Raw genomic sequence first — 72,089 nt, forward strand, 5'->3', positions numbered from 1 at the left:
CGGTACTCCTCGCCTGCGCCTGCTTCCTTAGCACCAAATAGAAAACAAGGACGCTGTGCGCAGGCGCCCGCCTGGCGCCGATCGTCACGGCTCACGTCACGAGAGCCTCGTGAGGTTTGCCCCGCCTTGATATCTCCGCTCCTCATGAGCCTGCTTGACTAGGCCACTCCTGAGGAGGTCTTGCGTCGTCCGCCTCGCGAGGCTTGGCCCCTCGAGAGGGTCTTGGATGCCTTGTTGATGAAGATGGGCCGTACGGCCTGCTGGCTTAGCCACGCTGTGGGCCGTAGGCAGGAAAGTCTGGGACCCCCGTTCCCAGAACACCGACAGTTTTGGAGAAGTCTACAAAGAGGAGCTGAAGGACACTATTTATCAGATATGTGGGCGCCGAGATGAGCAATGGAAGATAGTCGGCACCAGGAGGGACAGGTCCATTGCAGCGTTCATCCAGGAGCTAAACCAGCACATTCGTTGGCAGGAGAATCAGATGTGCGCAGGCATGATAGACCTAAAGAAGGCAATGACCAGGATTTCAGAGCTAGAAGAGGAACTCAAGTCTACACGCCATGGATATGAGGAGGAAATGACGATATTCGTGGAGAAGAATGACGACTTGACAAGGAAGCTAGGATTTTTTATGGGTGACCCCGCGCCAGGAGGAGATGACGACGAACCTAAGGAAATACGTTTTGAAGACTACATCATCATCGACGACACCGACTCCGACCCCGATGATAGTGATGGTGATTATGAAGACGAAGCTGGAGCGGACATCATGGAGTCTTCCATCGATCAATACTTCTAGATGACCACCATATGACTAGTAGCATCCCCCTGTATATAGTAGTAATTCGATCACTTTTGTAACGATAGTTCTAGACCGATTGTATGCCCTTGCTTGATTGATTGAGCGATATGATATGATTGTGTTTGTCTCATGTGCATATGGGTAGTGTCTTCTCACTAGACCTCATTCTATTCTAATCTCTCCCCTCTAAACCCATCAGATGCCTCCGAGACGTGATACCGGATTTGTCTTCCCACCAGAGATCACCCAGTTGATCCAGCAGCAGAATGCCTTGATGCAGATATTAGTCCAGAACCAAGGCAACAACAACAACAACCCGCCACCACCACCTCCAGTTGACAACTTAGCCCGTTTTCTGAGGTTGCAGCCGCCGGTGTTTTCCAGTAGCACCGAGCCAATAGTTGCGGATGACTGGCTACGCAGGATTGGAAGGGAGTTGACCACCGCCGGTTGCACAGATGCAGAGAAGGTGCCTTTTGCCGCACATCAGTTAGATGGACCAGCAGCCTCATGGTGGGAGAATTACACAGCCACCTTCCCTATAGCCAACATCACTTGGGATCAGTTCCAGCAAGCATTTCGCACTGCACATGTCTCAACTGGAGCTATGAACATGAAGAAGCATGAGTTTCGCAACTTACGCCAGGGAAACCGTACTGTGGCTCAGTACGTAGATGAGTTTAGTAAATTAGCTCGCTATGCCCCTAATGATGTGGCCACAGATGCCGTGAAGCACGAGAAGTTTATGGATGGGTTGAATGATGAGATGAGCATGCAGTTGATGGTAGCGACATTCGCTAACAATCAGGAGTTGGTAGACAGGGCTCTTATGATTGAAGGGAAGCAGCAGCAATTTGAGAGCCGCAAAAGGAAGTATGGACAAGGGAAGTACAATTCAGGAGCTCAGCAGAAGCCTCGATTTACCCTGAACTCGAGAGGATTTACCCATAACCATGGAGGCCACACTCACAACGGAGGAAGTACGCATAACCATAGTGGCCCCAAGAATGGAAACAGGAATGGAGCAGGCAGGAATCAGAACCGCTCTAACCCAGTGATACGTCTCCAACGTATCTATAATTTTTGATTGTTCCATGCTATATTATATTCTGTTTTCGATGTTTAATGGGCTTTATTATACACTTCTATATTATTTTTGGGACTAACCTATTAACCGGAGGCCCAGCCCAAATTGCAGTTTTTTGCCTATTTCAGTGTTTCGCAGAAAAATAATATCAAACGGAGTCCAAACGGAATGAAACCTTTGGGAACGTGATTTTCGGAACAAACGTGATCCGGAGGACTTGGAGTCTACGTAAAGCAATCAACGTGGAGAGCACGAGGCAGGGGGCGCATCTACCCCCCTAGGCGCGCCCTCCACCCTCGTGGGGCCCACGTTGCTCCACCGACATACTTCTTCCTCCTATATATACCTACGTACCCCCAAACCATCAGAAGCATCCACGAAAACCTAGTTCCACCGCCGCAACCTTATGTACCCGTGAGATCCCATCTTGGGGCCTTTTCCGGCGCTCCGCCGGAGGGGGCATTGATCACGGAGGGCTTCTACATCAACACCATAGCCTCTCCGATGATGTGTGAGTAGTTTACCTCAGACCTTCGGGTCCATAGTTATTAGCTAGATGGCTTCTTCTCTCTCTTTGGATCTCAATACAAAGTTCTCCTTGATTCGCCTGGAGATCTATTTGATGTAACTCTTCTTTTGCGGTGTGTTTGTCGAGACCGATGAATTGTGGGTTTATGATCAAGATTATCTATGAACAATATTTGAATCTTCTCTGAATTCTTTTATGTATGATTGGTTATCTTTGCAAGTCTCTTCGAATTATCAGTTTGGTTTGGCCTACTAGATTGATCTTTCTTGCAATGGGAGAAGTGCTTAGCTTTGTGTTCAATCTTGCGGTGTCCTTTCCCAGTGACAGCAGGGGCAGCAAGGCACGTATTGTATTGTTGCCATCGAGGATACCAAGATGGGGTTTATATCATATTGCATGAGTTTATCCCTCTACATCATGTCATCTTGCTTAAAGCGTTACTCCGTTCTTATGAACTTAATACTATAGATGCATGCTGGATAGCGGTCGATGTGTGGAGTAATAGTAGTAGATGCAGAATCGTTTCGGTCTACTTGTTACGGACGTGATGCCTATATACATGAGCATACCTAGATATTCTCATAACTATGCTCAATTCTATCAATTGCTCGACAGTAATTTGTTCACCCACCGTAATACTTATGCTCTTGAGAGAAGCCACTAGTGAAACCTATGGCCCCCGGGTCTATTCTCCATCATATTAATCTTCCAACACTTAGCTATTTTTATTGCCGTTTATTTTACTTTGCATCTTTATCATAAAAATACTAAAAATATTATCTTATCATATCTATCAGATCTCACTCTCGTAAGTGACCGTGAAGGGATTGACAACCCCTTTTTCGCGTTGGTTGCGAGGTTCTTATTTGTTTGTGTAGGTGCGCGGGACTTGTGCGTGATCTCCTACTGGATTGATACCTTGGTTCTCAAAAACGGAGGGAAATACTTACGCTACTTTACTGCATCACCCTTTCCTCTTCAAGGAAAAACCAACGCAGTGCTGAAGAGGTAGCACCCAGCCACCCCCGCCAAGAAGGATCAAAGTCACATTACCTGTTTCAAGTGCGGGAAGACTGGGCACTACGCCAATGATTGTCCAGAATTGTAGAACGGAAATGGCAATGGAAGCGCTGGGAAGAAGCCCAACCTTTTCAACAGGGGACAAGTGAACCACGTGAACATGGAGGAGGTTGAAGAGCAGCCTGATGCAGTTATCGGTAAGTTTTTGGTTAAGTCATTTACCGCTCTTGTTCTATTTGATACTGGTGCATCACATTCATAAATTTCAAGGGGATTTGTGGACAAGTTTAAGTTACCCACTGTAGCCCTTAGGACACCCTTGTTAGTAAGCTCACCAGGTGCAGAGTATATGGCCAGCCGATGGTGCGATCGGATACCCTTAACCATTGGTAGCCATGTTTTCCCCTCAGACCTAATAATTTTGGAGTCACAAGGATTGGATGTGATACTGGGAATGGATTGGTTATCGAAGTATGGAGGAAATATTGACTGTGCTAGTAGGTCTATTCTACTCACCACCCCAGAGGGAAAAAGGATCAAGTATGTATCCAGGCATGCGCCGAGGAGAACCCAAGTAAATTCTCTCTCAGGAGTGGTTCAGGAGGAAGTGCCGGTAGTGAAGGATTACCCAGATGTATTTCCAGAGGAGTTACTAGGCATGCCGCCAGATCGAGATATTGAGTTTTTGATAGAGCTATTGCCAGGCACCGGACCAATATCGAAGAGACCATACCGGATGCCCGCAAATGATCTGGAGGAGATTAAGAAGCAGATTAAGGAGTTATTGGAGAAAGGTTACATTCGACGAAGCTCGTCACCATGGGGAGCCCCAGTGGTCTTGGTTGAGAAAAAGGATGGATCATTAAGAATGGCTGTTGATTATCGTGCGTTGAATGAAGTGACAATCAAGAACAAGTACCCACTACCGATGATCAATGATCTGTTTGACCAACTGCAAGGAGCTAAAGTGTTTTTGAAGATCGATCTACAATCAGGATACCACCAGCTGAAGATTCGAGAACAGGATATACCTAAGACAGCCTTTACCACAAGGTACGGGCTATATGAGTATATGGTGATGTCATTTGGATTGACTAATGCCCCTTCCTATTTCATGAGTATGATGAACAAGGTATTCATGGAGTTCTTGGATAAGTTTGTTGTGGTGTTCATTGATGATATTCTGGTATACTCGAAGAATGAAGAGGAACACAAGGAGCATTTGCGTTTAGTTCTTGAGAAGCTCAGGGAACATCAGTTATATGCCAAGTTCAGCAAGTGTGAGTTTTGGTTGAAGGAAGTTGGATTCCTTGGACATGTTATATCAGGTGAGGGTATAGTAGTGGATCCCACCAAGGTCCAGTCTGTCACTGAGTGGTTGGCACCCACCTCAGTTGGAGAGATCCGCAGTTTTCTGGGACTAGTGGGATACTACCAGAGATTCATTGAAGAAAGATACCAAGTTCCATTAGACTGAAGAATGTGAAGCAAGTTTCCAGGAGTTGAAGAAACGTTTGGTGACAGCCCCAGTGCTGATTTTGCCGGATATACGCAAGGATTTCCAAGTGTATTGCGACGCATCTTGCTCAGGACTTGGAGGAGTACTTATGCAGGACGGAAGGGTTGTTTCATATGCCTCACGATAGCTTCGACCGCATGAGTTGAATTATGCCACGCATGATTTGGAGTTAGCAGCCGTAGTGCATGCGCTCAAGACCTGGAGACATTTCCTTATTGGAAACCGTTGTGATGTGTACACGGATCACAATAGTTTGAAGTACATTTTCACGCAGAAGGAGCTGAACCTCAGGCAGAGGAGATGGTTGGAGCTTATAAAGGATTATGATGTGAAGTTGCATTATCACCCAGGAAAGGCCAATGTCGTAGCAGACGCTTTGAGTCGAAAGAGTTATTCCAATACGCTCGTGAGCGGAGGATTACCAAAGGAGTTAGCCGAGGATCTCAGGGAGCTTCATTTGGAGATAGTTCCTAGAGGTTTTGTTGCAGTGATGGAGGTTCAATCTACATTATGGGGAAAGATTCGAGAAGCTCAGAAGGATGATAAAGAAATTGCAGAGATAAAGGAGAGAATGAGCAAAGGAAAAGCCAAGGGTTTTTGTGAGGATGAGCACGTCACCTTGTGGTTCGAGGACCGTGTATATGTTCCCAATAATACCAAGATCAGGAAGTTGATACTTCAGGAAGCTCATGACTCGCCATACTCGATACACCCCGGAAACACCAAGATTAATTTGTATTTGAAGGAACGTTTCTGGTGGACTGGAATGAAGAAGGATATTGCCGAGTATGTAGCCGTATGTGATGTATGTCAGAGAGTGAAGGCAGAACATCAGAAGCCAGCAGGGTTACTGCAACCTATGCCGATACCCAAATGGAAGTGGGACAAGCTTGGCATGGATTTCATCACCGGATTGCCCAGGACCCGATCAGGTTATGATTCTATCTGGGTAGTAGTGGATCGCCTGACCAAAGTAGCTCACTTTATCCCAGTGAAGACCACCTATACAAGTGCGAAGTTAGCCAATATATATATGACCAGGATCGTATGTCTGCACGGAGTTCCGGGGACCATCGTATCAGACAGAGGAACACAGTTTACTTCAAAGTTTTGGCACCAGTTGCATCAGACTTTGGGTACCAGGCTAGAGTTCAGTACAACTTTTCATCCGCGGACAGATGGACAGACCGAGAGAGTCAATCAGATTCTGGAGGACATGTTGAGAGCTTGTGCGCTAGATTACGGATCTAGTTGGGATGACAATTTGCCATACGCCGAGTTCTCATACAACAATAGCTACCAGGCCAGTTTGAAGATGGCACCTTTTGAAGCTTTGTATGGAAGGAGGTGCAGAACACCATTGATGTGGGATGAAGTAGGAGACCGTCAGTTGTTTGGTCCGGATTTGATTAAAGAGTCAGAAGAGAAGGTTAAGCTGATTCGAGATAGACTGAAGGTAGCTCAGTCCAGGCAGAAGAGTTATGCAGACTCAAAACGCAAGGAGGTAGTCTATGAAATCGGAGACAGAGCATATCTCCATGCGTCACCTCTGCGAGGAGTTAAAGGTTTTGGAGTAAAGGGAAAGTTAGCCCCGAGATTTGTAGGACCATATCGAGTTTTGGAACGTATGGGAGAGGTAGCCTACAAGTTGGAGTTACCCAAAGGACTGTCAGGAGTTCATGATGTGTTTCATGTTTCCCAGTTGAAGAAGTCTCATGCTGAAATGGCCGATATCCCTCTGAGAGATACAGTGCCCCTAGAAGCAATTCAGTTGGATAGTGATCTAACCTATGAGGAGAAACCAGTCAAGATTCTCGAGTTTGCCAGCTGAGTTACACGCAGCAAGGTTATCAAGTTTTGCAAAGTTCAGTGGAGCCACCATACCGAGGATGAAGCCACGTGGAAACGAGAGGATGATCTACGCAAAGACCACCCACACCTATTTTCTAGCCAACCTGAATCTCGAGGACGAGATTCATCTTAAGGGGGGTAGGTTTGTAACATCCCAAATTTTCAATTTGGAATGTTATACATAGGTCATTCATGCATATCATATTTTGACTGCATTGTTGCTTTGCGATCCTCGAAATTCTAAGCAACTCAAGGACCCACGGAGAGAGTTGGGGATTTCACGTTTTCACGTTTTCATCATTGAATTTTATCAAATATCGAAACAAGGATCACTTTGGTTTTAATTATTTTTCCTCTTCGAAAATATTTCATATTAAAATATACGAGAGGAGATAATATGACTTCTCCAAAATAAAAGAAATATTGGAGTAAAAATGTTAAAATCAAATAAATAATTTTTTATTTGGATTTTATTGCTATTTATTTGAATTAGGAAAAATATGTGTTTTTCAAAATTGCAATAGAGGCCCAAATAAATGTTCACTTTGTCCGCAATATTATTAGAGGACCGTGAAAATACATTTCATGATTTTTGGACTCCGTTTAGTATTTCTTTTATTTGTTTTTCCGTGTCAGGATTTATTAAAAAAACGCGCGCCGACCTAACGGGCCGTAACCGACCCGGACTCTAGCCGGGGGCAGGCCTTATAAGCCGCCGCCCCGAGGCCCCAGCCCACCAAGCCGCTAGCTCCGCGCCCCGAAACCCTAGCCGCCTCGCGCCGTCGCCGCCTCGCACCGCCGCCTCCCGTCGCCGGAGCCGCCGTCGCCGTGTCGGAACTTGCCGAGCCGCCGCCGTTGACCGGTCGGTTTTCTTCGGTCAACCCCGGTTTTCTTATTTCAGAAAAACCCTAGATCGGTTTTTTTATTTTAGATCGATTTTGTTCGTTTTTTTCTTCGGTTTAGTTAAATAGTGGATGTTCGTCCGTACGTTCGTTTTAACGAACGCTGTTCGTCAGTTAGTCACAGACAGCGAACGTTCGTTCGTTAGCCTGTTCGTCTCGTTTTATTTTCCAGGGGTTTTCCGTGATTATTTTCGATCGCGTTTTCTGCCCTGATCTTCGTTTTAGTTTATCTTTTCGCCCGTTTATCCAAATCAGGTGAAACAAGCGTCTAGATCTTCGTGTCGAAGCCCTCTTTCCGTTTAATCAACTTGAACAAGATTTTGGTACTGTAAAATTCGACTTTAGTCCAGATTAGTAAACGAATCTTGTTTCTTTCGTTGTTTGAGTTTCGTTGCTCCGTTTGATTTGATTCTTTTTGCAAACCGGAGTTCTTCAGTTGAACTTTCTGGTTAGATATTCTTATTTGTGTTTTACCCGTGCATCTTTGCTTGAGTGCTTATGTATGCTATTGTTTGTTTGCGATAGAATTCCCGGAGTGCGAAGCGTGCTACTACGAGTCTCTAGGTTTTGCGGATCGTCGGCAAGGCAAGTAACACATTGATCATACTCTTTCCATACCCAGTTTTTTGCATTAGTTACAATCCTCAAACACTGCATGATTAGGATGTGATTAACTTGTGGGTATTGGGAAGTAGATGATGAGGTAGAACCTATTACTTGTTTTATTATCAAACCCTTGGGAGTTACTTCTACGTTGTGCTTATATTGCTATGCTATGCTCGTAGACGTGGATTGGGTTTGAGTGCATCCATGACAGATGTGAGATTGTTTATTTAATGGTTTAACTTAAGGTGGCAACTTTAATACACATCTGGGTGGATTGTTGGTTTTGGGCACCTGGGGTTACACCAGTGTTGTCCAAGGAGATCCCGGGGTTATACCGTGTGATCCTCCTATGGTCCGCCACCCAGGCTCAAAGGGATCATAAGATTATTCATGCTAGAAACTTCCGTGTGCAGCCACAAGCTATTATGGGCTCTAGCATAGTTGAGTATGGTGCATGACCTCTTCCAGTGGTAGGCTAGCAGATGTAGGGGATGTAGGTTGGTACTGTCTACCCGGGGTTAGAGTTAATGCTTCTAAAAGACTGTGTCTCGGTCATCCGTTTCTCAAACACCATGCAGTGCGAGAAATCCAATGGAGGAGATCGAGTCTTGTGGGGAAAAGTGCGCAAACCTCTGCAGAGTGTACAAACTAATCATGGTTAGCCATGTCCCCGGTTATGGACAACTTGAGTATCTGGTACTTGAATTATTGGATTGATCTCATCACTCTAAACTGTTTTGTTGGGTTGATAATTACTTTTAATTGGGATTGAGATGGGGGTACCATTCTCAATGTTTCAACTACCATGATAGTTAAATAAAATATATTCCTTTGTTGTAGGAAAAAATTGGCTTTTCGCAAAACAATATAACCATAGAGCCTCCACCATCCATATATGCATGTAGTAATAGCATTTATCTGTTCATTGCTCTACTGTGTTATATTGCCAGCATATTCCATGTGCTGACCCGTTTTCAGGCTGCAACGTATTATGTTGCAGACTTTTCAAACGAGGAGTAAGGTGCGCTAGGTCGTTTGTCATGCACTCAGCTATGCCGTTGGAGTTGATGGACTCACTTTATCTTCCAAGCCTTCCGCTGTTATCTTATTTAGATGGCCTTAAGCCATATTTATTGTAATAAGTTCTCTTTTGGAGACATTCAATGTAATAAGTGTGTGATTGCTACTCTGTTATAAATCCAATCGAGTACTGTGTGTGTCAGCATTACCGATCCAGGGATGACACTGAACACAGAGATTTGACCGTCTGAGGTCGGATCGCTACAAATTCGCTCCGCCTTCTTTATCCAGCCCTGGAAGAAGATTGTTTTCTCAGTGTCTTATTATGGGATATTTAACTAAGCTGTGTTCGGGAGTCGAGTGCTTACCGAGGTATCCGGATGGTTGCAGTCAAGGCCGATGTCCTCTGTGGTATCCGGCCACTGCTTTTTTGTCCCAAAGAATAATTTCCACATTCTTTTGTGCGTCGTGCCAAAGAAGTGTTGAAGGGTTCATGGTCCTTCTGGATTAAACTCCCACATACGGAGGGACCATCGCTGGCACGGGAGGACCCGGCGGACTAGCATTACTTGAATCACGTCGATGAGATTGGTGTCCTTCTCAAGGAGACTCCGGAGCGGCTCTGTAGAGTCTGCACTTCGTCGATTGATCCCCAGTCCAACCCCTTATTAATCCATGAAGCGAGCTGAATTGGAGGGCCAGATCGGAATGCAGGTGTAGCTGCCCACTTGGTACCACGGGGTTCAATGATGTAAAACCACTCCCACTGCCATAAGTTGGAAGATTCTGTGAAGGATCCTTTTAGCCAAGAAGCGTTGATGAGTTTCCTCACTGTAGCACCACCGCACTCCACTTGCTTCCTCTCGATCACCTTCGGCTTCACATTAAAGGTCTTGAGCCATAAGCCAAAGTGTGGGGGAATACGGAGAAAGGCCTTGCACATGACGGTGAACGCCGAGACGTGAAGAAAGGAGTCCGGAGCTAGATCATGAAAATCTAGCCCATAATAGAACATGAGCCCTCAGACGAAGGGATGGAGATAGAACCCTAGCCCCCGGAGGAAGTGGGGGATGAATACGACCCTCTCGCCGGATCTGGGAGTAGGAATAACCTGCCCTTGAGCAAGTAGCCTGTGGGGGATTTCCGCGGTCAGGTATCTTGCCGCCCGGAGCTTCTCAATATCCCCCTCTGTGACAGAGGAAGCCACACACCGGCCTTGAGGGCTGGGTCCGGACATGACTGGAAAGCTCGAAGCAATTAAATTGAACCTTGGGTGCTGGAACTCGAGGTGGGAAAGGATGAGGAAAGGGTCGGCGTAGAGGAGAAAGACAGGCCTTGATCCCTTTATAAAGGCGATGGATATCGAACGCCTCCTCCTAGACCTTGAAACCTGCCTATTCCTAAGGAATCATGCCAACGGAACGGTTGGGTTCCCACGCCCGTATTGATGAGAAACCCGCAATAAGGGGACACGATATCTGCTTCGACAAGACGTGCCAATAAAACCGCGTCTCGAAACATGGAGCGACGGGTCAAAAAACGGTTTGAAATAATAACCGGGTGGTGACGTGATGTCACGCTGCAAAAAATTGTCAGTAGATTGGACTCGTGAAGTATTATACTCTCTGTTGTGGTGTGTGGTATTTTGTTTTTGCAGAGCCGGACAAGATTCTTGTGTTCGAAGACTATTTCGGAGTATTCGGAGAAGGAACCCGCCTTACAATGTCGAAGACAATTTGCGCGCCGGACACCTCGCCATTAAAGCCTGGTTCAGGGGCTACTGAGGGAGTCCTGGATTAAGGGGTCCTCGGGCGTCCGGACTGTATGATGTGGGCCGGACTGATGGGCTATGAAGATACGAGACCGAAGACTCTCTCCTGTGTTCGGATAGGACTCTCCTTGGCGTGGAAGGCAAGCTTGGCATCTGGATATGAAGATTCCTTTCTCTGTAACCGACTTTGTACAACCCTACTCCCCTCCGGTGTCTATATAAACCGGAGGGCTTAGTTCGTAGAGGCAAGAACAATCATAATCATACAGGCTAGACTTCTAGGGTTTTAGCCATTACGATCTCGAGGTAGATCAACTCTTGTAATACTCATATTCATCAAGATCAATCAAGCAGGAAGTAGGGTATTACCTCCATAGAGAGGGCCCGAACCTAGGTAAACATTGTGTCCCCTGTCTCCTGTTACCATCAACCTTAGACGCACAGTTCGGGACCCCCTACCCGAGATCCGCCGGTTTTGACACCGACAGCGACCAGGACCGACATTACATGACCGTGTTCATGAGATTGGTTCTACCGACGTGCTTCGCACACAGGTGGCTAACGGGTGTCTGTTTCTCCAACTTTAGTTGAATCAAGTTTGACTACGCCCGGTCCTTGTTGAAGGTTAAAACAACACACTTGACGAAAATTCGTTGTGGTTTTGATGCGTAGTAAGAACGGTTCTTGCTAGAAGCCCGTAGCAGCCACGTAAAACTTGCAACAACAAAGTAGAGGACGTCTAACTTGTTTTTGCAGGGCATGTTGTGATGGGATATGGTCAAGACGTGATGATATATAAATTTTTGTATGAGATGATCATGTTTTGTAAAAGCTATGGGCAACTTGCAGGAGCCTTATGGTTGTCGCTTTATTGTATGAAATGCAATCGCCATGAAATTGCTTTACTTTATCACTAAGCGGTAGCGATAGTCGTAGAAGCAATAGTTAGCGAGACGACAACGATGCTACGATGGAGATCAAGGTGTCGCACCGGTGACGATGGAGATCATGATGATGCTTCGGTGATGGAGATCATGAGCACAAGATGATGGTGGCCATATCATGTCACATATTTTGATTGCATGTGATGTTTATCCTTTATGCATCTTATTTTTCTTAGTACGGAGGTAGCATTATAAGATGATCCCTCACTAAATTTCAAGGTATAAGTGTTCTCCCTGAGTATGCACCGTTGCTACAGTTCATCATGCCGAGACACCACGTGATGATCGGGTGTGATAAGCTCTACGTTCACATACAACGGGTACAAGCCAGTTTTACACACGCAGAATACTCGGGTTAAACTTGACGAGCCTAGCATATGCAGATATGGCCTCGGAACACTGGAGACTGAAAGGTCAAGCGTGAATCATATAGAAGATATGATCAACACAGAGATGTTCACCATTGAAAGCTACTCCATCTCACGTGATGATCAGACATGGTTTAGTTGATTTGGATCACGTGATCATTTAGATGACTAGAGGGATGTCTATCTAAGTGGGAGTTCTTAAGTAATATGATTAATTGAACTTTAATTTATCATGAACTTAGTACCTGATAGTTTTTGCATATCTATGTTGTAGATCAATAGCTCGTGTATAGCTTCCCCGTTTTATTTTGATATGTTCCTAGAGAAAACTAAGTTGAAAGATGATAGAAGCAATAATGCGGACTGGGTCCGTGATCTGAGGATTATCCTCATTGCTGCACAGAAGAATTATGTCCTTGATGCACCGCTAGGTGACGGACCTATTGCGGAGCAGATGTTGACGTTATGAACATTTAGCAAAGCTCGGTGTGATGACTACTTGATAGTTTAGTGCGCCATGCTTTACGGCTTTAGAACCGGGACTTCAAAAATGTTTTGAACGACATAGAGCATATAAGATGTTCTAAGAGCTGAAATTGGTATTTCAGACTCACGCCCGAGTCAAGAGCTATGAGACCTCTGACAAGTACTTTGCCTACAAGATGGAGGAGAATAGCTCAACTAGTGAGCATGTGCTCAGAATTTTTGGGTACTACAATCACTTGAATCAAGTGGGAGTTAATCTTCCAGATAAGATAGTGATGGACAGAGTTCTCTAGTCACTATCACCAAGCTACAAAAGCTTCATGATGAACTATAATATGCAAGGGATGGATAAGACAATTCCCGAGCTCTTCGCAACGCTAAAAGCTGCGGAGGTAGAAATAAAGAAGGAGCATCAAGTGGTGATGGTCAACAAGACCACCAGTTTCAAGAAGAAGGGAAAAAGGAAAGAAAGGGAACTTCAAGAAGAATGGCAAGCAAGTTGCCACTCCCATGAAGAAACCCAAAGCTAGACCCAGGCCTGAAACTGAGTGCTTCTACTGCAAAGGAAATGGTCACTGGAAGTGGAACTGCCCTAGATACTTGGTGGATAAGAAGGAAGGCAAAGTGAACAAAGCTATATTTGATATACATGTTATTGATGTGTACTTTACTAGTGTTTATATGAACCCTCGGTATTTGATACTGGTTCAGTTGCTAAGAGTAGTAACACGAAAACAGGAGTTGCAAGATAAACAGAGACTAGTTAAGGACGAGGTGACGATGTGTATTGGAAATGATTCCAAGGTTGATAAGATCACCATCACACACTCCTTTTACCTTCGGGATTAGTGTTGAGCCTAGAATAAATGTTATTTGGTGTTTGCGTTGAGCATGAATATGATTGGATCATGTTTATTGCAATACGGTTATTCATTTAAGTCAAAGAATAATTGTTGTTCTGTTTACATGAATAAAACCTTCTATGGTCATACACTTAATATAAATGGCTTATTGAATCTCGATCGTAGTGATACACATATTCATAATATTGAAGCCAAAAGATGCAAGGTTAATAATGATAGTGCAACCTATTTGTGGCACTGCCGTTTAGGTTATATTGGTGTAAAGCGCATGAAGAAACTCCATGCTGATGGGATTTTGGAATCACTTGATTATGAATCACCTGATGCTTGCGAACCATGCCTCATGGGCAATATGACTAAGACTCCGTTCTCCGAAACAATGGAGCGAGCAACTAAGTTTTTTGGAAATAATACATACTGATGTATGCGGTCCGATGAGTGTTGAGGCTCACGGCGGGTATCGTTATTTTCTGACGTTCACAGATGATTTGAGTAGATATGGGTATATCTACTTGATGAAATATAAGTCTGGAACATTTGAAAAAGTTCAAAGAATTTCAGAGTGAAGTGGAAAATCATCGTAACAAGAAAATAAAGTTTCTACGATCTGATCGTGGAGGTGAATATTTGAGTTATGAGTTTGGTCTTCATTTGAACAATGTGGAATAGTTTCACAACTCATGCCACCTGGAACACCACAACATAATGGTGTGTCCGAATGTCGTAACCATACTTTATTAGATATGGTGTGATGTATGATGTCTCTTACCAATTTACCACTATCGTTTTGGGGTTATGCATTAGAGACAGCTGCATTCACGTTAAATAAGGTCACCATCTAAATCCGTTGAGACGACACCGTATGAACTATGGTTTGGCAAGAAACCTAAGCTGTCGTTTCTTAAAGTTTGGGGCTACGATGCTTATGTGAAAAAGCTTCAACCTGATAAGCTCGAACCAAATCAGAGAAATGTGTCTTCATAGGATACACAAAGGAGACTGTTGGGTATACCTTCTATCACAGATCCGAAGGCAAGATATTCGTTGCTAAGAAAGGATTCTTTCTAGAGAAGGAGTTTCTCTCGAAAGAAGTGAGTGGGAGGAAAGTAGAACTTGATGAGGTAATTGTACCTTCTCCAGAATTGGAAGGTGGTTCATCACAGAAATCAGTTCCAGTGATGCCTACACCAATTAGTGAGGAAGTTAATGATGATGATCATGAAGCTTCAGATCAAGTTACTACCGAACCTCGTAGGTCAACCAGAGTACGTTCCGCACCAGAGTGGTACGGTAATCCTGTTCTAGAAGTCATGTTACTAGACCATGACGAAGCTACGAACTATGAGGAAGCGATGATGAGCCCAGATTCCGCGAAATGGCTTGAGGCCATGAAATCTGAGATAGGATCCATGTATGAGAACAAAGTGTGGACTTTGGTTGACTTGCCTGATGATCGGAGAGCCATGAAGAATAAATGGATTTTCAAGAGGAAGATGGACGCTGGTGGTAGTGTTACTATCTACAAAGCTCGACTTGTCGCAAAAGGTTTTTGACAATTTCAAGGTGTTGACTGCAATAAGATTTTCTCACTCTTAGCGATGCTTAAGTCTATCCAAATCATGTTAGCAATTGCCGCATTTTATGATTATGAAATTTGGCAAATGGATGTCAAAACTGCATTCCTTAATGAATTTCTTAAGAAGAGTTGTATATGATGCAACTAGAAGGTTTTGTCGATCCTAAGGGTGCTAACAAAGTGTGCAAGCTCCAGCGATCAATTTATGGACTGGTGCAAGCCTCTCGGAGTTGGAATATACGCTTTGATAGTGTGATCAAAGCATATGGTTTTATACAGACTTTTGGGAAGCATGTATTTACAAGAAAGTGAGTGGGAGCACTACAAAATTTCTGATAAGTATATGTGAGTGACATATTGTTGATCGGAAATAATGTAGAATTTTCTAGAAAGCATAAAGGCGTGTTTGAAAGGAGTTTTTCAAAGAAAGACCTCGGTGAAGCTACTTACATATTGAGCATCAAGATCTATGGAGATAGATCAAGACGCTTGATAAGTTTTTTTCAATGAGTACATACCTTGACAACATTTTGAAGTAGTTCAAAATGGAACAGTCAAAGAAGGAGTTCTTGCCTGTGTTGCAAGGTGTGAAGTTGAGTAAAGACTCAGAACCCGACCACGGCAGAAAATAGAAAGAGAATGAAAAGTCATTCCCTATGCCTCAGTCATAGGTACTATAAAATATGCTATGCTATGTACCAGACCTATTGTGTATCTCACCATGGGTTTGGCAAGGGGGTACGATATTGATCTAGGAGTGGATCACTTGACAGCGGTCAAAATTACCCTTAGAAGACTACGGAGATATTTCTCGGTTATGGAGGTGATAAAGAGTTCGTCGTAAAGAGTTACGTCGATGCAAGCTTTCACACAGATCTGGATGACTCTAAGCTCAATCTGGATACATATTGAAAGTGGGAGCAATTAGCTAGAGTAGCTCCGTGCAGAGCATTATAGACATAGAAAATTTGCAAAATACATACGGCTCTGAATGTGACCGACCCATTGACTAAGCTTCTCTCACAAGCAAAACATGATCACACCTTAGTACTCTTTGGGAGTTAATCACATAGCGATGTGAACTAGATTATTGACTCTAGTAAAACCCTTTGGGTATTAGTCACATGGCGATGTGAATTAATCACATGGTGATGTGAACTATTGGTGTTAAATCACATGGCGATGTGAACTAGATTATTGACTCTAGTGCAAGTGGGAGACTGAAGGAAATATGCCCTAGAGGCAATAATAAAGTTGTTATTTATATTTCCTTATATCATGATAAATGTTTATTATTCATGCTAGAATTGTATTAACCGGAAACTTGATACATGTGTGAATACATAGACAAAACAAAGTGTCCCTAGTATGCCTCTACTAGACTAGCTCGTTAATCAAAGATGGTTAAATTTCCTGACCATAGACATGTGTTGTCATTTGATGAACGAGATCACATAATTAGGAGAATGATGTGATGGACAAGACCCATCCATTAGCTTAGCATAATGATTGTATAGTTTTATTGCTATTGCTTTCTTCATGACTTATACATATTCCTCTAACTATGAGATTATGCAACTCCCGAGTACCGGAGGAACACTTTGTGTGCTATCAAACATCACAACGTATCTGGGTGATTATAAAGATGCTCTACAGGTGTCTCTGATGGTGTTTGTTGAGTTGGCATAGATCAAGATTAGGATTTGTCACTCCGTGTATCGGAGAGGTATCTCTGGGCCCTCTCGGTAATGCTCATCACTATAAGCCTTGCAAGCAATGTGACCAATGAGTTATTTGTGGGATGATGCATTACGGAACGAGTAAGAGACTTGCCGGTAACGAGATTAAACTAGGTATGATGATACCGACGATCGAATCTCGGGCAAGTAACATACCGATGACAAAGGGAATGACGTATGTTGTTATGCGGTTTGACCGATAAAGATCTTCGTAGAATATGTAGGAGCCAATATGAGCATCCAGGTTCCGCTATTGGTTATTGTCCGGAGATGTGTATCGGTCATGTCTACATAGTTCTCGAACCCGTAGGGTCCGCACACTTAACGTTCGATGATGATTTGTATTATGAGTTATGTGATTTGAGGCCTGAAGTTTGTTCGGAGTCCCGGATGAGATCACGGACATGAAGAGGAGTCTCGAAATGGTTGAGAGGTAAAGATTCCTATATAGGACGATGGTATTTGGACACCGGAAGTGTTCTGGGTGATGCCGGGTCACCGTAAGGGGTTCCGGGCAAACCCGACAAAGATATGGGCTTAATGGGCCAAGTAAGGGGAACACACCAGCCCACAAGAGGCTGGTGCGCCCCCTATAGGGCCAGACACGTGGGGAGAAAGGGAAAGGAGAGGAGGAAAAGGAAAGTATGAATTAGGACTCCTACTTCCTTCCCCTCCCCCCTCCTTCCTTTCCCCCTTGTCCAAATATGGTAGGGGGGCCGAATTGGACTAGGGGCCCAAGTAGGATTCCTCCTACTTGGGCGCACCCTAGGCTTCCTCCCTCCCTCTCCCTCCTTTATATATGTGGGGAGGGCACCCCTGGAACACACATCAATTGTTCCCGTGTGCGGCGCCCCCTCCACAGTCAACACCTAGGTCATATTGTCGTAGTGCTTAGGCGAAGCCCTGCGCCGGTAACTTCATCATCACCGTCGCCACGCCGTCGTGCTGACGAAACTCTCCCTTGGCCTCAATTGGATCAAGAGTACGAGGGACGTCATCGAGCTGAACGTGTGCTGAACACGGAGGTGTCGTACGTTCGGTGCTAGGATCGGTCGGATCGTGAAGACGTACGACTACATCAACCGCGTTGATAAAACGCTTCCGCTTTCGGTCTACGAGGGTATGTGGACACACTCTCCCCGCTCGTTGCTATGCTTCTCCTAGATAGATCTTGCGTGATCGTAGGAATTTTTTGAAATTACTACGTTCCCCAACAAGGTCTACCCTAGTGAGGCAAGTCCTTCGTGGGTGATGGCCATGGTGGGATAGACAAGGTTGCTTCTTCGTGGACCCTTCGTGGGTGGAGCCCTCCGTGGACTCGCGCAGCCGTTACCCTTTGTGGGTTGAAGTCACCATCAACGTGGATGTACGATAGCACCACCTATCAAAACCACGTCAAAAATCTCCGTGTCTACATTGTGTTTGCTCCATCCAAACTCCTCCCCTTTACCTTCATATGCAATGATTTACATTCTGCTTCTATACTCTTAGATTTGCATGTGTAGGTTCATTGCTTGACTTGTGATAAGTTGCTAAAATCTGCCAAGACTTAAAATTGGGAAAAGGCTAGATTTTTATTTGGTCAAGTAGTCTAATCACCCCCCCTTCTAGACATACTTTCGATCCTACAGAGAGAGTGGAGGCCATAGTGCCCCTGACCTCGCCATTTTGCGCCACACTTTACATAGAGATAGAACTTACAGTTTAGGCGCTATGGTTGCTAGACGGTTGAGTATGAACCGTACAAAGGGTCCTATTTTTGGAGGCATCTTTGCCTCCCGCCTTGCTAAACACTTTGAGATACCCATTAGGCATTATGAAAAAGAGGAGAAACTACTACCCACTATATATTTAGATTATGACAGCATGGTAGCACATAAGTTTATTCGACATGATGAGGAAAAGAGAATTATTTATAACCTGGTATTTAGCGAGAATACTTTTCAGATTATTACCTTGCCTGCACCTGTTCTGTTCGATATGCATTCAGGCAGGTACATTGTTTTGCCCGCGGACATTCGTGCATACTGCGAGGGGACACGATCCCCACCTCGTGAGCCAGATCCATACCAGGAGTCTATTTATCAGTGGGATCCACATGAGCTCGCTAACCAGTGGAACCCCTAGGATCCTCCTCAGTACACCGGAGAGAACTACTTTGATCCGTGGGCATAGACCAACTTAGGCCAAAAGCCTAAGCTTGGGGGAGTACGTATTTCTCACCGACATTACATTCATGTTCGCACACTCATTTCAGTTGTCGGTGTTCATACTTTTTCATTTTATTATCCATGTTAGTTTATTACTTTTTTTGGCTTTCTTCTTGTGTGTTTGAAAAACCTTAAGAAAAAACAAAAAAAATTAGTTGTAGTTAGTTTACCTTCTATGCATGCTTAGTAGTAATATTAAAAGAAAACCCCAAAAGATTTCTCGTTCTTCTTTTTGCTTGTTGGGAGCTTTCCTCCGTAAATAGTTTTTCTCGTTCTTGTTCTTCTTTCATAAAAAAAACAAAAAGTCCAAAAATATTCCAGTGTGTTTCTTTGAAATTCTTTTCTTTTCTTTGGGGGTCGAGAGGAGAAGACCACGGTGAAAATGTTGAGTGGCTCTCGTGCATTATTGTTGATCTAACAAAGAGCTCATATTACCTTGTCTTCTCCTTTGAATAAGTGTTTGCAGATTCCAGCTTAGTCCAATGCACGAGCACTATTATTATTATCCACACCGTTCGGTCGTGCGAGTGAAAGGCAATAATGACGATATATGATGAAATGATTGAGATGAGGAAAATCTGCTATGAACTCGACCTATCTTGTTTTTGTGGATATGATTAGCTCATCGTTCCTGATTCAGCCTATTATGAATGAAACATATTTGCAATGACAATTAGAGACTATAGTTACTCATGCCATGCTTAATCAGCTAGGAGTTTATAATGGTTTACCTTGCGTGCCAACATGGAAATTAAAATGGTTGTGATGTAGTATGATAGGATGGTATCCTCCTTTGAATTATTCGAGTGGCTTGACTCGGCACATGTTCACGCATGTAGTTGAAACAAAATTAACATAGCCTCTACGATATTTATGTTCATGGTGATTTATGTCCTACTCATGCTTGCACTCAATGTTGGTTAATCTCAATGCATGTTTATGACTGTTGTCGCTCTGTAGTTGGTCGCTTCCCAGTCTTTTTCTAGCCTTCACTTGTACTAAGCGGGAATACTGCTTATGCATCCACTTCCATAAACCCCAAAGTTGTTCCATATGAGTCCACCATACCTTCCTATATGCGGTATCTCCCTGCCGTTCCAAGTAAATTTGCAAGTGCCACACTCTAAACCTTCAAATGATAATCTGTTTTGTATGCTCGAATAGCTCATGTACCAACTAGAGCTGTCAATATCTTCCATGCTAGGTGGGTTATTCTCACGATGAGTGGACTCCGCTCATTATTCATGAGAAAATGGTCGATAACCGGGATGCCCAGTCCCATGCTCAAAGCAAATCAAATCAAAATAATTGCAAACAAAACTCCCCCAGGATTGTTGTTAGTTGGACGGTACCCGTTGTTTCGGACCAGCCGTGGAGTGTGCTTGTTGGTGGTGGGGGAGTATAAACTTTACCATTCTGTTTGGGAACCGCCTATAATGTATGTAGCATGGAAGATACTGATATCTCTAAGTTGTTATGTTGACAATGAAAGCATGCCTCTCAAAATATTATTCAATCTCTATTTCAAAAACTCGAGCTCTGGCACCTCTGCAAATCCCTGCTTCCCTCTGCGAAGGGCCTATCTATTTACTTTTATTGCTGAGTCATCATCCTCTTATAAAAAGCACCAGTTAGAGAGCACCACTATCATTTGTATGCATTGTTATTAATTTATATTGAGTATGACTGTGGTTGGATCTCTTTTACCATGAATTACAATGTCTAGTCAGTCCTTGATCTTCAGGGTGCTCTGCATTTATGTTTTGCGGTCTCAGAAAGTGCTAGCGAGATACCATCTTGTTATATCATATCATGATTGTTTTGAGAAAAGTGTTGTCATCCGAGATTTATTATTATTGCTTGCTAGTTGATTAAGCCATGGATATGAGTAAATGTGAGACCTAAATGTTATTGTGAATATGGTTAGTTCATAATCTTTGCTGAAAACCTGAATGCTGGCTTTACATATTTGCAACAACAAGATCAAACAGAGTTTGTAAAAGTTTTTTCTTATCACTTTCAGTTTATCAACTGAATTGCTTGAGGACAAGCAAAGGTTTAAGCTTGGGGGAGTTGATACGTCTCCAACGTATCCACTTTTCCAAACTCTTTTGACCTTGTTTTGGACTCTAACTTGCATGATTTGAATGGAACTAACCCGGACTGACGCTGTTTTTAGCAGAATTGCCATGGTGTTATTTTTGTGCAGAATAAAAAGTTCTCGGAATGACCTAAAAAACAACGGAGATTATTTTTGGAATTAATAAAAAATATTGGCGAAAGAATCAGCACCAGGGGGGCCACACCCTAGCCACAAGGGTGGGGGCGCGCCCTCCGACCTTGCGGGCTCCCTAGACCTCCACCGACCTCAACTCCAACTGCATATATTCACTTTCGGGGAGGAAAAAATCAGAGAGAAGGATTCATCGCGTTTTACGATACAGAGCCGCCGCCAAGCCCTGTTCTTCCTCGGGAGGGCAAATCTGGAGTCCATTTGGGGCTCCTGTCGTGGAATTTTCACGGCAGATGTCCTAGTGTGAGGACTTAGTCGTGAGGCCAATGCATCTATGTGGTAGCTTGAGAGGGGTTGATCGGAATCGAGAGACGCAACACAAGACAAGGGTTTAGACAGCTTCGGGCCCCAGGAAATATCATACAGTAATAACCCTACATGCCGTTTGTGACTAGATCTCATTATCATCACAAGGGAGTCGCCGTAAACCGGCTCTCCTAGTTGTGTCTAACCTTAAGATTATTTTTCCCTGGCCCTCTTGGGGTGCCCTGCCCCTCCTTATATAAGTTGAAGGGGCGGGTTACATGTAGAGTCCAACTCGGATTAAGACTTAAACTATTCTAACTTCTCTTCACGGGTTTCTATCCATGGGCTTCTCACCATGGGCTTCTTAACGTCTTGGGCTTCTTAACAGCCAGCTTACAATCTGGCTTACGGTCTGGCTTACGATCTGCCGGCTTACAATCTGCTAGCTTAACATCTGGCTTTAACATATGCCAGCTTAACATCTGGCTTAACATCTGGCTTAACATCTACCGGCTTAACATCTGGCTTTAACATCTGCCAGCTTAACATCTGGCTTAACATCTATCGGCTTAACATCTGGCTTAACATCTTCTGGCTTAATGTCTGGCTTAACATCTGCCGGCTTATAATCTGCCGGGTCACCAATGAAATACCAAGTCCCGGCCAGGTCATATCTCTGGCCGGGTTATACCGCGGGGTATATCCCCGACATTAGCCCCCAATTTAATTTGGATTTATCCATGTTAAACTGATCCTGCATCATAAACACAAGAACAAATTTGACAGGTTGTGCTCTGAGTTAAATATTCTTGTAAGCCGGCACCTGATCATTCTTAAGTTCTTGTCATTTCCTTCTTCAATAGGCCAGCTTCATACTCAATTTGCTAACGTTGGTTTCTCATAGAAATATTATGAAGAATAATTCATTTGATTCAGCTCCCAACGCTTAAAAAATATTGGTCTTGAAATACTCATCTGATTTTTAGTCGGCTTGAAGATGCAGATCTTGCCAAATTATGATTACCAAAATTGCCGGGTTATAAACAGATGATGCCGAGTCATAATTGTTGCCAACACCGGGTCATAATTGTTGCAGACACTGGGTTAATCTGGTTTGCTCAAAACTAAGAATTTGAAGATTTTTCTGCCTTATATCCGTATTACCTGTAGCCCCCAAGTCTTGAGCAGAGCAAAGTGGTGACTTAAGACTTGCTTCAACATAAATATTACCACCTGGGACTAGTCAAAACTGAATATTCCACATATGTAGCCCCCAAGTGCCGGGTTGTCATGCTTGCAGCAACCTGGGACTTGAAATTGCCTTATGCTCATAAAAACTTCAACCAGTGTAACCCCCAAGGGCCGGCTTAGTAAGATAATACTGAGCTGGGACTTTATATAAACTTTATTAAAAATAACATCATATGATGCAACCCCCATCATGGGCTTGAACCCACGTCCACAAGGTTAAGAGCTTTGTGCTTTACCAACTGAGCAGTGGACCCTTCAATATAATGGAATAAGGCTTGTGTACCTTGAGTTTTTAACAGGAGCCATTAGTAGCCCCCAAGGGTCGGCTCATTATGATGTGATGAGTTGGGTCTTCAATAAGGCCAGTAAAAATGACTTTGCATTAGCCCCCAAGTGCCATGGTGCATGCTGGCAGTGACATGGGACTTGCATATCTGACATAATCTCCACTTGAATAATGTAGCCCCCAAGTGTCGGGTCGTAAGCCTGCAGTGACTCGGGACTATTCCCTCCATTGTAGAATAAATCATATCCATTGATAAAATAATAGCCATTGCGCTGAAGCGACTTTGAAAACCTTAATCATAATATTGGTTATTGATAATCATAATAAAAATCCAGCCATGTTGGCTATTAAAGATTTGAATAATATAACCACGTATGAAAACCTTAATCATTCAATATCATCATGACAATCCAGCCAAGTTTGGCTATTAAAGATGTGAATACCTTATCGGTTGACAAGTAAATCCGGAGTTTAAATACTTAGCGGCTCTTGGCCGATGGCAACTTAATGCGCATTCATTGTAAGCTGGAATTTTTATAACCTGGCGGCTTATAGCCTTTGTGAAAATCCAGAATGGATAATCCTTTTGAAACGTCAATTTTGATGATGAGCTTGAACTTAATCATTTATATAAGCCATAGTTCTGCAAATCCTGCACAGAGTTTAAACAATATATGCCCTGGCGACTTAACGTCTAAAGCTAGGGCCGGTTTAATCACAACCTTATATAATCATAACAAAATATCATACCTGTGATATTTGCTCATACTGCCGGCTTATCATACCAATGCAGTATGGGTGATAACCCAAAACTTAGAAGACGAATAATTCCAAGTACTTAATACCATAATATGCTGTCGGGTCACCATAAACCTATGTTTGAGCTGTGCTATGCAACCAGACTCTCTTTGGTCTGTGTAACCCAGTCATTAATCCGCCAAGTAGGTCAGAGCTATGCTCATGTGAAGTTACAATACTGGCTTGATAGGCGAAATCCCGAGGTAATCAGAGCTGTGCTCTCATGAAATTATTATATTGGCTTGGTAGCCGAAATATCAAGGTAATCAGAGTTGTGCTCTCATGAAATTATCATATTGGCTTGGTAGCCGAATTATCAAGGTAACCAGAGCTGTGCTCTTATGAATTTATCATATTGGCTTGGTAGACGAGTTACCAGGATAACCAAAGCTATGCTCTTATGAATTTTCATATTGGCTTGGTAGCCGAATTACCAAGATAACTAGAGTTGTGCTCTTATGACATTATCATATTGGCTTGATAGCCGAATTACCAAGATCAAATGGGTAGTAACGCTATGTTCTCTTTGGTGAATACACCTATGTTTGAACAGGAAGCCCCCAAGTGACATATTCGGTCAAGAGGGTAGTAACGCTATGATTCGAATACGATCAGGAAGCCCCCAAGTGACCATAATTGTGGCGTTGCACCGGATCAAAAGGCTAGTAACACTATGTTCTCTTTGGTGAATACACCTATGTTTGAATAGGAAGCCCCCAAGTGACCAATGATATAATAAGCCAATAAGGCAGGATACCCATGTTTGAACCGCGCACCATGACAGCAAGTTCTCTTCAGCAACCTTTGATTTTTCTGAGAACTTGAACTTGCGAAAGATGAATTCTTTTTGAACCGGACTTGTAAACCGGAATATGAGAGCTTCAAAGCTTTATGGGAGAGAGATGTCTCTTGAGCCGGATTTTAAACCGGAATCTTCATTTTGAGCCGGAAACTTTTTGACGGCCTTTTCAATTTCATCAATATAATAGCAGCCCCCGAGACCGGGTTATCTTCCCTCCATTGACCCAGCGTTCTTGACTTGCTTTAAACTGTCAGTCATTTACTGAGTCATGTCATCGTAGCCCCCGAGTCTCAAGGCGATTCGAGGAGTTGGCTTGAGATTCTCCATAATTGACCGTGATATAAACCGGCATGAGTCATTCAACAGCTTAATGATATAATAGTCCCTTTTGCAGTAGACAACTTGTCCTGCATTGGAGAAATTTGCAAGCCAGAGTAATTGCTCTTTTAAAGAAAGCAATATATAACATAAAGATATACTGGATGGATCTCACCTGATATGTCAGGCCAGAAATTATCCGCCGCGGAGTTGATGATCACCTGGTGAAGCTGAAATCAATCACGGCATCGAAAGCAGACAGATGAGCCGGCCGTGGCGTTGTAAGCCAGCGCGGACGGGCGAGTCAATCGCAGACGCGGTAAGCCGTGCGGACAGGTGAGTCAATTGTGTCATGTTGATGTAAATCGGGTCGTAGAAACGGCGGTTTGCACATATATTCCTCGAACATCATGGCACAGTCAGATGCTAGCGCATGATAATGGTGGCGCGGGCTATATATCCATGACACGATCATCGTAGTTGCAATGAACAATTGTCCTGAATGCCAGATGATTTTTGTGTGGTCTAGAAATCAACTTATATATGGAGGCCCAACAATAGCGTGGATGGGCATGTCACTACCGCCAGTAACAATAGATGACCCTGAGCTTTTTGAACCGAAACTTTTTGATAATCCGGCCAGAACTTTTTGAACTGGAACCTCTTGATAACCTGGCCTGAACTTTTTGAGCCAGAGCTTTTTGAACCGGAACTTTTTGATAATCCAGAACTTTTTGAGCCGGAACTTTTTGAGCCAGAATTTTTTGTTAATCCGGCCGGAACTTTTTGAGCGGGAACCTCTTGATAACCCGGTCTGAACTTTTTGAGCCAGAGCTTTTTGAACTGGAACTTTTTGAACTGGAACTTTTTGATAATCCGGAACTTTTTGAGCCGAAACTTTTTGATAATCCGGAACTTTTTTAGTTGGAACCTCTTGATAACCCGTCCGGAACCTTTTTTTTTTGAACCGGAATTTTTCTGTAACCTAAGTCGGAACTCTTTAGCGACTCGGACGGAACCTTTAGGCGATTCGGCTCGAACCCTTTGGCGATTTGGATAGAACTTTTCTCTTGGTGACTCGGACGGAACCTTTCGTCGAAACGGTCGGAACTTTTCAATAATCCAGCTAGAACTTTCCAATGAGCCGGCGGAACCTTTCAATGAGCCTGACGGAACTTTTCGGCGAGCCGGCCGAAACTCTCCAACGAGCCGGCCGAAACTCTTCAATAAGCTGGGCAGAACTTCTCGATCCCTGGAATAGTGCCCTCCAAGATCTCAACACCACCATGCGCGAGCCCCACGGTGGGCGCCAACTATCGTGGAATTGTCACGGCAGATGTCCTAGTGTGAGGACTTAGTCGTGAGGCCAACGCATCTATGTGGTAGCTTGATAGGGGTTGATCGAAATCGAGAGACGCAACACAAGACAAGGGTTTAGACAGCTTCGGGCCCGGGAAATATCATCCGGTAATAACCATACATGCTGTTTGTGACTAGGTCTCATTATCATCTCGAGGGAGTCACCGTAAACCGGCTCTTCTAGTTGTGTCTAACCTTAAGATTATTTTTCCCTGACCCTCTTGGGGTGCCATGCCCCTCCTTATATAAGTTGAAGGGGCGGGTTACATGTAGAGTCCAACTCGGATTAAGACTTCAACTATTCTAACTTCTCTTCATGGGCTTCTTAACATCTTGGGCTTATTAACATCTCGGCTTATTAATCCCAGGCGACTCTGTCTGCTGGGTTATGACTGTCTGCCGGGTTATGACTGTCTGCCGGTTTACCACCTGGTTTAACTGTCTGCCGGTTTATCACCTGGTTTAACTGTCTGCCGGTTTACCACCTGCCGGTTTACCATCTGTCTTAAACATCTGTCTTAACTGTCTGCCTTAACCATCTGTCTTAACTCTCTGCCGGTTTACCAAGTCCCAGCCGGGTTATAATTCCGGCCGGGTCATACCGCGGGGTATATCCCCGACAGCTCCGGAGAGGGGAATCCGTCGCCATCGTCATCATCGACCATCCTCCATCACCAATTCCATGATGCTCACTGCCGTGCATGAGTAATTCCATCATAGGCTTGCTGGACCGTGATGGGTTGGATGAGATTTACCATGTAATCGAGTTAGTTTTGTTAGGGTTTGATCCCTAGTATCCACTATGTTCTAAGATTGATGTTGCTATGACTTTGCTATGCTTAATGCTTGTCACTAGGGCCCGAGTGCCATGATTTCAGATCTGAACCTATTATGTTTTCATGAATATGTTTGTGTTCTTGATACGATATTTCAAGTTATAGTCACCTACTACGTGTTATGATCCGGCAACCCCGGAGTAACAATAGTCGGCACCACTCCCGGTGATGACCGTAGTTTGAGGAGTTCATGTATTAACTAAGTGCTAATGCTTTGGTCCGGTACTCTATTCAAAGGAGGCCTTAATATCCCTTAGTTTCCATTAGGACCCCGCTGCCACGGGAGGGTAGGACAAAAGATGTCATGCAAGTTCTTTTCCATAAGCACGTATGACTATATTCGGAATACATGCCTACATTATATTGATGAACTGGAGCTAGTTCTGTGTCACCTTATGTTATAAACTTTGCATGATGAATGCCATCCAACATAATTATCCATCATTGATCCATTCCCTATGAGCTCGTTTCATATTGATCTTTGCTCTGTTACTTTTCCGTTGCCACTGTTACAATTGCTACAAAACTGCTACTGTACTTTTGAAACCGTTACCGTTACTTCCATACTACTTTGCTACTAAACACTTTGCTACATATATCAAGTCTTTCAGGTGTGGTTGAATTGACAACTCAACTGCTAATACTTGAGAATATTCTTTGGCTCCCCTTGTGTTGAATCAATAAATTTGGGTTGAATACTCTACCCTCGAAAACTGTTGCGAGCCCCTATACTTGTGGATTATCACATACCCTCAGCACCGAGGGTGAACTACTCCATCCTCATCATAGTGTCCGCCGGGATTATGAAGATGGCCTCCGGTGGTGATTTCCCCCTCCGGCAATGTGCCGGAACAGGTCTCGATTGGTTTTTCGTGGCTACAGAGGCTTGCGGCGGCAGAACTTCTCATCTAGGGTTCTTTCTGGGGTTTTGGGTATTTATAGGAATTTTTGGCATCGGTCTCATGTCAAGGGGGTGCCCAAGGGGCCCACAAGCTCGGGGGGCGCGCCCTAGGGGGGTGGGCACGCCCCCCAGGCTTGTGGCTCCCTCGTCCACTTCCTGGCCCAACTCCGGTGCTTCGGGGGTCTCTTTTGGTCCATAAAAAATCACCATAATTTTTCAGCCCATTTCGAGAACTTTTATTTTTGCACAAAAAACGACACCATGGTAGTTCTGCTGAAAACAACGTCAGTCCAGGTTAGTTCTAACTAAATCATACCAAAACCATATAAAATTGTTGTAAACATGGCATGAGTACTTCATAAATTATAGATACGTTGGAGACGTATCAACATCCCCAAGCTTAATTCCTGCTCGTCCTCGAGGAGGTAAATGATAAAAGAAATAATTTATGAAGTGTGAATGCTAGAAAGTGCACAAGTTTGATCAATGATAATTCCAATCACTTTTTCTAGCATCTTATATATCATAAATAGTAGCTCATCTCATAAAACTTCTCATGACCAAGTAGCAAGCTATTTACATGTTAAAGCATAGACCATAAACTTTCTTGAAAACTAACAAACTATGTTATCAGTCATCAAACAATTGCAATTCATATTATTTTCAGGAAGGGTCTATGTAAGAGCTTTGATTTAGCAAATTCCATATACTCAACTATCATATAGTCTTCCATGATTGCTGACACTCAAAGCATATTTTTAGAACAAATAGCATCCATCGAACACAGAGAAAGATAGGGGCTTAACATTTCACCTCCAAACTTATTTATCATAGAGATAATTGTCAACAATAATAACTCATGATCAAATATATTTGGGTGGCCATATATGCTTGGATCTTTCCCCATCACATGATACTTACCAACTAGAGAATAATTGGGGTTGAAATGAGAGGAATACTACTGACTCTTGCATAAAAGTAAAAGATAGGCCCTTTGCAGAGGGAAGCAGGATTTGGAGAGGTGCCAGAGCTCGAAGCTTTTAAAATAGAGATGAATATAATTTTGAGAGGTATGCTTTCATTGTCAACGTAATGACCGAGAGTTCCCAATATCTTCCATGCTAGACACATTATAGACGGTTCCTAAATAGAAAGGGTAAAGTTTTTACTCCCCCTCCACCAACAACACAAGCCATGGCTAGCCAAATCCTCGGTTGCCCTCCATACCAACAACATCCGGGGGACTTTTGTTTTATTATTATATTTTGATTTTGATTTTGATCATAGGACTGGGCATCCCAATTACCAGCCACTTTCTCGTGAATGACAAGCGAATAAACACTCATTGTGAGAATGACCCACCTAGCATGGAAGATACTGAACGCCCCCTGTTTCTTCATGAGCGATTTGGGCATACAAAACAGATTATTATTTGAAGATTTAGAGTTTGGCACATGCAAATTTACTTGGAACGGCAGGTAAATACCGCATATAGGTAGATATGGTGGACTCACATGGAATAACTTTGGGTTTAAGGAAATGGATGCACAAGCAGTATTAGCAAAAGATCGTAAGCAAGCACCACATGTTGGAGAATCCATAACAATATAACTTCTATACAAATATACTCTAACATAACTCATTACGTTGTATTCCTTGTCCAACTTTAACTAATTTGCTCAAGTTTGAAAATAATTAATGGGGCTCACAATCATAGAAGATGTCCAAGATAGTATATTTATATGTGAAATCTCTCTTGCTTCAATATTCTTTCATGAATTGTTCAAGTGACCAATGCTGTGTTTGCTAACTTTCAAATAACTTTTACCACCTATACTTCTTATATGTGAAGTCATTACTCCCCATGGGATAAGCATATGAAACATATATATTTCAGATTTATGATATTCAGTTCATTCAACCACTTACTCATAGGATATAAGTGAAGCACGAGAGTAAATGACAAACTACTCCAAAAAGATATAAGTGAAGATCAATGAGTAGTTAAATAATTAAGTAGCTATGTGAAGGCTCTCTCTTATTTAAATTTCAGATCTAAGTACTTTATTCAAACATCAAGCAAAACAAATAAAATTACATTCCAAGAATAGCACATCTCATGTGAAGAAGCAAAAACTTAGGCTCAACCAAAACTGACCGATCATTGTTGAAGAAGAAAGGTGGGATGCCAACCGGGGCATCCCCAAGCTTAGATGCTTGAGACTTCTTAAAATATTAACCAGGGATGTCTTGGGCATCCCCAAGCTTGAGAACTTGTGTCTCCTTAACTCTTCCCATATCACGGTTTCCCGAAATCTTAAAAACTTCATCCACACAAAACTCAACAAGAACTCGTGAGATAAGTTAGTATAAATCAATGCAAAACCTAATCATTTCCCTAATGTAAAAAATCACTAAAATTATAATTTGACATTTCATACTAAATGCCTTCGCATATTTAATACTCCCATCATCAAATAGAATCATTAAACAAGCAAACATATGCAAAACAATGCAAACATAACGGCAATCTGTCTAAACAGGACAGTCTATAAAGAATGCAAGAAGATTCATACTTCTATAACTCCAAAAATTATGAAAAATTACCACACTATAGAAAATTTGTTGTATATTATTGTTTAAAATTTTCAAGATTTTATCACTTTCTGACTTTCTGTTTTCAAACAGCAACCTGTAGACTTGCAAAATAAGCATGGTAAAGGCTATACTTGACATTTTCATTGAAATGAAAGATGAAAAACATTATTAAAAATAAAATCAATCAAATCTAATCAAAAGAAAATTACGCTCAAGCAAAACACATATAATGTGACGAGTAAAAATATAGCTCCAAGTGTGGTTACCGATATTGTTGGAGATGAAAGAGGGGATGCCTTCCGGGGCATCCCCAAGCTTTGTTGCTTGGCTATTACTTGAATATTACCTTGGGGTGCCTTGGGCATCCCCAAGCTAAGGGTCTCGCCACTCCTTATTCTCCTCATGTCGATATCTCACCAAAAACTTGAAAACTTCAATCACACAAAACTTAACGAAACTTCGTGAGATGGGTTAGTATAGTAAAACAAACCATTCACTTTGGTACTGTCAAAGACAAGATTCATAATTGTTTCCACATAATTCCTACTTTACTCCATCATTTCCACAATTTATATCGCTTAATATAAGCTATGGAAACACTGAAACAAGCAAACTATGCATTGAAAATAGAATCTATCAAAAATAGAACAATCTGTAATGATCTGAACAACGACCATACTTCTGTAGATCCAAAAATTCTGAAAAATTAGGACAACATAGGGAATTTGTATATCAACCATGTGTAAAACATTCAGAGCAAAAGCACATTTATGTGAATTTACAAAATTCCAGAACTGGGCGCAAAAGTTTCTGTTTTTTCAAAGAATCAAGTCAACTATCATCCACACTATCCTAAAGGCTTTACTTGGCACTTTATTGAAACAAAAGCTATAAAACATGATTACTACATTATCCTAATCATGCGAACACACAAAAATAGTAGGGGTCAATATTGGGTTGTCTCCCAACAAGCGCTTTTCTTTAATGCCTTTTTAGCTAGGCATGATGATTTCAATGATGCTCACATAAAAGATAAGAATTGAAACATAATGGGAGCATCATGAAGCATATGACTAGCACAATTAAGTCTAACCCACTTCCTATGCATAGGGATTTTGTGAGCAAACAATTTATGGGAGCAAGAATCAACTAGCATAGGAAGGCAAAACAAGCATAACTTCAAGATTTTCAACACATAGAGAGGAAACTCGATATTATTGCAATATGTAGAAGCATATGTTCCTCTCTCGTAATAATTTTCAGAAGCATCATGAATGAATTCAACAATATAACTATCACATAAAACATTCTTTTCATGATTCATAAGCATAGAAATTTTATTACTCTCCACATAAGCAAATTTATTCTCGTCAATAGTGGTGGGAGCAAACTCAACAAAATAACTACCATGTGATATTTGATTGACATAATAAAATTGAACATTAAAATCATGATGAAAAGTTTCATGGTTATCATATTCTTTATAGCATACATGTCATCACAATAATCATCATAGATAGCAACTTTGTTCTCATAATAATCATTTGAAACCTCTTCCAAAATAGTGGATTCCTCGCTAAATAAAGTCATGCCCTCTCCTAATCCACATTCACCATTGTAATCATCATAAATAGGAGTCATGCTAATATCATAATAAACTCTCTCATCAAAGCTTGGGGGACTAAAAATATCATCTTCATCAGACATAGCATCCCCAAGCTTATGGTTTTCATATCATTAGCATCATGAATATTCAAATAATTCATACTAACAACATTGCAATAATGCTCATCATTTAAAGATTTTATGCCCAACATTTTATTGACTTCTTCTTCTAACACTTTGGCACAATTTTCCGATCCATCGTTTTCAAGAAAGATATTATAAAGATGAATAATATGAGGCAACCTCAATTCCATTTTTTTGTAGTTTTATTTTATAAAACCAAACTAGTGATAAAACAAGAAACTAAAAGATTCAATTGCAAGATCTAAATATATACCTTCAAGCATTCACCTCCCCGGCAACGGCGCCAGAAAAGAAGCTTGATGTCTACCACGCAACCTTCTTCTTGTAGACTCATGTTGGGCCTCTAAGCGCAGAGTTTTGTAGGACAGTAGCAATTTCCCTCAAGTGGATGACCTAAGGTTTATCAATCCATGGGAGGCATAGGATGAAGATGGTCTCTCTCAAACAACCATGCAACCGAATAACAAAGAGCCTCTTGTGTCCCCAATACAATGGTAAATTGCATAGGTGCACTAGTTCAGCGAAGAGATGGTGATACAAGTTTAATATGGATAATAGATATAGGTTTTTGTAATCTAAAAATATAAAAGAGCAAAGTAACAAGTATTTAAAATGAGCAAAAAATGGTATCGCGGTTCTTGAAAACAAGGCCTAGGGTTCATACTTTCACTAGTGCAAAATCTCTCAACAATGATAACATAATTGGATCATATAACAATCCCTCAATGTGCAACAAAGAATCACTCAAAAGTTTCTACCGGAGAACATAGGAAGAAAATGTGCATCAACCCCTATGCATAGGTTACCCCAATGTCACCTCGGGAATCCACGAGTTGAGTGCCAAAACATACATCAAGTGAATCAATATAATACCCCATTGTCACCACAGGTGAAAGATCGTGGATGTCGCCTAGAGGGGGGTGAATAGGCGCTTTAAAATAATTACGGTTTAGGCTTGAACAAATGCGGAATAAACCTAGCGGTTAATTTGACAAGCATAAAACCTACAACAACTAGGCTCACCTATGTGCACCAACAACTTATGCTAAGCAAGATAAACAACTAAGTGATAGCAAGATATATGACAAGAAACAATATGGCTATCACAAAGTAAAGTGCATAAGTAAAGGGTTCGGGTAAGAGATAACCGAGGCACGCAGAGATGACGATGTATCCCGAAGTTCACACCCTTGCGGATGCTAATCTCCGTTTGGAGCGGTGTGGAGGCACAATGCTCCCCAAGAAGCCACTAGGGCCACCGTAATCTCCTCACGCCCTCGCACAATGCAAGATGTCGTGATTCCACTAAGGGACCCTTGAGGGCGGTCACCGAACCCGTACAAATGGCAACCCTTGGGGGCGGTCACCGAACCCGTACACTTTGGCAACCCTTGGGGGCGGTCACCGGTACCCGTCAAATTGCTCGGGGCGATCTCCACAACCTAATTGGAGACCCCGACGCTTGCCCGGAGCTTTACACCACAATGATTGAGCTCCGAACACCACCAACCGTCTAGGGCGCCCAAGCACACAAGAGGAACAAGCTCAAGGGCACCAAGCACCCAAGAGTAATAAGCTTCTCAACTTGTAACTTCCACGTATCACCATGGAGAACTCAAACCGATGCACCAAATGCAATGGCAAGGGCACACGGAGTGCCCAAGTCCTTCTCTCTCAAATCCCACCGAAGCAACTAATGCTAGGGAGGAAAAAGAGAGGAAGAACAAGAACGAGAACACCAAGAACTCCAAGATCTAGATCCAATGGGTTCCCCTCACATAGAGGAGAAAGTGATTGGTGGAAATGTGGATCTAGATCTCCTCTCTCTTTTCCCTCAAAAACTAGCAAGAATCCATGGAGGGATTGGGAGTTAGCAAGCTCGAAGAAGGTCAACAATGGGGGAAGAACACGAGCTCAAGAGATAAGGTTCATTGGGGAAGAAGACCCCCTTTTTATAGGAGGGGGAAAATCCAACGGTTATGTGCTCAGTCCGCGCACGAGCGGTACTACTGCTCAGGGGAGCGGTACTACCGCCCGGGCGGTAGAACATAGACAGCGGAGCAAAACAGAGGGCGAGGCAGAGCCGTATGAGCGGCACTACCGCTGGAGCCAGCGGTACTACCGTCGGTCGCGGCGGTACTGCCGCTTGGCCCAGCGGTACTAGGGGCGGTGGTAGCCGCGGTACTACCGCACACGAGCGGTACTACCGCTCCTACTGCTGCTACTACTGCCGCTGAACCCGACACGAGAAAACCGCGTCTCGAGTCGAGGCGGTACCAGCGCGGAACCGGAGCCGTACTACCGCTTATGGCCATAGGCGATACTACCGCTGTGGGACGGCGGTACTACCGCTTGTGGCGATATGCGGTACTGCCGCTCCGGTCCAGCGGTACTACCGCTGGTGCCAACCTTATGCCAAGTCCACGAAAACAAGAATACTCCACGGGAAACCAAAACTGCCATAACTTCTGCGTATGAGCTCTGAATTGAGCAAACTCAAGCTTGTTGGAAACAAGACGATGAGTAGCATCAAAACAGCGACTGGTTATAGTAAGAAGAGGCAAGGAAGGTATGGCAACAAAATAGAGGAGTGAAACCTCCAACCGAGAAGAACCGGCATAACCTTCCAACATCGAAAACATCATAGAAGATGCGAGTGAACTCCGTTTTCGATGAACTCGAGCTTGTCATCAAGATGACCATAAGCTCCAAAACTCACAAAGAGAAGAACCAAACAAGAACCAATAAAGATGATGCAAGGATGCAATGGTTTGAGCTCTCTATGAACGATACGATCAAGCTACTCATCGAGAGCCCCCCTTGATAGTACGGCAATCGATCCTATAACCCGGTCTCCCAACTACCATCATGAGACCGGTAAAATAGAAAACCTATCAAGAGCAAACCTTTGCCTGATCTTGACTCCCTAAAGATGGACCACCTTTCTTGATTGCGTTGGCTCGATGAAGACTAGTTGATTGCTCCCCCATACTCCACTATGGGTGAGCCACCCTTCCGCACATCTTCACAAGTCCATTGTCACCACAATGGCTTCAAGCATTTGATCTCTTCGTGATGCTTTACTTGAACTTGCCCGCTTTACTTGAACTTGCACACCGCAGCCTAACCCCACAAAGAACTCTCACAAAGACCATGGGTTAGTACACAAAGCGTAATTGCCAATGCTTACCATACCATGGGATCGCTTGATCCCTCGGTACATCTTGTGCGCTTTGTGTGTTGATCAACTTGATTCACTCTTGACTTAGTCTTGATCAACCTTGACTCTTTCCAACTCTCTTCATTTGGATGATGTCTTGAAGGTAAACATGAATGATCACACAATCTTCTTCTTCAAGACATGCTTGCAATAAGCTCAACTCTCACATGACCAATCTTTGGATAATTCCTTAATAACACCTTGTTCACCACATAAACTCCTTGAAACCAACACATGGACTTGAAGAAATGCCTACGGACAAATCCTTCAAATATAACTCAAGGCAACCATTAGTCCATAGAGATTGTCATCAATTACCAAAACCAAACATGGGGGCACCGCATGTTCTTTCAACAGGTATCCATATGCAAGACATACATCAAGTGTTCCCAAATCCAATATTCAATCCAACATAACGAAACCTCAAAGAGAAAGACTCAATCATCACAAGAAGGTAGAGAGGGAAGAACACCATAAGATCCAAATATATTAACAAAGCTCGCGGTACATGAAGATTGTGCCAAATTAAGAACATGAGAGAGAGGGATGAAACACATAGCTACTAGTACATACCCTCAGCCCCGAGGGTGAACTACTCCCTCCTCATCATAGTGGCCACCGGGATGATGAAGATGGCCTCCGGTGATGATTTCCCCCTCCGGCAGGGTGATGGAATGGGGTCCCGATTGGTTTTTCATGGCTACAGAGGCTGGCGGCGGCGGAACTTCTCATCTAGGGTTCTTTCTGGGGTTTTGGGTATTTATAGGATTTTTTGGCGTTGGTCTCACATCAAGGGGGTGCCCAAGGGGCCCACAAGCTCGATGGATGCGCCGTAGGGGGGTGGGCCTGCCCCCAGGCTTGTGGCTCCCTCGCCGACTTCCTGGCCCAGCTCCGGTGCTTCGGGGGTCTCTTTTGGTCCATAAAAATCACCTTAAATTTTCAACCCATTCCGAGAACTTTTATTTCTGCACAAAAAATGACACCACAATAGTTCTGCTGAAAACAACGTCAGTCCAGGTTAGTTCTAATCAAATCATACCAAAAACATATAAAATTGTTGTAAACATGGCATGAATACTTCATAAATTATAGATACGTTGGAGATGTATCAATATCAAGTGACTCAATAGAATACCACGTTGTCACCACAGGTATCCACATGCAAGACATACATCAAGTGGTCTCAAATCCAAAATATTCTATCTGATAACAATGAAACCTCAAGGAGCAATACTCAGTTCATCACAACAAAGATAGAGAGGGAAGAACACCATATGACTCCCGCATATTAACAAATCTCATGGTACATCAAGATCGTTTACTAGCAAGATCATGAGAGAGAGAGAGAGATCAAACACATAGCTACTGGTACATACCCTCATCCCCAGGGGTGAACTACTCCCTCCTCGTCATGGTGGCAGCGGGGATGATGAAGATGGCCTTCGGTGATGGCTTTCCCCCTCCGGTAGGGTGCCGAAAAAGGCCTCCAGATGAGATCGCTTCGGAACAGAGGCTTGCGGCGGTGGAAAAACTCATCTAGGTTAACTTTTGGGGGTTTCTGAATATATAGAATTTTTCAGCATTGGAATCACGCCAGGAAGTGCCACAGAGGGGCCACAAGACAACAGGGCGCGGGCAGAGGGGGTGGGCGTGCCCCCTTGTCTTGTGGGGCCCCTGTGGGTCTTCTGGTACTTCCTCCAAGCTTCCCGGGTCTCTTTCCTTATAAAAATCATCAATAAGTTTCATCGCGTTTGGACTTCGTTTGGTATAGATTTTCTAGAAAACCAAAAACAAGCAGAAAACAACAACTAGCACTAGGCACTAAGTCAATGTGTTAATCCATAAAAATGATATAAAAGTGCATCAAAACCATATAAAATTATTGTAAACATGGCATGAATATTTAATAAATTATAGATTGGAGACGCATCACCAATCCAGCATTCTACTTTGATTACCAAGTCGATGAGAATGACAAACTTATAAATATTTTCTGGGCGGATAACATATGCAGAAAGAACTACTCATTGTTTGGTGAAGTTGTGTCTTTTGACTCGACATATCGCTTTAATATGTATAACTTGGTATTTGCCCCTTTCATAGGAGTTAATAACCACAAATCTTGTGTCATGTTTGGTGCTACTTTATTATGGAATGAGAAGAAAGAATCTTATATATGGTTGTTCAAGACTTTCTTGAAAGCAATGTCTGGGGTTGCGCCTAAGCTCATCATGACCGATGAAGACCAAAGCATGAGAATAGGGATAGAATAGATTTTTTGAAACACTATACATAGGCTTTGTATGTGGCACATCCTCATGAAGCTTACTGAAGAAGTTGGTGCGACCATGAAAAATAATCTAGATTTCCATGAATGGTTTATGTCATGTACTTTTCCTGCAACCATGTATTATCTGCTAGCCCAAAGTCGAATATTATTGAAGACCATTGTGACTCAAACTCACATGGTGTCTCTGATGCCCAAACACAAGTCACGCAACTCATGGATTCCGGCATATTTTATGGAGACCCACCTTGGCGGAATCTTGCGTACTACATCAAGATCTGAGAGTGAGAATGCATTCTCCAGACACTTCGCCAACCGAAATCTTGCTTTGGTTGAGTTTTGGGTCAGGTTTCAAACAACTCTAGAGGAACAATGATAAAAAGAATTGCAAGAAGACAATGTCAACCTTCATACAGTGCCTATGCTTGAGAGTTGTTGGAGTATCGAGAGTCGTGGTCGAGATGTGTATACTCGTGAGGTTTTTGTTGAATTTCAACATCATGTGGTGGCTGCAAGGGATTATGTCATGTTAAATCAATCGTGCAGGTTGGTGAGGTTCGGTCCATTGGTATTAGCAGCAAGAGTGGCAAGGTTAGAGTAGTTAGTTTCAACACCAGTACTAAGGCAGCACATTGTTCTTGTAGGATGTTTGAATCACTAGGTATCATCTGCCGTCACATCATTGTTGTCCTAAAGAATGAGGGGTTTAGGGAAATTCCTAGTCAATATGTGCTGCACAGGTGGACTAAAATGGCTGCACGTCAGCTATCCTATGACGCCAACGGACATGAGCTAGAAGGGCCATCTACATACCTTTCACCTACCATAAGGAAGTTGTACTCGGAAACATGTTCAAATTTTAGTTTGGAACTTCATGCAGCGAAGCATTGTGAGGAGAAAATGAGATATTTTCACAAAGTTGTTGGTGATGCCTTCACACACTTGGATAGATGATTCTAGTTAGGAGCAAAGTAAAGTTCAAGAATTTGAGTCCTTCGTTGGAACATCATTCCCAAGTGTGGTCAGTATTCATCCACCAGATGTAGCGAACACAAAAGGGAGTGGCAAGAGATTGAAAAGGGGTTTTGAGTAGATCATGAACCAAAAGAAAAAGAGGTAAACTAAGCAACCTTGAAAAAATGTCAATGTCCTTTGTAACATTGTATTAATGTTCTTTTGTTGTTAGCATGCAAAAGGTCGCAGATAAGTAGGTATGTTGGTTTCACTGATATGATGTCTGAGTAATTACTCTAAGTCATTTTGTGTAAACTTGGGACAATCGATCAATGAAGTGTGATGGATGATGGCATTGCTCAGTTGGCTACCATCTTGCTGGAAAATGGTAGTGATATTTTTAGTATATGAGGTTCTTGATTCGTGGTATGTTTGAGTGCTCACATTTGCAAGTGTCATGCTGATGCGTGCATACGCATATGTTTGGTTGATCCAGTTATACGCACATGTCTGGTTTAGCCAACTATATATAATTGTTCTATGTCTATTATAAGTGTGTATTGTATGTATCTGAGGCACTACAAACCTGAAAAAGGTAATAGCTCTGTGAAATGACAACTCGTCGTATTTGGGTAAATCTTGTCAGTATGTAATTTATAAATTTGCCAAAGATCGCCATTTTTGGGTTTTACCACCTATTCTATTTTCATATTTGTTGTATAAAAATATGATTCATAATACTACTTGTCTTATTTCCAGGAATATTTGTCGCGGGATGGGTGTCATGGAGCACCGGGAGTGATGAATATTCTGACATGACCCATGCCTGCATTTCTCTGGATAATGTAATATAATGTGTATAGTACCCGAGAGCATTGACAGGGTGTGCTCTTGTACCTAACAAATTTGATAAGTTTGTGCTCTGCAAAAATTTATTTTCTACTTCAGTAACAACCCAGTAGCTGGTTTAAGTAAAGATTGTTTCTCTCTCTGCTCTATAGCTTTACTTCTCTAATGTTGTGCAGTGGGAGGTTAATCGAATTGTGCCTATGTACATGGTGATCAAGCTTAACAATTGCTTGGTGGTCTAATCAAGTCCGGGAATAATCGCCTGACTTCTTAGGCGGACACAAAGAGTGGCCATGGGTTCTGCAAGTCTACTACCTTCTTTTTACTTTTGGCAAGGGATTCTTTTGCTTACCGTGGACCGACAAAAGCTGCGATCTGGCTAATTTGCAAAATGAAATTCATATATTCTGTTAAAAAGGTGACATTTGTTCCCAAAACAGGGTGGAACCCTGGCTTCATTTAATTAAAATGAAACCACATCATAGCCAGTTACAAATCTGTTCATTGACATCTGTCTATGGCAGTTGAGAGAAAGCAAAAATAGAGTACAAAATTGAAGTTCCAAACGTTCCAGCCCATACAAAATCTAAACAGAAACTACATGTTTTAAACTTCTAGGAAGGTGTCCATAGCTCCACATCACTCCATAAGGGCATCATCCACGGACAACATGAATCAAGGTATGCTTATGTATGGCAATAGATTGAGCACCATGCAGCTCCCCTCTTCATATGAACAAGACATATTGGCTTGCTCAAAGAGACAATTCAGATGCAACTATAACACTAGCTTGTCACAACAAGCATTTTTTTCTAGAGAGGAACTTGGAGCTGAACATGCAGATCATACATGAAAAAAGGAACATCTTTTTTCATATGCACATCCAAAATGAAAAGGTCAACAAAATGATCTGGTTGGACAAGAATAAACCTTATGCTGAATAGAATTTCAATGATACTAGTTAAGATCCCTAAAAAAGATATTGGTTAAGATTTGTACATATGAAAACATGGCTATCACTCCTAAAATCATTAGTGAGTGTTGATTGCAAAAGAAATTGTCCTTACTTGCTGCCATTGGTTCGAGCTTTTCTTCATCTTAATATTTTTTTCTTCATTTCTACAAGCTGTTATGCTACAGAAAAATTTAAAAGAAGCAGCGTATAACTAACCTAAATTTGTTATGGATCAATTTAATTGAAGAATCATCTAATTAGATCGAGTGCACAATTACAATTATAGTTCACATATCCGCAAAAAAAACAATTATAGTTCACATGTAGTACTAGCACATTTCTACAGATTAAAAACTAGTATTGCTCAACTGTTCATGCCATAGCAAATACAGAAAGAATCAATATGGGAAGGCCGGAAGGCTCGTAGGGGAAAAAAAACCAATTCCACTGTAGGAAGAGTAGGAATATTTTGAGCCTTTCCTTTTTCACTGCCCAACGGAATAAAATCTACTACTGACGAATTAAGCACCTCGGCCGAATCGGAGTGTGAAACAGCGGTGCCGGCGGCCATGCCAAATCAGAAGCATGCAGCGCCAAGTCCTAACGAGCATCTTCGTGTGGACGGATATATGATGGCTCGCATTGGAGGGATATATGATGACTGCCACCAGGATGGGAGTTGTGCGGAAGAGAGCTCGCAGGTCGCAACGTTGAGGACTATTCAGGCATTTCTGCAATTCGGCAAGGTCCAAATGCAAAATGTACCAGCAACCCATCTTGTGATAATCCGCTCCATCTATTTCGGATCCAATGGTCCAGAAACTACTGGTGCATTCGGTGCACAGGATACGTTGTCCGAGTCTCGTTCGATGCCCCCTCCTGAAAGAGATCGTGGCTAGGTTTTCTGGCCACATCGGCCGCCGCCGCCGTCCCAACGCGGATCACCTCGTCGGATCTCAGTCGTTCGCCGCCTTGCCCTCACGCCGGCCGCCTGTCACCTCGGCCCAACTCCGGTCGTCTGCCGCCTCCCCTCTGTCCTCTGCAGCCTCGACCCAACGCCGACCTCTCAGACCTCGAGTAGCAGGACACCTCCCCAACGCCGGAGCACGCCGGCCTCCCTACCTCCCGGAGCGTGTCGCCTACCTTCTCGTGCATCAATGGCGTCGGCTGGGCTGAGCACGCCGGCCTCTCTACCTCCCGGAGCGTGCCGCCTATCTTTTCAAAGAAAATAAAAAATGTTGCTTGCCTGGACTAGTGGCGTGACGACATGATTATTTTGCGTTCTATTATTTTATTTATCTATGAGCAAGAAAGTGACAGAAATATTATTATGAAATATTTACATTATTAGAGAACAAATCATTCACTATTGCTAAAAGAAATCATTTAAACAATCTATTACAACAGAATCAACAAGTTACACACATCTCAGGACTTTGAGTGTTTGACAAAAAACTACCAGTTTAGGGGTTCGCGTCCCACAGAACTACCACTTTTTTAAAAGTGGCCGAAAACTACCAAAAATACGTAAAAACGTGACTAAAAACTACCAGGTTGACTGAATGGTTGTTTTGACCGTTTTAACAGCGATTCTGACGTGAGTGGCCCACTTGCCAGGCGGGCGGCCCGCCTAACGGCTAACGGCGCGCGCGCGGGGCCGTTAGAGCCGCTCGTCGGTCGCACCTGGTCGGGACCAGGTCATAACCTGGCCGACCGGGCCGCTCGTCCCCACCAGCTCTCTCTCCCCCCGAGCTCACCTAGTCCTAGCCGTCGCCAGCCATGGCGGCTGTGGATGCAAACTCCGGCGGCGATTCAGGCATACCTCCGGGCGGCAGCGCGGCGCAGCAGCCTTCTCAGTCCGAATCTAATCCTTCCGCTGGCGGCGCGCAGCAGAGGTTGGATTGGTCGGCGCCGGCGCGACCACCGTCGACGACAAGAAGCAGAGCTCAAGGTCGGCGGAAGCTTTCTCGTTCTGCGGGCGGCGGCAGGTACGGCATAGTTTTTTGCATGGTTGTGAGATTCAGAGATTCAGAGAATCAGTAAATTAATCTAGTTTTTTGCATGGTTAGATTCAGTTATGGTGACCTTGGAAATTGTTAGTATTGTGCATACTTTGTTGTGTAAGAAACTGAAAAAAGCTGTTTGACAGAAACTCAATATTGTGCCTAGTTAGGTTCAGTTATCCTGTTTTCAGTTAATAAAGGTATTTCATTTTATAATTTTCAGAATTGATGACCCAAAGTGGTCAATTTGGTTCCATTTCAATGCCAGAGAATCTGTGGTTCGAAATTTATACCAATCAGACATATCATATTTGACAATGCTTTCTCTTATTGGGAGTGAGGGCTTTGTGGCTGATGATTATATGTACTATGTATTTGATGAGGAGAAAGGATTAGAAGGTTTAGATAAAATATGCTGTGAAGATGATGTGCAGCAGATGTTGGCACACTCTCATAATGAAAAGTTTCTGAACATAAGAGTAGTGGGAGCTCTTGAGGAATGTAATGCAGATGAAAATCATGAAAACAGAGATAGTTATTTTGCTGAACATTGCATTAAGACTCAACAAAGTTGCACTAAGGTGGTGGATATAAGCATGGACAGAAAGGAAGAGCTGAAGAAAGGCATGGTGCAGAGAGAGGCTGACCTAAACCATTTTGAAGGTGACACTGATGTGTCTGAATTTGTTTCTGATGATGAAGCTGCAAATTCAGGTTCAGATGGGAACAATGTGGATTTTCAGTCAGAGTATTCCTCTGAAGATGAAGCTGCAAAACAAGATACAGCAGTGGTACAGAAACTGAAGGTAGTGAGAAAACCTGGTCCAACTAGTAGATCCCACCATGAGGTTGAGAAAATGGAGAAAGCAGATTGGTTCCCTGAAGCAGATGAAAAATGTTTCCCTGGTGATTATGGCATCAGTGATGAAGAAGATGAGCCTGAAGGATCCTATAAACTACCAAGTGGTAGGAAGAGAAGGAATAAGAAGTTGAAAGACAGGATATGGTATGATCACAAACTTCAAGGACCAGTAGAATAGTTCTGTAAGGGCTTGTGCTTCACCACTGTGTATGAGTTCAGAGATGCACTTAGGGATTTTCACATTAGGACTTTGAGAAATTTTCAATACCACAGAAATGCCCCAGATAGGATTATTGTTTGGTGCTCAGAGAGAGCCGCCCAGGGATGTGATTTTTATATATGTGCCTCTAAGTTAGCTCATGAAAAAACATTCTGCATCAAGAAGTGTGATATGTTGCACACTTGTGGAGCATGTGCAGAGTCCACAAAGGTTACTACTAAGTGGATGTCAAGGTCAGTAGAGGCAGCATTGAGAGAAGACATTAGATCTCCTGTGGATGCATTAATTAAGAAGACCAAGACTAAGTTTTCAGTGGATGTATCAAGAAGTGTGGCATATAGGGCAAGGAGGAAGGCTGTTGATGTAGTTCAAGGTGACCACAAGCAGCAGTACTTGAGGCTCAGGGATTATCTTCAAGCAGTTCTTGACACAAACCCAGGTAGCAGGTGTATAGTAACAACATTTGAAGATCCAGAGAACCCAGCACCTACTCCTAGATTCAAGTATATGTTCTATTGTTTAGCAGCTTCAAAGGAAGGTTTCCTTAATGGTTGCAGACCATTTATAGGTCTTGATGGATGCTTCATCAAGTTAACCACTGGACAGCAAATTCTTGCAGCCACAGGAAGGGATGGAAACAACAATATTTATCCTATAGCTTTTGGTGTGGTTGACAAGGAAGATGGTGAAAGTTGGAATTGGTTTTTAACTCAATTGAGATGTTGCATTGGCAGTGGCAACAAATTTGGAACATACACTATCATGTCTGACAGGCAAAAGGTTGGGAAGAATTTCATTGAGCAATTTATGTTATTACTTTTTTTAATTATTTCATTTTTTCAATTGTATTAATAATTTGTGAATGTGCAGGGCTTGCTTAAGGCAATAAATGAGGTATTCCCTGATTCACCTCAAAGGTATTGTCTTAGGCACATATATGCAAATTTTCAATCTGCTGGATTTAGAGGCCAGGAACTAAAGAAGTGTATTGACAAGGCTAGCTACTCCTACACTAAACATGGGCATGAACTAGGCATGGCAGAGCTGAAAGCACAGTCTGAGGATGCTTGGAAATGGCTCAAAAAAATTGAGGTCTCTACTTGGGCTAGGTTTGCTATGGATCATACTTGCAAAACAGATTTAGTTGTGAACAATCTAAGTGAAGTCTTCAACAAGATGATACTGGATGTTAGGGCCAAACCAATAAGGACAATGTTTGAAGGGATTAGGACCAAGCAAATGATCAAGAGGCAACAAACTAGGGAGAAGTTACAGATTAGCAGGTGGACAATCACACCAACCTACTCAGAGATTTTAGAAGAGAACAAGCAGTATGCCAAGTATTGTCAGGCTGACAGAGCTGGTCCAACAATTTGGCAAGTTACTAGCAAAGAAAAACAGTATTGTGTGGACATGGAAGGGTATACATGTGACTGCAAGAGATGGAACATGACTGGTGTACCTTGCAGTCATGGCATATCTGTACTGACAAAGCAAAAGCTGCATCCTGAGGACTATGTCAATGACTTTTTCAAGAAGCCACTTTATTTGGAGACATACAAAGAAATTATATACCCTGTTCCTGGTCCAGATTTCTGGCCTCACACAAACACTCCAGACATTGAACCTCCTGTGTTCAAAGAAAAGGCAGGCAGAAAACAAACTGCAAGGAGGAAAGGAGAGTTTGAAGTTCCTGCCCCAAGAGACACCAGTAGGATGGGAACAATTACCTGTGGAAATTGTGGGTTGGAAGGACACAAGTATACAAGTTGCAATAAGACTCTTAGGCCTAAACTGCAAATGAGGAAAAACAAACACCAGGTAATTATCAAGCATCAGAGCAATGTTTCCTTTTACATAGTCTAATCTAAGTTAAGTTGGACCTTTAATGTAGGAAAACAGGGCAGTCTATGCACCTGCTCCATCTGCTCCAGTACAAACTCCAAGAGCACCAGCCCCTAGTGCAAGAGCACCAGCTCCTGCTGCATCAGCACCAGCACCACATGCAAGAGCACCCGCTCCTACTGCATCTGCACCAGCTCCTACTACAACAGCTAAAAGGGGTAGGCCTGCAGGTGGAGGGAGAGGCAAGGGATTCAGTGCACCAAGATCTGTTGCTGCAACTTCAGATGTTTTGGCTGGTAACAAAAGGAAGAGGTTTGCAAGCAGCAGATTGAGGGGTTATTTGTATGCCAGTGGTAACTGACACTATAAAAAGGTAGAACTTCTCTCTTTGAACCTGTTTGAATTAGTTTAGAACCTCTTTCACTTTGTTTTGAACATGTCTGTACTTTTCTGCATGAGTATGTCTGAATTTGTGTGAACCTGACCGAACCTGACTGTACTTCTATCAAATTTGTGGTGTAACGTGGGCCTGATGGTGGGCTTCCGTGTTGGACCTAACTAACCCACCAAGCCTGCCACACTGTCTACATAAGAGAGGCCACCAGAAACCACTGGATCCCTGCGCCTCATTCCCCTTGACCAAAACCTAGCCGCCACTGATGGATCCACAGTTAGGAGAGGTAGTTGATGAACAAGACGAGGTTGCTAGGGCTGAAAGGAGGGCCAACCGTCGAGCACAGGCACAGGAGCGACGCCAGAGGATTGCTGCCATGATTATGGCGGAACGCAACCAGAATGACGTGAAGCAGTTCAAGGAGGTGTTCCTAGAAGGAACCAACATCACATATGAACTAATCATCTGGTGGGCCAGAGACAGGGCATCTTTCCATCGATTCCAAGCAACAAGGAAGAGATGGACTCAGATCCTGGCTGCAGCAGAAGGAAGACAAGATTGGGATTAGTTCAACGCGGTAGTTTCTGACTAAATTGTGGTGTTTCTGAATGTGCTTGTCTTGTGCTCAATATTGCCCTGAATCTTGTTCTTACTCTTGCTTTGAATCTTGTCTTGTTCTGAACTTTATGATTGCAGTGAAGGATGCAGTTCGGGAGATGCACCAACCGTGATGAAGACGATGCAATGTGGCTGCCTGAATCTATGTTAAAGACTATGCTTATTTTCTGAACTATCTATGTTTGGGTTGTTGGAAAATCTATGATAAAGACTATGCTTATTTTCTAAGAAATGTATCCATGGCACAATATTTTTAAGTCTAAACTTATGCCTGAATCCATCTATCTGCATTTATCTGAATGTTTCTATACTTGGGCTTTGCTGAAATGTGATTTTTTGGTCACTCTAATTTTTGAAATACTTTGCCATCAACTACTCCACTGTTTGAGCACACAAGTTCCAAGTTGCTGGGTTTCAACAAAGACTTTAATTGCAACACAACTACCACCATTTCTCATCACTCAATCTACCACTTCCCCACTGTCACACTCCACCGCACTTCCTCCACTCCAACATTTAAGTAGCCCAACAACTCACTCTATCTCTGCTCACTCTACCTCTCTCTCGAAAACCTCACTCCACCTACATCCATGGCTGGTTCTTCCTCTACGCCAGACCCATGGCTGAACCCCTTCCCCACCGGCAAGGGCTGGGTTGCCATGCTTTTTGGGTCGGCTCGCGGTGACGAAGACCTCTTCCTCGACTACATGAAGATTGCCATGAGATACAGCAGTGCACAAGGGCTCGTGGATGCATCAGAAGAGGTGAGGAAGAAGGCGACGACTGAGGAGAAGCAGCGCATGGACCAGCGCTATGCAACCCAAGGTAAGGGTATCATGCCCATCGACATGTTGCTGTGGGCAATGAAGGAGGCGGACTCCGGCGATGCTGGGCAGAGGGAACGGTGGGCAGCCCACCGCTATATCCCTCCAGCACAAGCTACAACTCCAACTACTATGGGCAACGACGACGAGGACCTGCAGATCATCGCCCCACCAGCACTGCTGGCTCGCCGACGTCCTCCTCCCATCATCGTCATCGATGGAGACGAAGAGGAGGTGCCAGAGCTGCCACCTACCACTCAAGTCAAGCAAGAGGTGCGACGGTCAGGTCGCATAGCAGGGCAGGGGCCTAACAATCTGAAACTGTAAGTTTCAGATTCAGTTACAGCAGTTATCGCCAGATCTATGTGAGATTCAGTTCTGTCAGTTTAGTTCTATCAGTTTATCAGGGTGTTTGCAATCTCAGTGAGATTCAGTTCTGTCAGTTTAAGTGTCTTTGAACAATTTCAGTGTCCATGTCCTATCTATGTAAGACTAAATGCTATCTATGGGAGACTAGATGTCTTCCAAACTTCTCTGAATTTGTCTGAACCTGTGATGAAGCAATTTATGAAGTAAACAGATCTCAGCAAGAACTTATGATACAACACACACAAATAAACTACATCAGACTTAGATAATTTAGTTCTTAACTTAACTTAGCACCAGTTCTCAGCATCAGGATAATATTTGGGCAGTACAGATCAGGGCAAACACCACCCCCACACCAACCAAAATGATCTGAACCCATTACAGTTCTTAGGTAGTTCAAAGGTAGTTCATAGGTAGATCAGGGCATATTTGCATCAGACTGATCATTCCTAGGCCAATTATATATATAGGCCTCATATATACTTACCATCCAGAGCTGCCACTTCACTCCTCCATCACAACTTCCTTTATCTTGTCCAGCTTTTCCTTGCACCCATGACCAACCTTAAGGAGCTCAGCAATGACATTCTCCAGCTTCTTCTTCTCTTCTTTAAGGAGATCTTTCTCCACCTCTAGCTCCTTCATGGCCTTCCTTGTGTTTTGGATTATATCAGCTTGACTCTGAAGGATGCACCTTTGTTCTTTCTTGAGCTTAAGCTTCTCCATTTGAAGCTCAATCTTTGCCTGCTCCTCAAGTTGCTTCTTCTTCTCCTTCAGTTCATTGATTGCCTGGCTTGTGCAATCCATGTCATGAGATTTGATTCCGTCCTGAAAATCAAACAACTTGGACACATCATCCACCAGCTGGCTATACTGATTGGCCAGAGAATCAAGCTCCTTCTGCAGTTTTGCAACCTCTATCCCATGAGCCTCATTATCCTGGGATCTACCAAGGTTCTGCCCATGATACATATCCCAGAGCTTGCTTAAGCACCTTTGCAGAATTACAGGCCAGGGGGCATCTACCCACTCCAGAACACCACAGTTCACACCATCCTAAAAATCAATTTAAATTTACAGTGAACAAGGAAATTCAGAATAACAAATCATAAACAATAATGATATAAGCTACACTAGCTAGTTAGTTCTATACTAAAAATACAATACATCAATATGTTTCATATGTTTCCAGTGCTCTTTACTACAAGTACAGTATTCAGACATACCAATGTTTTCAGACTTAAGGAAAATTCAGAAAAATAACAACTAAACAGTTTGTTTCCACTACATAGCAGAAATTCAAGCTAATCAAATCCACACCAACTTGGTCCATTACCTCTGTAGCACATCCTATGAATCTCCTGCCAGTGTCAGTGCCTTCAAATGCCACAAACTTGCCCGCCCTCTGCCTGTGCAGGATGCACCTTCTGTTAGATTCAGTCACAAGCCCACAGAAACTAGGGTCTATCACAGTGTCAGGAGTTTGCTGCAAATGCAAAAGCATATCTATATCAAGAACAACTCACATATATCAACTTAAATAGAAAAATCTCAAATATCTTCAAACCCTAACCCTAACCCTAGAACAGAACAGACAGGAGAGGGAGAGGATAGACTGAGCTGACTTACAAAGTACTCCATCTGCATGCTGCCGAACTCGCTCATGTACTCGTCATCGTCGTCCGACGTCTCGTTGCTGTTCGGCCACGACGGCATGGTCGCGGCGTCGCCGGAGCGCGAGAAGAAGAAACAGAAGCAGAGGAGAGGAGAGCAGAGAGGAGTGGAGTGAGCTCGGGGAGAGTGAGAGAGCTGGTGGGGACGAGCGGCCCGGTCGGCAAGGTTATGACCTGGTCCCGACCAGGTGCGACCGACGAGCGGCTCTAACGGCCCCGCGCGCGCCGTTAGCCGTTAGGCGGGCCGCCAGCCTGGCACGTGGGCCACTCAAGTCAGAATCGCGGTTAAAACGGTCAAAACAACCATTCAGTCAACCTGGTAGTTTTTAGTCACGTTTTTACGTATTTTTGGTAGTTTTCGGCCACTTTTAAAAAAGTGGTAGTTCTGTGGGACGCGAACCCCTAAACTGGTAGTTTTTTGTCAAACACTCCAGGACTTTAGGCGCATTTCAGCCTTTTCACTAGATCAAAGCCGAATCCACCGCTACTTTGCCAAACGGCTAACCTTCACTGCAGCTGATTCCTTAGCGAATCAGCTTTGCCACCACAGTGAATCCACAGCTGATTCTGTGCAAGCCGAAGCCCAAACAAACACGGCCATAATGTGATCACTATAGTGCATTCAGTTAGTAGCAGCACTGAGGTATCATAGTGCAGTTTCAGATTATGCGGAGTTCCATACTATTTCTTTTTGTAATTTATTATATTGAACTTGTTCTGGTTGCAGCAAAATTAACTTCACTCACCTTGTTTACGACTAGGATCTGGAACCTCCCAACTCACAGATACAATGCTGAACACTCCATTTATTTTTTTGTATCAATACTTCCATACATATTTGCAATGGCTTGAGTAATCGTCTGTGGGAAAGAGCAACTGGAGAAGTATAAAGCTGTTGCTCGTCGTTAGTGCTGAACGCGGCATATTTTGCGAAGTAATAGGGGGAAATGCATTCCATATGATCCAACGATGGAATGGTACAAGTCTAGAATTGACTATGTGGATAATAGAATTGAATTAAAGCGCTTCTTCTTGAACAAAGACTTATGGGTTTAAGTCAGCTCATTTCTTTAGTTGTATCAAAATTTGAGGGAATGTTCATTTCTCTGTGAAGCACACGACACAGATGTGGAATAATAGAGCTGAAGTTGCAGGATACAGCTGGATGCAACCTAAGGCATGGGGCATTGGCTGCAAAATTCAATAGATCAGATGAAACAGTTGGCTGGTATTTCAGGCTAGTCATCCATGTCATAGTTGAGCTGAGAAATGAGCTTACATGCCCTGCCCACCTACTTTGGGGACCCCTACTAAAATTATCAAAGTCGGCGAATTTGGTGTTTGTGCATACCTGATAGATCTACCCCTTGTAAATTGTCATGGGCCACTTGACAGGAAACCTGTATTTGTGACCTTTGTTTTAGTAGACATGTGTTAGGTTTTAGGAGCTGTGACCCACATTTTGCGTACTTTTTTTGGTAAAAGAACAGCTGCTTCAGTGTTGCAAAGATACTGAGAAGTAATAAGCGTGGTGCTGATCTCGCAAGAAGCTCGAGGAGGAATGAAAGAATCGATGATGTCACAAGGGACTCGAAGAATATTAGAACCAACTTATTCCACAAGAAGCTCGGCGAAGAAAATTAGGATTTGCAATGAAGGAGAGCGAACTGAGTTGTTGATTTCAGGTCTGCTGGTCCTTTCTCTTTTCCTCACATGTTTCTTATAGCTTTATCTGAGCACTCATGGTTGTGCTGTATCACATTATTTTAACTAGGTGACTTGCACCGGAACGCAAATCAAGGTGTCCCAGTTGAGCTCAGCGAACAAGTTGCATCAAATTTGTCAAAAAGAGTTGTTTCAGTTGCTCTGTTCGATGGTGATTATATGTGCAGTTATACTCTTCTTACTTTTCCAAATATATATCTAAGCATTGCTAATTTAAAGGATTCTATTACGATTTTGTGTATAGGACAAACAGTGTTATTTGCATGCTCGGGCATACCTGTAGAATGTCTGGGGAATGTTACAAGGTTTGTGACTTCAGCAAGATTGGCTAAAGCTTTCAACGATAAAAAGAAAGACCATGATGATTTGAAGGTGGTGCTGCTAATTATCCTTTTTTTCCTTTTACATAAGATAATCGTGACCATTGTTTACTTTTTCCTTCTTTGTCGCTATAGGTGTTAGTGCGCCATGAAGACAAAGTCGTCACTGGGTTTTTGGATAAATATGATTCATATCTCAACATTGCTGCTGTCAACGTCATGGACATGCCTGATCTTCACACCGTACCTTCCAGTCAACATGTGAAATTTCTGCCCCATAGTGCAGTAGTAGCTGTAGGCTGTGACATCGATGGCAACTTAGTATCCACAGGAGGGATGCTGACTGACGACAATTCATGCGGATCTTGGTTATTGTTGTCTACTTGTAAAATCTCTGAGGTACACTTGCATTGCATACAAGTATTTTAATCTGTTTCTGTAACTACATGCAGTAAAGTATACCTCGGAGGAAATAAAATGATGTTTTTGCTATGCATCTCTTGTTTGATTTCCCTTTATTGCCTATAACTTTTTTGGGTGTTAGGTCTGCGAAGGTGGGCCACTTTTTGATTTTGATGGGAACTTTGTTGGCATAAACCTTTGTTTGGGTACGGAAGCAACCCTTTTCCTGCCAAGGATCATAGTTCTTCCATGGTGCATGTGTTGTGGACCCCTGGAAAATATTAAATTTCCCGCACCATCAAATTCTTCAAAGGCAGCAGTCAGGTATGTCATACATTTCGAATGGGAGACCTATCTCCTCCTGTGTGCGATTTAATAAGGTTAGCTGTTCTGTATGCCGAACAACTTACGATGCTTATGGATTTTGCAATAATCTCGATCTTTTGGAGTTGTTTCTTTCTCAGAGTTTCAATGTTTAATGTTCCTGTACCAAGATATTTTCTGTACTATTTCCTCCGTTTCTAAATATAAGTCTTTGTAGAGATTCCACTAGGTGGACTACATACGGAGCAAAATGAATGAATCTACACTTAAAATGCATCTATATACATCCGTATGTGGTTCATAGTGAAATCTCTACAAAGACTTATATTTAGGAACGGAGTAGTATTTATCTTGTTTAGTCATATTTTCTTGTTTCAATGTTGAAGCCAATGTATTTATCTAGTTTAAGTAAAGAAGGATATTTTTGTCCAGATTTAATGTGCACACTAGAATGGTTTATGATGTCTCCTCACTGTGGGTTTAATTATATTTGCTCAATCTGTTGTTGTCTTGAAATACTTGAATCCATACTTCTTTAGGTCCTCTTGTCTCTATATTGCTCTTTTCCTACAATACATTCATGTAGATGTTACATACTCCCTCCGTCCCAAAATTCTTGTCTTAAATTTGTCTAGATACGGATGTATCTAATACTAGAACGTGACTTGATACATCGGTATCTAGACAAATCTAAGACAAGAATTTTGGGACGGAGAGAGTACTAATTAAGCGCTGACTCGATCCATTGTACTTTTGGGTTAGTACTCATGTTGACATTCATCCACAGAGATGGTCTCGACAAGAATCAGTTTGGGGATCTAGAATCCTTGGGTTATCCCAAGCCTTTAAATGGTGAGTGGCCTGTAAATATTGCGACAAGTTATGGGTTGCGCTCTTATACGATTCTTCTGTACAACTAACAAAACTGTTGACCTTGTATCTTCAACCAGATGGCATGATCTTGGTTAACACTTTTGAAGAGCCTTTCGGCGATGAATGTGGTGAAGGTGTTTGGAGTGAACTAAGTGAAACAACTTGTGACATATTAAAGAGAAATATTGTAGCACTCGCTTCATTCTGTGGTGATTCTACAGTACTGTGATGTTTACTACTGTTTCATATTTGTATTGGATCAGAACTGATGATGAAAACTATGACATGCAGAAGGGAAGAGGATTTTTGCATGCACGGGTCTTTTTATTGAATGGAAGGGGTTTACAGCAATCTTGACTTCAGCGAGCTTGCTTAGAGAACCTGGTTGTGAAGATCAGAAGATTGTTAAAAACTTGAGGGTTGGTGCTTCTAATTATTCAGCGACCCCTATTATTTTTGCGCGGCGTTTAAGCGACAACTGTGCGATTTGCAGATTGAAGTGTTGCTTCCAAACAAAGGTCGCGCGGAAGGGAAATTACAACATGTTAGTTTACATTACAATGTCGCTCTGGTCAGCGTCAAGGATTTTTGTGCTAGCCAACCAGCAGTGAAAGTTGAACATCGGTGGCCTGATTCTGGTAAAGTACTAGCTGTCGGGTGCTGCTTCAGTTCCGGCAGACTGATGGCTGCAAGAGGGCAAAAGTATGGCAGGCCGAATGTCCAATTTGATTGCAAATATCTTGGATACTCTACTTGCAAAATCACCAAGGTATGGCTGTTATTTTTCTTACCTACTTCTACACGGTTGAACTAAATAGTTCCATCAGATATATGAGTTAAGCTACCATATATGTTTGGCGTTAGCAATGACGACAAATTTTTCTCCATGTCTCCTTGTTAGGCTGGGATTGGAGGTCCCCTTGCTGATCTTGATGGGAAATTTGTGGGCATGAACTTCTATGACAAGTATGTAGGTCACACACCGTACCTGTCATGGCGGGAGATTGTCCCTCTCCTGGAATATTTTGAGACAAAAGGGTATGGTCTAGATCTCATTTTGGGTATTCAAGTGCCTGTGGTGTGTTGTATTTAGGTTTCAGTTTACGTGTCTTATAGTCTTATCTTACTGAAGCATGCATAAACCTCAATTCGATATATTCTTTGTTGTCTGTCATAGGCCTGTTGCTGAAGGCGGTGATTATGGTAATCCATCCGATAAGCCTGACTGGACAAAGGAAGGAGATAACAGTGTTTCCTGTAATAGGTATCCTGATGCATCTCATTAATATCAACTCAAATATTTAGCATTAATTTGTGGATCACATTACATTGTGGGAAAATTACTGAACCACAGCTGGTTTGTACCGAGTCCACGTTGGTATGATCCTGACGTTCTGGAAAAGGTCGAGCGTGAAGCTTTATCAATAGTCCCCCGCTATCTACCTTATGACTGTATATCTGAATCTGATTCTGAATCTGAATGAAGTTGACTATCACTGTACATGTAGAAGCCGTCCTATGTTAGTTTATGAACCTATTTGAGTTGACCTGTAACATTAAAAATGGTGTAATGTGTGCTGTAATAGCACATGGATTTTGCCACTTGTTTGTTTGACTTGTTAATTTCTTCACAATATCCAGTGCGACTTGTTATTTTGCCACATGGATTTTATCCATTCTCTAGTCCTGTAATAGTATGGTATGTGCATTGTGCTTGACTAGTTGACTTCTTAATTTGTCACAATATCTAGTGCGACTTGGGCTGTACGGTGTGCTGTAATAGCACATGGATTTTGCCACTTGTTTGCTTCAGCTACACTGTTTGATGGTTGTAATGCCCCGATGATGATACTGATGCTTTGTGGTTATGCAAGGCACAACGTAGAGTATGACACGCTCGCACTCATAGCATGATTCAACCACTCTAATACGCACTCCCTTCGTCTCATAATATAAGAGTGTTTTTTACACTAGTGAGAGAGGTGCCTAGTTGAATTGATTTTGTCAACGGTTTACCGACAAAGTTTTCAATATCTTCCAAGCACATTAATGACGGTTCCCATGCTTTTACAGTCCCCCTCCTCCGTACCAATGGCAAGCCGAACCCACATTTGCTTTCAACTTTTCTGGGGGAGTGTCCTTTATAAAAAAAAATTGTTTAGGACTGGGCATCTCTATTACTAGCCTCCCTCAAATTTGATGAGTGAATAAACTCTCATTGGTGAGTAAAACACACTTAGCATGAAAGATATTGACTACCCCATCGCTCCATGAGCGGTATTGATACACAAAACAAATTTTCATTTGAAGGTTTTAGAGATGGCACATACAAATTTACTTGGAACGGCAAGGTAATACCATATATAGGTAGATATGATGGACATTTTCTGGCATGAAACTGGATTTAAGGATTTTGGATGCACAAACAATATTCCCGTTTAGTACAGAAATTTTGGCTAGCAAAGATTATAAATAAACACCACATCTTGGAGGATCCATAACAACTTAACTTCTATGCAAATGCACACAAACATAGCTTATTATGTTGTCTTCCTTGTCTAATATCAACTTGTTTGATCAAGTTTGAAAATAATTAATGTGTATTCACAATCATAAAAGATGTCCAAGATAATATATTTGTATGTGAAATTTCTCTTTCTTATACTAATCTTTCGTGAATTGCTTGTTTGACCAATATTGTGATTTTTAAATTTCAATAGATTTTACTTTCTAAACCCAATGTGTAAGTACTACTAAACATATGGAACATTATAATTTATATTTATGATATTCAATTCATTCAACAATTCACTCTTAGGATATAAGCGAAGCACAAGAGTGAATGACAAACTACTCCAAAATATATAAGTGAAGAACAAAGAGTTGTTAATCAATTAGGTAGCTATGTAAAGACTCTCTCCAATAATTTTTTTCCAGATCTAGTGATTTTATTAAACAACAAACAAAACCAACATAAAAGGACACTTCAAAAATAGCACATATCATGTGAACAAATAAAAACTTAGGCTCAACCGAGACTAATCGATAGTTGTTGATGAAGAGAGGTGGGGTTCCTATCAGAGCATCCTCAAGCTTAGATGCTTGAGACTTCTTGGAATATTAACTTGGGGAGCCTTGGGCATCCCCAAGCTTGAGCTCTTGTGTCTCCTTAATTCTTCTCATATCACGGCTTCCCCTAAGTCTTAGAAACTACATCCACACAAAACTTAATAAGAACTCATGAGATTAGTTAGTATAAATCGATTCAAAACGTTAACATTCTCTACTATAATAAATTACTAAAATTATAAGTAAACATTGCATACTAAATGCCTCTGCCCATTTAACACTCATATCCACTAATAGAAACATTAAACAAGAAAACATATGCAGACAATGCAAATATAACAACAATCTGTCTAAACAGAACAGTCTACAAATTATGAATATGAATCCATACTTATTTAACTCAAAAATATGAAAATCTACCACGCAATAGAAAATTTATCATAGCTTATTGTGTAAAAAATTCATGAATTAATCATGTTCTGACTATTCAGGATATAACAGAAAACTTTCTGTTTTCAAACAACAACTCATAAACTTGCAAACTGAGCATGCTAAAGGCTATACTTGACACTTCTATTAAAATAAAATATACAGAACATGATTCGAAATAACACCAAGCAAATACAAATAAAATAAAATAACGATCCAAGAAAAACTCATATCATGCAACGAATAAAAATATAGTTTCAAGTGGGGTCTATCGACAGTGTTGAAGACGAAAGAGGGGATGCCTTCTGGGGCATCCCCAAGCTTAGAAGCTTGAGTCTTCCTTGAATATTACATTGGGGTGCCTTGGGCATCCCCAAGCTTAGGATCTTGCCACTCCTTATTCTCCCCATATTGATATCTCACCCAAAACTTGAAAACTTCAATCACACAAAACTTAACGAAACTTCGTGAGATGGATTAGTATGATAAAGAGAAAATCATTCACTTTGGTACTGTCAAGACAAGATTCATAATTGTTCCCACATAATGTCTACTGTATTATATCATTTCCACACTCTATATCACCTAATATAAGCTATGGAAACACTAAAATGAGAAAACTATGCAAACGAAACAGAATCTATAAAAAACAGAACAGTCTGTAATGATACGAACTAAAAACCATACTTCTGCAATTCTAAAAATTCTAAAAAGTTAGGAAAACGTAGGAAATTTGTACCTCTATACTATGTAAAATTTCAGACCAAGATCGTGTTCCAGTAAAAATGTAAATTCAAATATTGGGTGCGAAAATTTCTGTTTTTGCACAGAATCAATTCAACTAGTACCCAAACCCCTATATCTGGGGAAGTTTTCGCCTTGAGGTTTACCCATTTGCCTGAAAATGACCCTCTGGTAATCAGGTACATGGCACGTGTAATATTTTGGGTTCTCACCGTGTACAGTTACGTGGTAGACGTAGATCACTGACCAAAATTTTGTTAATGTGTGTAGTGCTTCTTTTGGTGCGGTTAGCGATTTTGGGAGCCTGTGGGCCAGCCCATTGACTTGGTTGCGTAAGGTTTCTTCGGTGGGTTGCGCTGCATGCGGGATTGACTACCGTTTGGCTGTTTGATTTTTTCCTCTCCTTTCCTGTAGACACGTGTGTGCGTGCGTGTTGCCTCACTCAATCTCTTGAGATATTTGTGTCGAGAAGTCTCGAGCCCAATCTCCGCCATCGCCTCGCCGCCCATTGCGCATATAAAAGGGAGAGAATTCCTTATTTGGCCCTTTATTAAAATCCGGTTCCCTTTTTGGCTCTAAAAATTTTATTTTTCCTTTTTTGACTCAACAACTTCATTTTCTTCCTTCCTCGACACTTCATATTGAAATTGAAGATGTTATTTGAATTAAAAATTGTTACACAGATATGCTAAATAGCAGATTTTGTTTCATTCGGTAATATATTCCAGTTCATATTGCCATTGCTTTTGACTTCTAGTTCACAATTTTGGTCACAAAATACATCAGGGGTAAAATGAACTTTCATGTCGTATTTAACGGTGTTAGTTGTCAAAACTAACGGAAATGTCATAAAGGGAACAACATGAAGTTTGAGTGTCAAAAAAGGAAGATTTTTCTTTTGGACGCGTCTAGCCAGCGCATGGCCGCCTAGGATGCTTAGCGAGCAGTCTGCCACTTTAGGTAATTTATTGTCTCCCCTTCTAATTAGAATAGTCATCAAGTAGTCCCTTTTCCTGCTACGTATTAAATGCCAGCAGTATACATCTTCTCCTGTGCATGTATATGCATGTGCATGTGTTTGTTCACATTTATTTTGTGATTTTAAAATTTTAAAAAGGCACAACTTTCAATACGCGTGTCGAAATTTAGATCCGTTTTCACCGTTGAAACCCTCGCGACGTGCTCTTCAAAAATAGATCCCACATGGGGATGTTTCGATGAACTAGTCTTCCTACCAACTAAACAACAATATGTGTGCAACTAGACTACATGCCGCGCCAACTGAGCATATGTGTGTGTCAATAGTCCTTCTGCCGACTAAATATCAATGTGTGTGCAACTAGACTACATTGCCGCGCCAACTAAGCATATATGTGTGCCAATAGTCTTGCCAACTGAACATCAATATGTGTGCAACTAGACTACATTGCCGCGCCAACTGAGTATATGTGTGTAACTAGTCCTGCCAACTAAGTATCAATGTGTGTACAACTAGACTACATTGCCGCGTCAATTGCGCATATGTGTGTGCAACTAGTGTCCTGCCAACTAAACATCAATATGTGTGCAACTAGACTAAATTACAAGCCAATTGAGCATATGTGTGTGCAACTAGTCCTTCTGGCAACTAAACATCAATGTGTGTGCAACTAGACTACAAAGTTGGTTTAAAAAAGTTGCACCATGTAGTACTAAATTTGCACAATGCAGCACTTTAGTTGCACCATATATCACCAAAGTTGGAATCAAACTTTTTTTGCCGAAACATACCCATGCGGGATCTAGTTTCGAAGATCTTGTCGTGATGAATCCAACGGTGAAAACGGATCTGAATTCCGATGTGTGGTTGAAAAGATATGACTTTTTAAAAATTTAAGAGGCCAAAATAAAATGTTCGTGAATTTGTTTCCCAGATTAGTCTGTACGCATTTAATACTAACAAAAAAATATCCACTAGCTGACAAAAAAAAGACACATGTGAGTAACAAGCCGGCCGCCCGTTCCTACGAAAAAGTGTGCGTGCACTTTTAAGATTTGAGGTTTTCTTTTTAGGGCCAAAAAGGGAACCAAATTTTAAGAGAGGGCCAAATAAGGAATTCTCTCTATAAAAGGACCCCGGGCGGGCTCTCGCCTCATCTTCTCACCATCTCCATCTGGCCCTCCTCTCCCCGGAAGCCATGCAGATGCCATGACTACGGAGGTCAGCCCATCCAGCCTGCCGGTGCCCCGCGCTACCGGATCCCTCCCCGACGTCGTCGTTCGAGGCACCGCCACGGTGCCATCCCGTTTCTGCCGCCACAGCCATCTCCACGACGCTGTGGAAGACCTCCTCTCGGAGATCCACGTTGAAGGATGGGACGAGCTGCCGCTGCCTGGTTTCCCCGTGTGCGCCGCCTGCATCCCGTTCACTGCCGTAGCGCTAGCATCGGTGTGCTTCGTTGCCCTCCACCACACTTCCGGTTGCCACCATGCCACCGACGACGATCCCATGGTGGTGACGACGTGTAGCCTATCCTTGTTGCGTGCCCGACGCCGACGTTGATGGTCACCGCCAGGACGCATCCAATCGGCAGGCGGTGCCAGCGGTGGCTGAAGTTGGAGGCGGGAGCCGCGGAGGAGGGAAAGGGACAGGGAAGAGTGCAGAGATGGCGCCTCTCAATTACAGTTTTTTTTGCACGGTGAGGCTCTCGATCAGGCTCTATCGCCTCCGTGCTCGAATTCTCTCTCGGTTGGTGGATAGTAGCAAAGAGAAAGAAGAAGAAGGAAGCATCGGAGAGGTCTGACAGACAGTGCCAGCCAGAGGACCGCGGTCGTGGCGACCCGTAGCCTTACCTCAAGCGGAGCGCCTGGGATTCTTCTTCTGCTCGCTGGCCAGCTGCAGCCTGAAATGGTGCCCTCCTCTCCCTGTCGGTTCCTTCCTCCTTTCATCGGGCACGGTGTGTTGGACATGTTACATGTGCGGTCGCCGGTCGGCGGCCAGGGAGCTCTTATGCACGGCAGGACAGGCGTCGTGTGCCCTTTGACCACGCAAAGAGCGCAACCAGTGGGAGGCAAGTTAGTGGGAGATGGACAGGGACGGGCCTGCGTGCCTGTGTTTGTCCTCCCGGGGACAAGGTACACCGCGGTGCAAGTCATGCATGCTTCACCCCTTCCGGCCCATCTCGACGGCGCTACACTATAGTACCAGCAAGTCGCGACGAGACCGGCAACGCCTCCGCATGCGGGCAGCGCGCTTTCAAGGTCCACTTGCAGTTCGCTGCAGGCACCATCACCGAGTGTACGTGCTCTCCGTCAACAAGAGTACGAACAACAACATGTACACTAGGCCGCTGCGCTGTTCGTCCTTCAAGGTTAGCTGCAGGATTATCCGGCAAAACCAGTCATGTACTCACGAGCTACTTCCATCTGAAGGACATACTGTTGTTTGCGAGCCGTGTGCTGTTAGCTCTCTCTCTCTCTATCGATGTATTTCTTTGGTACGTACGTGTTTCATGCATGCAGCTGACGTGCTACTCTGGTTGACTTCTTCTGTTTGAAGCATGAGAGAAATCAAATTCCTATGTACTGTGAGCCTTCCAATTTGCACAAATTATCTATGCATCTTTTGATGTACTTGAGGTGCAGGAATCTACAAGCAAATTTCATAATGGAGAGAGAAGTATTAGTTAATAACATGCAGAGCTCCATTGAATCAGAAACTGAGTGTTCAAGCAAGAAAAGGCCAAATCATTGGAGGGGAGGGAGATCAACTGCGCTTTCAGGTGGCATTATTATTATTCGAGTAAAAGTGTGGACATAATACTAATTTAGTGTTTAAGGTTTTTGCAGATTGAGCTTTTGCGGTATCATGAATTTTCACTATTTTGATGATGTGGTGACCGCATGAGGCACAATCATATTTATTTTTGTATTAGGATTTTTTTGAAGGAATGAAAACAGAGATGCAAAGAATATTTCTGCATATATTTTTTGGAAGATGATTTAGGCTACCTATCCTCATCTGATGAGCATGGAATCTATTGAACTAAGCGGACATAAATTGCAGATAGTTTGGTGCTCCCTTTCTCTGCATTTTTGTGGCTCTCTATATTATTTTTGTATTAAGCTGATATACACAACTCTGTTAAGCTACTTTAGGACATGACAAGATACATCTTTCAAATTTCATGCCAGACTTTATTATTTTGCGCCGGTAATTCAATTTATTTTCTTAACTAGGCTGCTTACATAACGGTGAAAGGGTGCATTAATTTATGTTTCACAGTTTATTTTATCCATGCAAAACTCCATGTGTTATTATGATTTGAGTTGAGGAGGTTTTTCTCTATCATCAATTCGAAAACTTAAGTGAAAAAATTATATTGATTCCAGTTTGAGTTGATCCAATCTCTATATTGAGAAGCTATCATGAGGTTGACCTTAGATCGATGGTTGTCTTGAAATAGTCCTTAGTAATTACCTTCGTGTTCGGTCCCATTAAACAAACCAAGTAAGCATATCTATTTGCATGCCCCTGCAAACCAGAAAGAGATGATGTCAAACTAGAAACCAATCAACAGTCAAAAATTTAACACATGAGTCTTCCTTTTATCACGTATGTAATTTGAACATAAAGTATTAACAAAGTTCTGTATAATTTCATCATAGACACAAATCCGGAAAGTGATCGAACACGGATGCTATGAATTATTGAAGAATCAAAATTTTATCATGCAATATCAATATGTATTCCCTTTATCTACAATGCATTGATTCTTTTTATGCACTAATGATTTTATCTATGAAAGATTTCATTATCTGTACCAATATGATGTTTATTTATACATTGCAACATAAAAAGTAAAGTTGAATAAGCAACAATTGAATAATTAATCAAATAGTTAATAGTTAAAGTTTAATATAACCATATGCAGAATTTATCGCATAGTGTATCAACAGGCGCGGCGTGTTGTATACAATGCCAATAGGTAGACCTTATTAGTAATATGTATTAGCGTGTAAACTTTCGTTCAGTATGTATCATGCATAGCTACAATAAATGTCCCCTTTTCCATCTTCTTTTACTGGACTCATTAGATATATTCTTTCTGGGTTTTAGCCATGGACGATTCTATTGTTACAAATATAAAAATGCACTTTACGATCCGTATAAATACAATGTAATGATGGGCGCGGCGTGCCGCCGCGCGGGCTATGCTAGTATCCACACTATACCAAATACTTTACTTGGCACATTATTGCAACAGAAGATATTAAACATGATTTCCACAGTACCTTAATCATGTGAACACACAAAAACAGTGAGGATAAATATTGAGTTGCCTCCCAACAAGCGCTTTTCTTTAATGCCTTTTAGCTAGGCATCGGTAATTTTAATGATGCTCACATATAAGCAAAAAATTGAAACACAATTGGTGCATGGTGAACAATATAACAAACACATTTAAGCCTAACCCACTTCCTATGCATAGGAATTTATAAGCAAACAATTTATTGAAGCAAGAATTAACTAGTATAGGAAGGCAAAACAAGTGTAACTTCAAAACTTTCGACACCTAGAGAGGAAACTTAATATTATTGAGATACCTACAAGCATATGTTCCTCTCTCATAATAAAAATCAGTGGCATCATGTCACTTAAAGCATTCTTTTCATGATCCATGAGCACAGGAAATTTATTACTCTCCACACAACCAAATTTATTCTCATCAACAATAGTGGGAGCAAATTCAATGAAATAACTATCATGTGGTACTTGATTGATATGACCCAATTGAACACTAAAATCATGATGACAAGTTTCATGGTTATTGAAACTTAATATATTCTCTTTATAGCATACATGTCATCACAATAATCATCATAGATAACAACTTTGTTGTCATAATCAATTGAATCCTCTTTCAAAGTAGTGGAATCATCACTAAATAAAGTCATGACCTCTCCAAAAATCCACTTTTATCAATATTGTAGTAATAAGATTCAACACCTTCCAAAATAGTGGGATCATTACCTAAAGTTGACACTCTTTGAAACCTACTATTATCATTGTAATCATCATAAATAGGAGGCATGCTATCATCATAATAAATTTGCTCATCAAAAGTAGGGGGACTAAAAGTATCATCTTCATCAGACATAGCATCCCCAAGCTTATAGCTTTGGATATCATTAGCATCATGGATATTCAAAGAATTCATACTAATATCATTGCAATCATTCTTAACATTCACACCAAACATTGTGTTAAATTCTTCTTTTAACACTTCATAGCAATTATCGAAATCCATGTTTTCAAGAAAAACCTTATAAAGATAAACAATCTGGCACAACTTCACTTCCATTTTATTTTTTGTAGTTTTGTTTTATAATCCAAACTAGTGAAAACAAGAAACTAAAAGATTCAATTGCATGATCTAAAGATATACCTTCAAGTAATCACCTCCCCGGCAACGGCACCGGAAATAGCTTGATGTCTACTACACAATTTTATTCTTATAGACTCTGTTGGGCCATGATAGGTAGGTATGGTGGCTGTTTTGGGGAAGGATATAATGAGGCTTATGTGTGATAGAGTGTATCATATCACGGGATTTGGTTGCATCAGCGAAGTTCGCACCAACTCTCGAGGTGAAACTGGGCAATGCACGGTACCGGAGAGGCTGGCAATATGTGGATAGGTGGGAGTGCCATATTAGTCCATGAACTCACATTAGTCATAAATAACACATATACTTATTGTGAAAGTTTTATTAGCCCTCGAAGCAAAGTACTACTCGCATGCCCTTAGGGTTGGTAGGAGCTAACCATTGCGCATGACGCGCCCCCAATTCGAACAACACAAAGGATTTCAACGAGGAATAGATATGCTCCAAGATCCCCGTCATGCCATGTCAGACACTTAAATGAGTAATACATAACAAGCTTTAATATCAATATTTTTACTAACCAATGATTATGAACTAATACTCTTTCATATTACTACTCAATATAATTAAATCACACGTTTCATATTCAGTGATCTACATGAAAGTTTTTATTATATCACTCTTATATACCTATCATTCTTGGACTAGTCTCATAAACCGTGCACATTACCACTTCCTATTAGGACTCTCAAAAAGATTTAAGTGAACCATGAGAGTGCAAATCATTTCTATGAAATGTGCCTACCACCATGCTCTAAAGATATAAGTGAAACACATGAGCAACTGTCTGACTCAAAAGATATAAGTGAAGCACATAGAGTATTCTAACAAATCATGATGAATGTGTGTCTCTCTCAAAAGGTGTGTATAGCAAAAAATTATTGTGGCAAACTAACAACCAAGAAAAATAAAACTATGGCACAAGACGCTCCAAGTAAAACTTATATCATGTGATGAATAAAAATATAGCTCCAAGTAACATAGCAATGAATTGTGGACGAAAGAGGGGATGTCATCCCGGGGTATCCCCAAGCTTAGACGCTTGGGTCTTCCTTGCATATTACCTTGCGTGCCTTGGGCATCCCCAATCTTAGGATCTTTTCGCTCCTTATTCCTTCATCCATCGTGATCTCACCTAAAACTTGAAAACTTTAGCACACAAAACTCAACAAAAACTTCGTGAGATCCGTTAGTATAATCGGTAAACCATAAACTTAGGTACTGTTATAAACCAATTCATAATTGTTCTTGCATAATACCTACTGTATTCTAACTTCTCCATGACTTATACCCCCCAATATAATCCATAGCATCATCAAAATAAGCACACTATGCAATAAAAACAGAATATGTCTAAAACAGAACAGTTTGTAATGATCTGAACAAAAACCATACTACTGGAACTCAAACAATTCTAAAAAATAGGAAAACGTAGACAATTTGTATCTTAATATTGTGTAAAAATTCCACACAAAGACCACGTTCCAGTAAAAAAATAGAAATTCCAGCACTGGGCGCAAAAGTTTCTGTTTTTGCCCAGAATCAATAACTATCATCCAAATCATACCAAAGGCATTACATGGCACAAAAACTTAATTAAAAGATAAAAACACAATCATTACAGTAGCAATAATCATGCCATCACATCAAAACTAAAAATAAAAATTTCAATAAAGATAAATATTGGGTTGCCTCCCAACAAGCGCTATTGTTTTATGCCCCTAGCTAGGCATAATGCATAGTTTCAAGTATTATCATCTTTCACATCCAATTCCTCAATTACACATCCCTACTTCCTAGGAGTCTTAGCAAACATGTTTTTAATAGTGACACTCCTAGGAACAAAATTGAGGAATTTGTTTTGTCATAGGTTCCTTTATCATTTCAATAAAGTTGGGGTGCACGCTAATCATTTTCGAATCCTCCTTCTCCTTACTAGATGAATCACCTTTGTTTTTAGGAACATATGTAAGCTTAGAATTATTATTGGTAGGAGTCCTCTCAATGGTTTTAACGAAGAAAAGGCCGAACCCAAATTATTAATGATTGCTTCCAGTTTATCAATTCTAACAGGACTTTGTTCTATTCTCTCCGTGATAATTGGTTCCTTTTCCTTTAACATTTTTAATGTGGTTCCCACTGAAGAGCTTAATTTAGTAACTTGATTATGAACCTTCTTGTCTAGATTTTCAATAAGTTTAACAATTGGCATTTTATTCTCAATAATTTCTAACCTTCGCATAGCTTGTTCCATAGTCAATGTTGTTTCATTTGTAGTAATAGGTGGTGATCCTACTAAATTTCACATAGCATTGAAAGCGTCTATAGGGTGACTGCTTAGAAAATTCCTTCAAGTAATAGTATCAAGCACAAATCTGTACCAAGTAGTAACACCCACATAATAACTGCGAATGAGAACCATAGTGGATTGCTTACGAGTTGATCTATTTTGAGCATCGCAAATCCTATACCGGACATCTTTTAAACTTTATCCTCCGCTTTTTTTAAATAAAGCACTTCATTTTAAGGGGTACAACCAACAAGCGAAGAACTAGCCATAGCAACAAGCAAACAAAGCACACAAGATAATTTTAATTTTTTTAGAAAAGAGGATGGTGATGAAAAGGAGAAGGCAAGTAAAAGTAAATAAAATGTAGAACAAGTAAATGATAATGTGTATGAAGGGACCTTCAGTTGTTTGATGAAGTCTCCCTAGCAACGGCGCCATAAATTCTTTCTACTACTTGTGGGCTGTGTTGAGATTTTCCTTGAAGAGGAAGGGTGAAGCAATATAGTAGTGGATAGTATTTCCCTTGGTAGAGAACTGATACGTCCATTTTGCATCATGCTTTTATATTGATATTTATTGCATTATGGGCTGTTATTACACATTATAGCACAATACTCATGACTTTTTCTCTCTTATTTTACAAGGTTTTATACAAAGAGGGAGAATGCCGGCAGCTGGAATTCTGGACCGGAAAGGAGCAAATCTGAGAGACCTATTCTGCACAACTCCAAAAGTCCTGAAAATTTACGGAGAATTATTTTGAAATATATAAAAAATATTGGGCGAAGAAAGTACCAGATGTTGGAGATATGCCCTAGAGGCAATCATGTATGATGGTATTTCCTATGTTTTTATGAATAAAGATAGTCCTTGGACATTATCAATGATGTGTACCAGCAAGTACGTGACTTGTTTGTGGGTCTATGCATTGTATGATGACTATCCTAAAAGGTCCCTAGTCGAAAGGGCTATGTGGACGCGCAGCCGACTAGGCTAGCATATGACACGGTCGATGGCTTGGTCTCACTAGCCATGGAGCATTGGATGCTAACCGGATAATATGGACTTGGAAGGATCTGGTCGGATTCGACATAGTCGGATCTGAGTCGAGATAAGGTCCAAGTCGGACAAACCCAACTATGAGACGCTGCGATATGTCATCTGTGAGTCTCTAGTACAACATACGTTCTATGTCCGAAGACCTGAGCTGGCACATGTACTCGAGATGGTGATAGACCTACTTTGGGCCAACCAAACGCTACTCTATGACTGGGTAGTTACAAAGGTAGGTTTCGGGCTTGTCCAGACCCATGCTGCGAGACATGGTCGAGCAAGATGGGATTTGCCCCTCTGATCAGGAAAGATATACTTTGGGCCCTTCGTGTGATCCGACCAGGATAAGCATGGCCATGCGACAAGGATTATGCGATAATTCAGTTTGTGGTCGGCATCACTAGAACGAGAAAGAGGTCGGGCTAGCACAAGGATGACAGACTCGCCTTGTGCCCGACGACATATATCGTGTGACAAAAGGAATGGAAGTGTGATGTACAGGTTCGCCAACCGGCTTCATTGTCTACTTGGTGGTCGGCACGCCTTGCTAGAGGCCGCTACCAGCCGAATAGGTCGGAGGTGATCCGACCTGCGACTAAGCCGACTTGAACCTAAGGGGTCAAGCGCTTAAGGGAAGGAACCCGTGAGGCCGAATCGGACTCCACGAGTCAGATGTGATCCTACTCGGACTCGGATCCCGGCCGAATAGATTTTGGGCTTTAGGGTCCGTGCGAGGCCCAAGTGTTGAGCCCGCGACGGACGCCTATATAAAGTGGAGGTGCGGCACACTCCTTCGGTTGATTGCTTCAGCGCTGTCACTAGCGTTTGCATGTGTAACGAATAGACAGCTCCACTCGCCGCCGGTTGTGTGATCGGACCTAGCAGTCCGCCGCACGACGTTCCTCCTGCACGCGCGGATACCGTTAGAGGCGGTGTACTTGCGCCGCTCCGGCGAACCGGCATGAGGGATCCGACGACCGGCTGATTGAGGGAGATCGGACGAGGAGGAGACGAACCACGCGGACGCGCTGCCCCAACTCTTCTTCAGCTGCATGGCACTGCGCGTCTAGTGGTAACGATCTGTGATCCATTCCCGTAGCATGTTCCTGGTTGTTCTGCGCGTAGGAAAAATTTAATTTGCAGTCGACGCACCCTACCGTAGAACCCAACACCAGAGGGGACCAACCAGGCAGCCACAAGGGTGGGGGGCGCGCCCTACCCCCCTAGGCGCGCCCCCCTGCCTTGTGGGCCACCTGGCAGGCCTCCGATGCCCGTCTTCTGCTATATGATGTGTTTTGACCTGGAAAAAATCAAGAGGAAGCTTTCAGGACGAAGCGCCGCCGTCTTGAGGCGGAACCTGGGCAGAAGCAACCTAGGGCTCCGACGGAGCTGTTCTGTCGGGGAAACTTCCCTCCCGGAGGGGGAAATTGAAGCCACCGTCATCACCAACAATCCTCTCATCGAGAGGGGGTCAATATCCATCAACATCTTCACCAGCACCATCTCTTCTCAAACCCTAGTTCATCTATTGTATCCGATGTATGTCTCAAAACCTCAGATTGGTACCTGTGGGTTGCTAGTAGTGTTGATTACTCCTTGTAGTTGACGCTCGTTGGTTTATTCGGTGGAAGATCATATGTTCAGATCCTTAATGATAATTATTACTCCACTGATTATGAATATGAATATGTTTTGTGAGTAGTTACGTTTGTTCCTGAGGACATGGGAGAAGTCTTAGTATAAGTAATCATGTGAATTTGGTATTCGTTCGACATTTTGATGAGATGTATGTTGTCTCTCCTCTAGTGGTGTTATGTGAACGTCAACTACATGACACTTCACCACTGTTTGGGCCTAGGGGAAGGCATTGGGAAGTAATAAGTAGATGATGGGTTGCTAGAGTGACAGAAGCTTAAACCCTAGTTTATGTGTTGCTTCATAAGGGGCTGATTTGGATCCACATGTTTCATGCTATGGTTAGATTTATCTTGATTCAAATTTCGTAGTTGCGGATGCTTGTGAGAGGGGTTAATCATAAGTGGGAGGCTTGTCCAAGTAAGGAAAACACCCAAGCACCGGTGCACCCACATATCAAATTATCAAAGTAACAAACGCGAATCATATGAGCATGATGAAAACTAGGTTGACAATAATTCCCATGTGTCCTCGAGAGCGCTTTGCTTTATATAAGAGTTCGTCCAGGCTTGTCCTTTGTTACAAAAAAGATTGGGCCACCTTGCTGCACCTTAGTTACTTTTGTTACTTGTTACCCGTTACGAATTATCTTATCACACAACTATCCGTTACTGATAATTTCAGTGCTTGCAGAGAATACCTTGCTGAAAACTGCTTGTCATTTCCTTCTGCTCCTCATTGGGTTTGACACTCTTACTTATCAAAAGGACTACGATAGATCCCCTATACTTGTGGGTCATCAAGACTCTTTTATGGCGCCGTTGCTGGGGAGTGAAGCACCTTGGGTGAGTGGAATTTGGTAAGGAAACATTTATATTACGTGCTAAAATTTACGGTCACTTGTCACTATGGAAAATAATACTTTGACGGGCTTGTTCGGGGTATCTTCACCTAGACCAGTAGAGCAAAGAGTTTCTCCTCAACCTACTGAACCTACTGAAAATATTTATTATGAAATTCCTTCGGGTATGATAGAAAAACTGCTGGCTAATCCTTATGTAGGAGATGGAAAATTACATCATGATATGCATCTAATCTATGTGGACGAAGTTTGTGGATTATTTAAGCTTGCATGTTTGCCCAAGGATTATGTCAAGAATAAGGTCTTCCCTTTATCTTTGAAGGGAAAGGCATGGACATGGTGTAGGCTATGTGATCATATTGGATCTTGGAACTACAACCGATTGAAATTGGAATTTCATCAGAAGTTTTATCCTATGCATCTGGTTCATCATGATCGGAATTATATATATATATTTGCCTCGTGAAGGAGAAAGTATAGCTCAAGCTTGGGGGAGGCTTAAGTCAATGTTATATTCATGCCCAATCATGAGCTCTCAAGAGAAATTATTATTCAGAATTTTTATGCTCGGCTTTCCCGTAATGATCAATCCATGCTTAATACTTCTTGTATTGGTTCTTTTATGAAGAAGACTATTGAATTCAAATGGGATTTATTGGAAAGAATTAAATGCAACTCCGAAGATTGGGAACTCGACGAAGGTAATGAGTCAGGTATAAACCTTAAGTTTGACTGTGTTAAATCTTTCATGGATACCGATGCTTTTCGTGAATTTAGCATTAAATATGGACTTGACTCTGAGATAGTAGCTTCTTTCTGTGAATCTTTTTCAACTCATGTTGATCTCCCTAAGGAGAAGTGGTTTAAATATCTCCTCCCATTGAAGTAAAAGTAATAGAACCTAATAGAGTTGAAGAAGAAATTGTTACTTATAATGTTGATCCTATTATTCCTACTACTTATATTGAGAAACCACCTTTTACTGATAGGATAAAAGATCATGCTAAAGCTTCAGCTGTTGTTCGTGGAGTTATACTAGAACACCTACAACCCCTTAACAAATTAAAGTTGAACCTAGTATTGCCATGGTTAACGATCTCTTGGTTGATAATATTGATGGGCATGTTAGTTATTTCTGTGATGAAGCTGCTAGAATTGCTAAACCCGATATTAAAGATAAACATAGACCTATAGTTGGCATGCCTGTTGTTTCTGTTAAAATAGGAGATCATTGTTATCATGGCTTATGTGATGTGAGTGCAATTCCTTTTACTTTATATCAAGAAATTATGAATGATATTGCACCTGCTGAGATGGAAGATATGTATGTTACTATTAAGCTTGCCGATAGAGATACTATATCACCAATTGGGATTGTTAGAGATGTTGAATTTTTGTGTGGGAAAATAAAATACCATACTGATTTTCTTGTTCTTGGTTCCCCACAAGAATAATTTTTGTCCCATTATATTTGGTAGACCTTTCTTGAACACTGTTAATGCTAAGATAGACTGTGAGAAAGAAATTGTTACTGTAAGCTTTGGGGAATGTGTCTCATGATTTTAATTTCTCTAAATTTCGTAGACAACCCCATGATAAAGAATTTCCTAGTAAGGATGAAATTATTGGTCTTGCTTCTATTGTCGTGCCTCCTACTGATCCTTTAGAACAATATTTGCTAGACCGTGAAAATGATATGTTTATGAATGAAAGAAAGGAATTAGATGAAATATTCTTTAACCAAATGCATCTTTTGAAACACAATTTACCTATTGAAATCCTTGGAGATCCTCCTCCACTTAAGGGTGATCCCGTGTTTGAACTTAAACAATTACCTTATACTTTGAAATATGCTTATCTTGATGAAAAGAAGATATATCCTGTTATTATTAGTGCTAACCTTTCAGAATATGAAGAAAAGAAATTATTGAAAACTCTGAAAAGGCACCGTGCCGCTATTGGATATACTCTTGATGATCTTAAGGGCATTAGTCCCACTCTATGTCAGCACAAAATTAATATGGAGCCTGATGCTAAACCAGTTGTTGATCATCAACGACGGTTTAATCCTAAGATGAAAGAAGTAGTAAGAAATGAAATACTAAAGCTCCTAGAGGCAGGTATAATTT

The 72,089-nt window shown here is 42.1% G+C and overlaps 1 protein-coding gene across 1 annotated transcript; it reads left to right on the forward strand.

Annotated features, from left to right (window-relative positions):
* Positions 1 to 49,847: 49,847 nt before the first annotated feature.
* Positions 49,848 to 54,934, forward strand: LOC123055715 (uncharacterized). Its single transcript, XM_044479612.1, has 12 exons — positions 49,848 to 49,918; positions 50,933 to 51,034; positions 51,297 to 51,325; positions 51,581 to 51,682; positions 51,776 to 51,903; positions 51,987 to 52,094; positions 53,458 to 53,659; positions 53,742 to 53,869; positions 53,944 to 54,219; positions 54,352 to 54,488; positions 54,628 to 54,714; positions 54,805 to 54,934. Exons 1-12 carry the CDS (start codon positions 49,848 to 49,850, stop codon positions 54,932 to 54,934), a joined length of 1,500 nt encoding a protein of 499 aa, XP_044335547.1.
* The last annotated feature ends 17,155 nt before the right edge of the window (positions 54,935 to 72,089 follow it).

This window comes from Triticum aestivum, chromosome 2D, assembly GCF_018294505.1.
Source record: "Triticum aestivum cultivar Chinese Spring chromosome 2D, IWGSC CS RefSeq v2.1, whole genome shotgun sequence".
In the NCBI taxonomy this organism is placed as follows: Eukaryota; Viridiplantae; Streptophyta; class Magnoliopsida; order Poales; family Poaceae; genus Triticum; species Triticum aestivum.

Excerpts from the sequence above, each read along its gene's own strand:
- LOC123055715 (XM_044479612.1), top strand. The coding sequence starts at position 49,848 with ATGGTCGCGGCGTCGCCGGAGCGCGAGAAGAAGAAACAGAAGCAGAGG. Across the intron at positions 53,870-53,943 it reads AGATTGTTAAAAACTTGAGG|ATTGAAGTGTTGCTTCCAAA; the intron begins GTTGGTGCTTCT and ends TGCGATTTGCAG. Across the intron at positions 54,489-54,627 it reads GAATATTTTGAGACAAAAGG|GCCTGTTGCTGAAGGCGGTG; the intron begins GTATGGTCTAGA and ends TGTCTGTCATAG.